This window comes from Netta rufina (genome assembly GCF_964035555.1).
Source record: "Netta rufina genome assembly, chromosome: 19".
In the NCBI taxonomy this organism is placed as follows: domain Eukaryota; kingdom Metazoa; phylum Chordata; class Aves; order Anseriformes; family Anatidae; genus Netta; species Netta rufina.
The window spans coordinates 12600046-12670941 of record NC_140143.1 but is presented as its reverse complement, the minus strand read 5'-3'; the positions used below and the strand labels follow the sequence as shown (position 1 = coordinate 12670941).

The window sequence follows — 70896 nt, the reverse complement described above, 5'->3', positions numbered from 1 at the left end:
AATAAAGAAGGGGGAGATGTGGGAGTGTGGCCATGGGGGTCGACAAGCCCCCGGTTGATGATAACATCAGACTCTTAACGATGAGGCCATCAGGAATGTAGAGTTCAGAGTGAACAAAGAAGAGTGATTCAGGAGACTCCATGCAGTCTTGGGTTGCTTGTTCTCCAGCCATTAAGGCGTGGAAGTTTCTGGGTGTGTGCTGTTGCTGTTATATGCAAAGTTGTTTGACCAATGAAAAGTTGTTTTGAAAAGAACTGCTGTGGGGTGAAGGGTATGAGAGGGTGTTATAAATTAGACCACACAATTTACTGGTCTATTGAAATTATTTTATTAATCAAGTAAGCAGACACAAGCAAAACAGCGCTGGGCGGCTGGGGAGTCTCCGCTCCGCAACAGCACACACCTTCCCTTTCCAGGGTAGCTATTTTATAGCAGTCGAGTTCCAGCTTATCGAGACCTATTGAACTGGCTGAGGCTGCGCAGTTTATTGTTGAGAGGGGGGGTCGTTGTTCCTCTGCTGGTGTTCACACGTTGTGCTCGTATTCAGGTGGGGGTAATGAAGCACCAGACAGGATGTCTGGTTTCACTCAAGAATGTGTATCCAATACTCCCTCCTGTTATCTGCTTGCTTTAATCCTCCCCTTTACCAAGGCCGTTAATTTGTACAACCTTATCTCTTCAGCAGTTTCTCCAAATTCCTCAAAGACAATGAACAAACCCCCCACTAATTTATCACAATCCCTCCTTTTTCTTTTTCTAACATATTTTGTTCATTGAATTTTTGCAATATTTGCTTGCTGAGCATTAAAGTTTCTGTGTCTTCCTTCTCCTGCTCAAGAAATTCATACTCAGCACGCACGAGCATAAGATGAGCTGCCTCTAATCGGCTTTTCACAATTGCGATTACTCGATTGAATATACATGGTCCAAAAGTCAGTGCTAATATTAATAACAACAAGGGCCCCGCTATGGTTGATAGCAGGGTAGTAAGCCAAGGTGAGTAATTAAACCAGGATTCATACCAATTCTGACGAGCTTCATTTTCCTTTTTGCGTTTTTCTAATCCTTCCCTCAATTTAGTCATTGTATCTCTTACCACCCCAGTATGATCTGCATATACACAACATTCTTCACGTAGGGCTGCACACAGTCCTCCTTGTTGTAAGAAAATCAAATCCAACCCTCTACGGTTTTGGAGTACCACTTCGGATAATGACCTAACCGATTTTTCCAGAGCTGTTATTGATTGCTCTATACGGGCCAGATCCTCATCTACGGCAATGCGTAGAGAAGTAAATTCCTGGCTTTGTTTTATCAGGGAAGCAATTCCAGTTCCTGCACCTGCAGCCCCAAGGGCCATTAAAGTGGCTAAGGTGACAGCTGTAATAGGCTCCCTCTTTACCAGATGGTATTCAGCCACTGTGTGATAGGTATACATATACTCTTCAGTGTGGTATAGAATCCTTGGTATAATGACCACCTGTACACAAAAATCATGAGATATGCTAAACAATTTTAAAGATAGGCAAGGAGTGACTCCCAACAATGAACATACCCACCTAGTATTATTTGCAGGAATTAACCATTTGTGTGTTTGGTCCATTTTTTCAGTGGCATGGCATAGATCATTTTTATCTCTTGGAACTGTGCCGATACATCTACCTTTTCCCGTAACTTGAGTCAGAGTTATCCCGATTTCCTGACCCCAACTGCACTTGGAAGGATTTGACTCATTTGAATATTCAGGCCCCCCCATATCTCCTATAGCTTCATAATATGGGGGCTTAACACTTACACATAGCCAGCATCCTTCAGTTATCTCAGGATTAGTTTGATTTAGTACCTGGAAACTAGCATTTATAACTTTCCACATACTACTCTCGGGTACAACCCCTTTCCTTTTTACAATGCTAGGAAGCAGTGTGGGAAAGGATAACTTTGTCGTCTTATTAGAAAACACTGTAGTAGGTTGTGCAGTCCCAGGTATCTTTACAGTCTGGGCAACCAAACCTTCCCCTAATAACTCTTTATTAGGCCCTACTACCTTGGATATCTCGGGTTTTTCCTTCTTTATTAATATGAGTCCTCCCCTGTCAGTTCCAGGTTCCGTATACCTTATTCCCCACACTCTTCCCATGTTCCACCCTCTATCCGTGGGTTGGGTAACATTTAAAAAGAGATATTTACAGTTTCCACGTCCTCCCCACCCTTGCGGTGGAATGCACCCATATGGACCCCATTGGACCCTTAGGTATTTATCTCTACCGTATCCCGGTATCCAACTAGGGGCTATAGTCTCACAGCCCCAATAGCTGCAGTAATATTGATTAGGGGAGTTGCAGTACCCCTTTCCAGGATTCGAACTTGGGCATATATAAAATCCCATATATTCCCAGCATCGAGGCCTCGGGACCAGCTGACACAGTGTAGAAGTAAAACTTGGCCCCCCCTGATGTTATCTGGGTTGCAATAACCTGTTGATCTTCGAATCGACTTAAAGTCCATTTAAAAGGTTGGTGAGGGTGGTGTTGAGTCGCTATGCAGGATGAAATCACTGCGAGAACCCCCAAATACCAATAGGAATGGCTGAGGCTCATTTTCTTTCCCCACTTATTCACTCCTCTGCCTCACTCGTCAGTTGGGTTGCAGCCAACTACGAGGGTTTTAGTTCTTCTCGGCAGCAGTAGTGTTCTTCAGGGGAGAGCCTTTACCTTAACCCACGGTACCTATCGGGTTCGTCGCAATGTGAGCTTCAGGTCTTTGTTCCCTGGAGCGATCTCCCACTTCTCATCACAGATGGGTCCTTTAACACGGCTGGCATGTGTCCATCCTTTCTCCGCAGTTCGAATAGCCGTTTCTGTAGTAAGCAAAACAACATAGGGGCCTTCCCATTGTGGTGTTAATGTAACTTCTTTCCAAGTTTTTATCAGGACCTTATCTCCGGGCTGTATCTTGTGAATTGCTATGTCCAAAGGGGGACGTTGCGCAATTAAACCCTTTTTCTGTAATTCCCTGCGTCTATTTATCAATTGTGTGAGGTAAGGTTTTAATTGATCATCTTGTAGGTGGGGATGATCAAGGGGTATCTCGAGATCATAAGGCATACCATACAGCATTTCAAAAGGGGAGATTCCCAGATCAGTCCTGGGTTTTACGCGTATACTTAGCAAAGCTAGTGGCAGGCACTTTATCCAAGAGGTTTTTGTTTCTAACATTAATTTAGTAAGTTGCTTTTTAATTTCACCGTTCATCCGTTCTACTTTTCCCGAGCTCTGAGGATGCCAGGGAGTATGATATTCCCATTTGATTCCTAAAGCTTTCATTGTGTCACGGGATACTTTTGACACAAAGTGCGGTCCCCTATCAGAATCTATTGCTTCTACAATCCCATATCGGGGAATTATGTTTTCTAACAATATTTTCACTACAGTTTGTGCTGTAGCCCTTGTCGTGGGAAATGCTTCAACAAAATTTGTAAGATGGTCTATAATTACCAGCAAATATTTGTATCTTCCTGTTTTGGGAAGTTCGGTAAAATCCAATTGAATTCTTGCAAAGGGTCGGTGGGCTAATTCTCGTCCTCCCGGAACCCTTTTTCTCATATTTTTAGCATTTACCCTCCGACAAGTCATACACCCATTAACAATTCCTTTGGCTATGTTATATATCCCTATACACATATAATTAGTGGCGAATTGATCTACTAACGCCTGAGCACCCCAATGCATTTGTTCATGAAATCTCCGTAGCACCCTCATAGCTACTGATTTTGGTAACACTTCTCGTCCATCAGGTAGTACCCATTTTCCTTTTTCATTTTCTCGAATCCCCATTTTTGTCATTTTTTCCTTTTCTACAGTAGTAAAACAAAACAAGGGGAGGGGGACGTGCCCACCAGACCATAAAAATTTAGCTGGGCCATGCTTGTAACAGTTTCTATAAGGCGGACTCTCCTCCTCCGAACAATTACATTCAATCCCTTCTACTCCCCAGTCTTTCCAGCAATCATAGCATGGAAATTTCTTTAAATCCTTCCCCTTGCCACAACTCGGGCAGTCTGCTCTCTTAGTCACTTCATATATGCACATGAGGGCTGCTCTTTTTGCTTCCTGGTCAGCTAAGTTATTGCCTCTGATTTGGGGATTCAGCCCTCGCTGGTGTCCTTTTACATGCACCACCGCAATCTCCTTAGGCTCCCTGATGGCTTGTAAAACTTGGAGAATCAACTCCTGATGAATTAGTCCTTTTCCTTGTGAATTTATAAGTCCTCTCTCTTCCCATATTTTCCCGAAGGTGTGTATTACTCCATAAGCATATTTAGAGTCTGTATATATTGTTCCGCTTTTGTTCTTTAATAATTTCAGAGCTCTTAACATGGCATATAACTCGCAAGCCTGCGCTGACCAGCTTGGGCTCAGAGGGCCTGATTCTATTACCTCAAATGTTTTTCCGTTAACCAATGCGTAACCTGATCTTCTTTTACCCTCGACTACCCTTGAGGATCCGTCCACAAATATCTTTTCCCCTAAAGGCAATTCTACATCTTCCAGATCAGGCCTCAATCTCACTTGTTCTTCTATGTTTCTAAGACAATTATGTTCAGGCTGCTCATTTGGTTCACCATAAAGAAACTGAGCGGGGTTTTGTGCTGCAGTCGTTTCTAATGTTAATCTGGGTGATGATATTAGGATCCCTTCATATTTTAGTAACCTTGCATCCGTTATCCATTTTTCAGCTTTTTGTTGCAGCACCCCACGTATATTGTGAGGGGATATAACCTTTATTTCTCCCCCTAATGTAATCTTTTGTGCTTCTTCCACTAGTAGGGCAGCTGCTACCACTACTTGCAAGCAGCTGGGCCAACCTCTACTAACAGGGTCTAATAGCTTAGATAAATAGGCTACTGGTTTTTTACTGTCTGCCCATTCTTGAGCCAGTACTCCATAGGCAGTCCCCTCTGTGCTATTTACGAACAAGAAAAATGGTTTTTTTAATTCTGGACAGTTTAAAACTGGTGGATGCATCAGTTCTTCTTTTAATTTCTCTAATTGCTCCTCGTCTTCTTTTGTCCATTTTAGTAATCCATCCCTATTCAATTTGTTATATAGAAATTTAACCTTTCCACTGTAATCTTCTATCCATTGTCTACAATATCCAGTTAACCCTAACAGTTGCCGCACTTGCCTTTTGGTAGTTGGGGCCTTTATTCCTAGGATCCCTTTAACCCTTTCAGGATCCAGCCTTTTAGTTCCTTTATTTAGCAAATGACCCAAATATTTTACCTCTTTTTCTACAAACTGTAGTTTTGACCTGGACACCTTTAATCCCTGCGACCCCAAAAAATTCAATAGGCTAACGCTAGCTTGTCTTAGAATGTCTTCATCTTTTCCAGCTATTAGTAAATCATCTACGTATTGGATCAGGGTTGTGCCCGGTACTCTGTTGTACTCTTGCAAAATTTGCTCCAGTGCTTGCCCAAACAAGTTTGGGGATTCTGTAAACCCCTGGGGCAGGACCGTCCACCTTAACTGCTGTTTTCTATAGGTGTCTGGGTCCTCCCATTCAAAGGCAAAATAATCCCTAGATTTTTCGTCCAGGGGGCATGCCCAAAATGCGTCTTTTAGATCGGTTACACTATACCATCGGTCGTCTGGGTGCAGTTGGCTTAACAAAGTGTGTGGATTTGCTACCACGGGGAACCTAGTAACAGTTCTCTTATTAATTTCCCTCAGGTCATGTACCAATCTGTACTTGCCGTCTTTCTTTTTTATGGGTAAGATAGGAGTGTTAAAAGGAGACATGCAAGGCTCCAACAGCCCCTGCTGCAGCAATCTTTGAATCTCGGGTTTTAACCCTCTCCTACCTTCCTCCGAAAGAGGGTATTGTTTTATCCTGACTGGTACTTCTGGATTGTTTATGGTCACTTCGAAAGGCCTTATTTTCAATTTTCCTACACTTTCTGACGTGTACCAGACTCTAGGATCGATGTTTGCTTCATCTTCTACTCGGAGTGGGCATAATTTTATTTCTAATTTCTTTCCTATCACTTCTAATCCTATTCCTAATTCTATTATTAAATCTCTGCCTAACAAATTATACTCAGCTTCCGGTACTAGGAGCAGAGTCCCCTTACTCACTTTAGAATCTGATTCTATTATTACTTCTTTTATAACAGGGACCCCAAAGGGCTCCCCCTTTGCTCCGATTACCTGGACTTTTTCAGTGGAGGCCTTGCATCCAGTGGGCAAGGTTTGGACTGTTGATCTTTCAGCCCCTGTATCTATGAGGAATTCTACCTCCTCGCGCTGGGGACCCACTTTTAATTTTATCAAGGGCTCGGTCTTGTTTCGGATCCCCAGCAAATAGAGCCCCTGACACCCCTATTCGCTCTTAAACATCCTCTCATCCTCTTTTCTTTGCCTGCATTCTTTCTTCATGTGACCTTTCTTGTTGCAATAAAAACAGGTCACATTTTTTCGTTCTTTGCTACCTCTTTCCTCCGCCCTAGGTCTCCCATGCATCTGGTCGAACCTTCGATTCGGTTCAGCCCCCCTTTTTCCTTCTCGCACTGCTGCCACCACCATACGTACTTGATTTTTCTCCTTCTCTTCTTCCCTTCTAACATACACCTTCTGTGCCTCCCTTAACAATTCGTCCAGACCTCGATCTTGCCAATCCTCTATTTTTTCCAATTTCTTCCTAATATCTACCCATGATTTTGCCACAAATTGGGCTTTAAGTAATGCCTCCCCTATCGGGGTTCCAGGGTCTAAGCCACTATATAGTTGCAAATTCTTTCGTAATCTTTCTAACCATTCCGTTGGGGTTTCATCCTTTTTCTGTTGTTCGTTAAGAGCTTTGTTTATGTTCTGTCCTCTGGGGACAGATTCTCGTATCCCCTGAATTATGATTGTTCTTAAATCTTGCATATGTCCCCTGTGTATGGGGTCTTGATTATTCCAATTAGGCTGCTGCATTGGCCACTTTATGTCTGCAGCCGGCCCCTGCTGGTGTTGCTGATCCCAAATTTGCATCCCAGTACGCCTAATCATTCTTCTTTCCTCTGATGTAAAGAGGATTCCCAGGATGGATTGTAACTCTTCCCAGGTATATATATTTGGGCCTAAGAATTGGTCTACTCGTTCCGCCACTCCCAATGGGTCTTCTAGTAAACTTCCCATCTCCTTTTTAAAATCCCTCACATCCCCTGAATTAATGGGAACAGCCACGTATCCCATTCCTGGCTGGGGTCCCCCCATCGCTATTTCTCGTAGGGGATATAATCCCTCCCTTAAAGCAGATTTCTGATTTCTTGCCCTGCTTCTGGTTACCGGCCCCTGTGTTTCATGATCCGATTCCGTTTCTCCTGAATTTGCTAATTCGGGGAGTCCATTAAGGACAGGAGCCGTTGGTGCGGGCAGTGGAATATAGGGCGGGGGCGATGTCGGGACTTCTAAGTCCTTTCTCTTTTTATCCCGCCCTCCTTTTTCTTTTAGAGGATATAGATGCGTCCTCGTATCTGAATTTATCCAGAGGTGCGCATATTCACTTTCTTCCAAACTAAAGGGCTCCTTAGAGTTAACATAAATATTGAGGGCTTGGCATACCCAATCCTCAAAGGAGCCGAACGGGGGCCAGAAAACGCTGTCCCCTTTGATGGGCTTGTTGCCCCACACTTCTATACAATAATAAATCATTTTAACTTTACTCTTTCCCCGCCTAGAAGGGGAATCATCCCAATTCTTAATCATTTGTCCTAACGGACTATCAGAAGGAACAGAGGGTATCCCTACAGCATTGGATCCCTCCCTCATGGGGCCAGAAGGCTTACTTTTCTTCTGTCCCATCTTCCGGAGCACCTTCACACACACACACACAACGCTTCCCCCTTTTCGTGGCCCAGTCCCTCGCGGGAGGTGGGAACCGCACTACCGAGGGGTCCGCACTCGCTTCGTCCGCACTTGGACGTCTCAAATGTCGTGCTCCGGGATACCCAACCCCAACCGAACGGAACACCGGCCTATACTTACCCACCCCGTGGGTCTTCGTTCGGGCTTCGTGCACAAAGGTTGCCTGGGGTTTACCGGTTTTATTTGCTTGTGTCTAATTTTGGGTTCGTCGGTGAAGGGTTTGATTGAAAGTAGTCCTAGCGAAGGCCGCTGAAATCAGTGGGGCGCCCCCTCCGAAGGTCTTTCAATCAGATTTGCCTTCATCCGAGTCACGGCACCAAATTGTTATAAATTAGACCACACAATTTACTGGTCTATTGAAATTATTTTATTAATCAAGTAAGCAGACACAAGCAAAACAGCGCTGGGCGGCTGGGGAGTCTCCGCTCCGCAACAGCACACCCCTTCCCTTTCCAGGGTAGCTATTTTATAGCAGTCGAGTTCCAGCTTATCGAGACCTATTGAACTGGCTGAGGCTGCGCAGTTTATTGTTGAGAGGGGGGGTCGTTGTTCCTCTGCTGGTGTTCACACGTTGTGCTCGTATTCAGGTGGGGGTAATGAAGCACCAGACAGGATGTCTGGTTTCACTCAAGGATGTGTATCCAATACTCCCTCCTGTTATCTGCTTGCTTTAATCCTCCCCTTTACCAAGGCCGTTAATTTGTACAACCTTATCTCTTCAGCAGTTTCTCCAAATTCCTCAAAGACAATGAACAAACCCCCCACTAATTTATCACAAGGGGAGCCTCTCCTTAAGATAAAAAAAAAAAAAAAAAAAAAAAGGAAGGCAACATGATATAATGAAGTTATGTCATCAATAAAGAATTAGAAAGAAGGAATGAAAAGGAACGGGCTAGCAGAACTGAGACCAGGATGGGAACAGGCACATTGATCACCTTGTTATATATGGAGTGGTAATTTGTGTCGAGAAAATGGTTGATATTAATAAAGAAGGGGGAGATTTGGGAATGTGGCCATGGGGGTTGGAAAGACCCATGGTTGAGATAACATTAGACTCTTAACGACGAGGCCATCAGGAATATAAAAGAGTTTAGAGGGAACAAAAAAAGGTGATTCAGGAGACTCCATGCAGTCTCCAGTTTCTTGTTCCCCAGCTGGTTCTCTTGTTCTCCAGCCCTTAAGGCATGGATGTTTCTGGGTGTTTGCTGTTGTTGTTACATTCAAAGTTGTTTGACCAATGAAAAGTTGTTTTGAAAAGAACTGCTGTGGAGAGAAGGGTATAAGAGGGGAGCCTGCCCTCAAGATAAAAAAAGGCAACATGATGAAGTTACATCAATAAAGAAGCAGGAAAAAGAAGTGAAGAGAAACAGGCTGCCAGAATGGAGACCAGGATGGGAACAGGCATTTTGATTGCCTCATGAAGATCAGTTCGGCCAGACTCAGCAAACTGCTCAGAGAAGCTTGTACAGAAAGTTGCTGGAAATAGACGCACTGGAGCTGGAGAGAAGCTCCAGCTGAGAGAAGCGGACCTGTGCACACAGCTGCCTCTCGCTGGTAAGCAGTTGTGCATTATGGGGAATCATACGTCCTTAGGAACAAAGACTGTCCTGGTAACCTTACTGCTTATTCTCCTTATTAACAATCAGACAGTTTATGAGCCTGAAATATGGGACCAAACTGAGGTCAAGGTGTGGGACTCTGCTACTGAAAATGGCAAGGTTGCAGTGGGATTGCTCGGCACCTGGCGAGCAGTCTCTGAGGCCTTAAAGAGCCATGTGGGACCACAGTCAGAAGCATGTGGTTTGCCAGATAGTGAGGGAGCTGCGGGCTCCTTTACTGATCTGACTGCTACACCATGGGCCCCTCTGCTGCTACAGCCATCGAAGGCCTTTGCTGTTCCGCCCCCTGTTGACCTGAACGTGCCTTTTGACTCAGGCCTATTGGCCTTGAAAAGGAGACGGATATGTTTTTCTTCGATCTGGGAAGAACGACATACATAAGGCTTGAAGACCGAGTTGCTTGACAACTTAAAGTGAGACATATTGTTCAAAAGGAATGGAAAATGGAGACTTGTTAGTAATCAAGAAAAGGAATGGAAAATGGAGACTGTTAAGTCATGGAACTTAAAGGATTGTTTGTTACCTTTCCTGATTGTACGTATGTATAGGAATACTTGGGTATATTATGTAAAGCAATGTTCTGTATATTTAGAATGTTTGATGTTTGTGTGTGTGTGTTGGTGGAGCGTAGACTCCCCGCACACCCAGCGCTGTTTACTTGCCTTTTATACCTTTTATAAATATTCCTTTTATAAATATTACTAAATTCAGATTGAGTTGAGACTTCATTTATAACAGATTGATGGCAATAAATTCCCTGTCTTCTCCCTCCTCCTCCCTCCTCCCTCCCCCCCCCCCCCCATTGGGACACCATGGGGTAAGATTTGAACACTTGGTTATACCAGGTATCTTCATGGAAACTGAGAAATCTCTAGAGCCTTTGTGCCTTTTAACACATTAATAGCCAGGTGGCGCACCTGTGTATTTCATGCATGCTAGCTTTTTTTTTGCAGACAGTGAATTTATCGCCATCAATGCAAAGAACCTGTGTACCTGTTGCTGTAACAAATTGCACTTAACTGCATTGTTCCTAGCCCTGATAGTTCACACTGAACATGACTGTGCGCATTATTGGCAATATTTACACATGTACTTACCCAAGTTTACAGTACTTACTGCAACAAATTCCATTTCAGAGAAAGAATTTAAAGGGAGGTAGGGAATGGGTAAAAAGCACAAAATACTTAAAAGAAAGGAAGGAAGGCAAGGCTGACATTCATGCCTTTTATCCCTTCCAAAGGGCTATGTTGTTCCTTTACTGGGGCCCTGTTACCAGATTTGGTAAAGTTAGAAACTGTAAATCGAGGACATCCTTCTGCAGTTGGTAATACCTCTTTGAAACTCAACTTCCAACAGGCAGTTTGCAGAAAACCTGGCCTTAGTTTTCCAGTCTCTACCTGCTTCATGGTCAATAGTTAGGTCTCGATTTGTGGTGGGCTGCCATTTTTTTCAAGAGAAACCAACTGTATTCACAAAAGTCAATTCATATACCAGTCTTCTCATACATACTATTGTGTTCTCAATCCATCACCCTAGTTAGCCGAGGAGTTTCCCTCGCAAGCAACATTTCAAAAGTTTGGTAAATATTTCTAGCAGATAAGACACATTTGCAAAAGGATCAGTTTCTTCCCTTCTTACATTGGGAGCCCTAGAGCTGAACACAGTACTCAAGGTGGGGTCTCGTGAGAGCAGAGTAGAGCAGAGAATCACCTCCCTCGATTTTCTGGCCACGCTGCTTTTGATGCAGCTCAGGATATGTATGTACAAGGTGGTTTCCTGCAGCACCTAGGCACACTCAGTCTGCTCTGTAGCTGCCCTGGATAGGCAGGCACTCATGTACCCAGAGGTTGGAAGACTGGACAGTCTGTGCTGACCAGTCACAGGGCGTAGACAGATGAGCATACTGACAGTTTACTGTATACACTTTTACATATTTATTTATACACTATTAACACTTAATTGGCCCTTTTAAACTTATATATTTTCCTACATTTTTCATGCTCAAAACCCTCCTTTTCCCCACTTCTGAGTCCTCTCCTCATCCCCTAAATCCTGTCTGCCCCCAAACTGCTCTTGCTCTGTATTGCACATGTCCCACACCCTGGACAATCCAAAAGATGTTCTGGAAAGCTTCTCCTCGTAACTTGGGGCAGTAGATTTCATGTCTAGACACTGGGGCTGAGCCTATTCTGGAATGGCCCTGGAAGGACCCAGGGTAAGTGTTCAACCCTCAGGGTCCTTGATTCGGGTTCCCATCTGCCACCTGTGTTCCTCTGAGCTGGTGAAGGAGTGCCTTTGATGGGCTGATGGGCCTGCGAGTGGCTGGACAGGGCTATTTGTTCTCCACATTCTGCCGTTGTCTCTCTGTACTCCTTTGTGGGTGTGCAGACAAGTTATTATCACATAACCTAACACAGGCCACTCATGTTGTTTACATGCTAGTTCAGCTTTCTCTGGGGGAGTAAGTTGGTATCTGAAATAGAAGGTAGAATAGAGGTCTTAAGAAGCACACACACACACCTTTCAGGATGTTTTTGTTTTAATTCCTGATTGTCCTGCTCCAAGATGTTTTTGGTGTTACCTATACCAGGAATGGGATCAGATCCTCCTTTTATTCCAGTCTGTGAAGCCCATGGTGCCAGATGGGGAAGAAAAATAGCTGTAGCCTCACATTTGAAGATGTTCAGCAGATGTCAGCAAGGCAGAGACAGTATCATGGCTGAAACAGATCGATGCCTTATTTTCTTCTTTCTGCAGAAGTGTGTGTAGGAACTAATTCTTTTCCTTCAGACTCAGCTGAGATATGATGGCTTTAAGTGAATGGTTTTAGCTGGAATACAAGCTACATGTATTTAATGTTTGTATATTATATTTGTTGCTGGAAATGTTTGACCAGACCAGAGGTGTTTTTCCTTACTGCCATTGTAAGTCTTGGCTGCAGCAATGCCATGGCTTTGTAATAGGCATGGCATAACACTGAAACGGTCTCTTCAGAGGACATTAGACTATCTATCAGATTACCTCTGTTACACGGAAGGCAGAAACTGGCTGATGTGGGTGTAGAGTCTCAACACTTTCAGGGTGTTTTCAAGGTGGGACAGGCAAATGAAGGGAGGAAGAACTTTTTACCCAGCCTTTAATTTTATGGTGTGCCTACTTTTAGGAAGTCTGTTAGGCACAGTTAAGTGTACATATGACCTGTGGCAGGTCAGAGGAAGTTTGGTGTAAATGCCACAGCATTGCACACTGCTTGGACCACACCATGGTGTTGAGGTGGTATCTGTCCCATATCTGCTGCTGTCAGTGGGCTTACAAACTCATGTCTGAGCTGCCATCATGAGTTGATGCAATGGACCTGGCCTGTCAGCGCTGGTTTCTGTAATGAACTGATAGAGATCCCAGAGTCTGAGGAGGAGGTCTATCATACATTCAGACCCATGTTGTTGGTAGGAATATGACCGGTCCTACTCTGGACTGAAAAAAAAAGTAAGGAAGGCATCAATACAGCAGTATGGCATTGATACAAGAGTAGCATCATCTAGATCAGTGAGAACAGCAAAGTGAGGTGCAGCAGAAGGCGTTGTTGTTGCAATGAATATTTCATATAGGTAAAAATTCCAGTAGAAGAAGCAGTTCAGTAATAGAATCCTACAAATATTTGTGCTAGGTCTGTATTTTTCAACATGTTCACAATGTGTAAAAGAAGGCAAATGGGGAGGTGACAAAATAGTAGTATGCCAAACAGGAGTTTTTGGCCTGAGGGGAAACACTTTAGAAATTTATAAATGTAGAAATGTCTTGAAGGGAGTGATCAGGGTCTGCTTCTCCACAGTCTCTGCCTGGTCAGCTTAGAATATGTAGGTGACTTTAGGGAACAGAAGAGAGAGGATGAACAACTATATGAGACAGTTGTTTTTGCTGCCCTTGGAATATTTGCTTGCATATCACATTGATGAACAAAAATTAAAAACAGATCTCATTTTGGGTTTAAATGTCCTCTAAATTCTGTTTCAAAAAGTCTTGAAGAATTAGAGGTTTAACCTGAAAAAAAAGTCTTCTTGTAACTAAGCTACATGACTTAATAGAATAATCAGTTACTAGACTGGATTACCAGAAAATTCAATTATTTTTTGATTTCTGGAAAGAAACTTTTAGTTAAAATCTAGTGTCTTCCTAAAGCAAAATTTAGAAGGCATAGTTACATGCAATTGCAAAGAAATAATCATTTTCTCCCTTGAGAATATAATCATTTTCTTGGGTGAAATCCATGATGAGGATGAAGCAGGATGTCAGAACACAACACTTTAACAGTGGCTGAAACACTTTGAAAATACCCAAAGTCAGGTTTTTTCACTGACTGAATATAAATGAGTAAGGAAAAAAATTAAACCTTATAAGATTTCAGGATAGTGATTAAAATACAGCTTTGAACTTCTTTCATGAGAAAACCTCTACAATTTTTATTGTCTAGACATTAATGATCTATAGATTCTTGAAGAACTACACAGTAATTACAAATCAAAGTGATAGAATTTCACATTTTGTGCAATTATCTTTCACTTTAAACCACAGGAAGCATTTACTCTTCACTTTCTGCCTTGCCAATTTCACGGCTCTTTGCTCGGAGCTTGTTGACCTGTGACTCTGCAATGTCAGCCCGCTCCTCTGCTTCCTCCAGCTCATGTTGGATTTTGCGAAACTTTGTGAGATTGACATTGGACAGCTCCTCCTGTGGACAGGAAAAAAGTTATGAAAATTTTTAAAATGTCATTTCCGATTTTCCTTAAGTGTGTTGGTGTGAGATTCAATAAGGGAATGGGAAGATTCAGAAACATAGAATCAGAGTTGGAAAAGTCCTTCAAGATCATCTAGTCCAACCATCACCATACTACAAACGTTGCCAACTAAACCATGTCCCTAAACACCAGGTCCAACTTTCCTTGAACACCCCCAGGGATGGCAATGCCACCACTTCCCTGGCAACCTGTTCCAATGCCTGAATAGTCTTTTGGAAAAGAAATGTCTCCTAATTTCCAACCTGAAACTCCCCTGGCACAACCTGAGGCCATTCTCTGTAGTCCTATCACTAGTTACCTACAAGAAGAGACTGATCCCCAGTTCCCAACAACTTCCTTTCAGGGAGTTGTAGAGAGCAACGAGGTCTCCCCTGAGCCTCCTCTTCTCCAGACCAAACAACCTCAGTTCCCTCAGCCGCTCCTCATAGGACTTGTGTTCCAGGCCCTTCACCAGCGTTGTAGCTCTTCTCTGAATGTGTTTCAGGGCCTTGATTTCCTTCTTGTGGTAAGGGGCCCCAAACTGTACACAGTATTCAAGGTGTTGCCTCACCAGAGCAGAGTACAGGGGAACAACCACCTCCCTGGTCCTGCTGGCTACACTATTCCTGATACAAGCCAGGATGTCATTGGCCTTCTTGGCCACCTGGGCACACTGCCGGCTCACGTTCAGGCAAGCATCAATCAGCACCCCCAACATCCTTTTCCTCCACATAGCTTTCCAGCCACTCTCTCCCCAAGCCTGTAGCATTGCATGGGATTGTTGTGGCCAAAGTGCAGGACCTGGCACTTAGCCATGCTGAACCTCATCCTACTGGCCTCTACCCATTGACCCATCCTGTCTACGTCCTTCTGGAAAGCCTTGTAGAGGATAGGTTGATGGGCAGAGGCCAATGGAATGAGGTTCAGAATGTCACTTTTCACACACAATTTCTTATCCAGAAATTACATTAAGTTTATCAAATTCATACTGATTTCTTTAGAAAAGTCAATGAAACTAATTTGAAATAGTTTTTAAATGTTTAAAAATAATTTGTTCTTATTGTAACACTATGCTGGATATACTGTGGTATTTTGCCTTTACATAATGAAAAAAATCAAAGACTGGATTTGTATGTAATTCTTTCCAATATTTCTGGGGGAAAAACAAAGAAATAGCTTAAATGCTAAATATTTAGATGGTTAATAATATATGACAAGAATATATGACTCTCTGAATATGAAGTGAATGTATGATTCTCTGAATATGGACTTTGAAATTTCTGAATAATTATATATAGAATGATAGAATCATCAAGGTTGGAAAAGACCTTCAAGATCATCAAGTAAAACTGTCAACCTGACATACTGATTTACATCACTAAACCACATCCCTCAGAGTACCATGTCCATACATCTCTTAAATACCTCCAGATATAGTGAGGGTCTCCAGCATTCCTCTGGAGTTCCAAGCCCGTTCCAGTTCTTGAATACCCTCTCTGTAAAGAAATTCTTTCTGATATCCAATCTAAACCTCCTCTGGTGCAACTTGAGGACAGGTCCTTGCATCTTATCATTTCTCACCTGATAAAAGAGACACCAACACCTTCCTCACTGCAACCCCATTTCAGGTAGTTGTAGCGAGTGCTGAGGTCCACTCTCAGCATCCTCTTCTCCAGACTAAACCTCTGTTCCCTCAGTTGTTCCTCAGATGTCTTGTGTTTTAGGCACTTCAACAGCTTTCTTCCTCTTCTCTGCACATGCTTGAACAGCTTAATATCCTTGTAGTAAGGAGGCCCCAAACTGAACACAGTATTTGAGGTGTGCTCTCACCAGTGCTGTGCACAATGGGATAATCACTTCCCTAGCCCTATTGGCTATGCTATTTTATATGCAGGCCAGGATGCCATTGGCCTTCTTGTCCACCTGGCACACTACTGGCTCATGTTCAGCCAACTGTCAACCAGCAGCACCCCAAGTCATTTTCTGCTGGACAGTGTTCCAGCAACTCTTGTCCAAGCCTATACCACTGAACAGGATTGTAATGACCCAAATGTGGGACCGGGCATTGTCATGTGAGTGAACTTGGCCAATCTGTCTAGCCTATCCAAATCCCTCTGCAGAGCCTTCCTACCCTCAAGCAGATCAACAGTCCCGCCTAACTTGGTACCATGTACAAGCTTACCAAGGGTGCACTTAATGCCCACATCCAGGTCATTGAAAAAACTGTTAAACAAAATGCTCCCCAATACTAAGCCCTGGAGAATGCCATTGGTGACCAGATACCTGGCTGGTCACCTGACAAATCTGGTGACCTTGGTGGTTACAGCATTAGTGGATATGGGAAGAATAACTGACATCACCTACCTAGATTTGAGACATTTTACACGGTCTCCCATGATATTCTTGCCTCTAAATTGGAGAGACATGGATTTAATGGATGGATCACTCAGTGAGTAAGGAATTGGCTGGATGGTTGCACTCAAAGAGTTGCAGTCAACAGCTCAATGTCCAGGCAGAGACCAGTAACAAGTGGTATTCCTCGGGGGTCAATATTGGGACCAGCACTATTTAACATCTTTGATGGTGACAGGGACAGATTGAATGCTTCCTCAGCAAGTTTGCTGATGACACTAAGCCGTGTGGTGTGGTCGACATGCTGGAGAGAAGGGATGCCATCCAGAGGGACCTGGACTTGCTTGAGAGGTTGGCCTGTGCAAATCTCATGAAGTTCAACAAGGCCAAGTGCAAGGTTCTGCATCTGGGCTGGGACAATCCCAAATATGAATATAGGCTATGTAATGAGTGGATAGAGAAGGCTCTGGGGAGACCTTATACCTTCCAATACCTAAAGGGGACCTACAAGAAAGCTGGAGAGGGACTCCTTACCAGGCTGTGTAGCAATATAGGACAAGAAGTAATGACATTAAACTGAAAGAGCGTAGATAGGTTTAGATTATACATAAGCAAGGAATTCCTCATGATGAGTGTGGCGAGGCACTGGAACAAGTTGCCCAGATTCATTGTGGATGCCCATCCCTGGAAATGTTTAAGGCCAGGTTGGATGGGGCTTTAAAGGACTTGGTCTAGTGGGAGGTGTCCCTACCCATGGCAGGGGGGTTGGAATTAGATGATCTTTGACATCCCTTCCAACCCAAGCCATTCTATGTTTCTATGATTCTACCAAATGGACTGAACTCCATTTACTAGGACTCTTAGAGCCTAGCCGTTCATCCAGTTCTTCACCCAGCAAACTGTACACCTGTCCAAGCCATGAGCAGCCAGTTTCTCCAGGAGAAGGCTGTGTCAAATGCTTTACTAAAATCCAGGTAAAAAACATTCACAGTCTTTCCCTCATCTAATAAGCAGGTCATGTTTTCATAGAAGAAGATCAGGTTAATCAGGCAGGACCTGCCTTTCATAAACTAATGCTGGCTACTTCTGATCACCTGATTGTCCTGTGTGAGCCATGTGATGGCATTCAAAATGACCTGTTCCATAACCTTCTCTGGTAGTAAAGTTGGACTGACAGGCCTGTAATTCCTGGGTTCCTCCTTCCTTTGCTTCTTAAGAGTCAGGTGTATTGAGGTTCCCCTCCTGTGGCAACTTTAGTCTAAACGTCCTTTCAGCAGCTTGGCAAGCCTATAAACAAAGATGGTCTTCCCCTCCTCCAACAGATGGACCCCGTCAGTTCCCAGTACCCTAGTTATCTCAGAGAGTCACATCATCTAAAAAGCCGGATCCCAGGCTATAAGACCAGTAGTACCGCAAGCATGCATTGATCTGCCACCTTCAATGGATGCCTTTAAAATCTCTTTGGCTGGAAGGATCAAAGAGAAGATCACCTGTGCTCCAGAGCCTCATAAAGCTGCTCCAATGGCTTAGAGCTGCTCCAAGGAACTTTAAATTCCATTAAATCATTTTTTCACTTATTTACTGCTATTAAATTATGTATTGCAACTTCTTTGAAGGTAATTCCGTTTTCTGCATGAGGGAATGATGAAATATGAAATAAAGAAAGTTAAAGAAAGAAGCATTACTCTTGACCTTCAACATTCTTTCCAGTGATGCAACAATGCTCAGAACAAAAGATATTCTACACCTCTGTACATTCCTGATCTTTTCTGTACTGCACAGCCAGAAAATGACAAAAAATGTTACAGTCTTGAACAGAGCTAGGCAGAGGAAATTATCAACACAAATTTCCACCTCTGCCATGAGGTAGACTGACTCTTCTCACAGAAATACTTACAGCTTCCTCAGCTTGCCTCTTGTAGGATTTCACTTTCATTTGCAGCTTGTCCACCAGATCCTGGAGCCTGAGAACATTCTTCCGGTCTTCCTCAGACTACAGACAATGTTAAACAATGGCAAGAAAATAGTAAATAATAGCAACGCTTCTTTTCCTATCTCCCTAAGTTTCTTCTAAACGAAACAGAGACAGTTACATGCCTTACAGAGCACTGCTGTTCAGTTATACAGAGCTAAAAAACTTGCTGTGTCAATGACTAACTGAGAAGTATGGAAAGAAAACCCTCATGAGGCACTATGCTAACATATTCAACTCCAGAGAGAAGGGTGTGTAACCACAAAAAAAACACCTCTTCTCCCTTACCTGGTAGGTCAGCTCCTTCACCCTCCTCTCGTACTTGCGCACACCCTTCACAGCTTCAGCGCTGCGCTTCTGCTCAGCATCAACCTCCCCTTCCAGCTCCCGCACCTGCAATGAAAAATCTGTCTTTGGAGCTTCTCCGGTACCTCTCCAAGGGACATGCTCACTTGTGCACAAATACCAGCCCCACGCACCCTGGCCTCCAGCTTCTGGATTTGCTTCTTGCCTCCTTTCAGGGCCAGCTGCTCAGCCTCATCCAGACGGTGCTGCAGGTCCTTCACTGTCTGGTCCAGGTTCTTCTTCATTCTTTCCAGGTGAGCACTGGTGTCCTGCTCCTTCTTCAGCTCTTCTGCCATCATGGCCGCCTGGAGAAGAAAGAATCAAAGAATCAAAGGCGTCTTGCAGCTGAAGACATTTTTTTTTTTTTTTTTTGGGGGGGGGGGGGGCGCGGGGATAAATCCACCATCATCAGTGAAAGGAGACCCCAACTCACATCTGTGATGGCCTTCTTGGCCTTCTCTTCAGCATTGCGGGCTTCCTGGATGGTGTCTTCCATTTCACCCTGAATTTGGGCAATGTCTGTTTCCAGCTTCTTCTTGGTGTTGATTAAGCTGGTGTTCTGTTTGAGAAAAAAACATAGTGTTTTCTCCAGCGGCTTTAGTATACCATCTCTGGCAATAAATAATTTCCCTACTTTTATTTAGAGTTCTGTTAATGTGTTATATGAAGAATATATACTGCTGTTTAATAGTTGTGCTAGAAGACTGCCATTGAGATATTTTTTGAGTCATTGAGTCATTGAGATACCCTTGTTAAAAAATTAAAATAGATTTAATGATTATGTCAGTTCTCTAAGAACTGTTTCTTACATTTCCCTCTGAATTTGGGATATAACCGTTTCCGGCTTCATCTTGGTGTTGCTCAAGTTGGTGTGCTGCTTAAGAGCAAGAACATCACAATTTTGTTTCCATTACCTTGTAATATCAAATCAAGAACACTGCAAAATACTGGTCTTTAATGTAAATTGTGCCGTCAGGTCCCATGGAATTCTGTTCTAAAGGAGTTGTGGTGGTAGCTACTAGTTTCTTAGCTGTTTAGCTGTTTAAGTAGCTGTTAGCTAGTTTCTTAGTGACGAGCTCCAATATTTCAAGAATGTCTTCCATAAAATTTCCACACAGTTTGTGGGTCAACACAGAAGGAATTTATACTTGCAAAGAAAAACAACATAATCTTTCCTTATCATTTTCAGTCTAGTGGCAGTTCTACAGAATACTTACACTAACTTTGCTAAAAGATGTTAAGGACAGTATTAGTGTATTCCTGTTTGAACATAATTCCTGTGATAAGCATAATCATCAACCTAAGTCTGACTTTACAATCTCAGATGTAGGAAAGGTAGTGAACTTACAGAAGCAATAGGGCATGAACCTCCAATTCTCCTCTTAATTTATTACTTTTAAAATAAATCTCTACTATAGTCTAATGAATTCCATCTTGTTTCTGAGGCTGAAAACTCACTTTTAGTATTTCTTATCCATACTGTGACCTTTGCAACATATAACTTACTAAATGCTGTTACTTATAACTACCAACTACACTTACTTATAACTACTAAATGTTGTTACACAGCTAGTCTCCAGGTACTTCCTTTGTATGGAGCAGAAATATAAATATTAAATATATTTGTTCACTGACTTGGGTATGGAGGAGCTGCACACGCTCGCTTGCATCCAGAAGCTCCTGTTCAGCCACTTTCCGTGACCGCTCTGTCTGCTCCAGGGCTGCCCGCAGCTCCTCAATCTCAGCCTGCAAGAGGTTTGCTCTGCGCTCCACCATGGCCACCTGCTCCTTCAGGTCCTCCTGTGTTCTGAGAGCATCATCCAAGTGTATCTGGGTATCCTGCAGTACAAGTGAAAGAAATTATAAGCAGACCAGAGTCCTTTGGAACAGAAAATTTTAGCTAAGACTTGTCTATGAGCATCTTTAATTCAATAGACCTTGAGCACTCCCTGTGTGTTTCTCAGGTTCTTTTGTGCCTCTGCAGCCTGGCGGTTGGCATGGCTCAGCTGGATCTCCATTTCATTCAGGTCTCCCTCCATCTTCTTCTTCAGCCGCAGGGCTTCGTTCCTGCTCCTGATCTCAGCATCCAGGGTGCTTTGCATGGACTCCACAACTCGGAGGTGATTTCTCTTCAGCTGGTCGATTTCCTCATCTTTCTCTGCTATCTTCCTGTCAATCTCAGACTTGACCTGGTTGAGCTCAAGTTGGATGCGAAGGATCTTTCCTTCTTCATGTTCCAGGGAGGCCTGTACAGGAATGAATGCAAATTAAATACTTATGTGAAAAATATTGAACCTCAAGCTCTGAGTAAAGCAAAGTGCAGTGTTTCTGATGATATCTCTACAGTTTTATAGAAGCATTCTTATCCTCTTGTATCTGGAATGACTTCACGCTGCGTATAATGAGATCGAGATCCAAGACCTGTAAGACAGAAATAAATAATGCCAGCTACCTCTGCTTCCTCCAGAGCAGCCTGAAGTTCTGATTTCTCCTGCTCAATCTGCTTCTTGACTTTCTCCAGCTCATGAATTGCCTTTCCTCCCTCCGCAATCTGCTCTGTGAGGTCAGAAATCTCCTCTGTGGAAACAAAGATGAACAGCATTTTCATACACAGGGCAAAAGGGGAAGTGTCCTGCCACACTGAGGCAACAGGCATCTTTGCAGACCTGGAGGCAAAAAAACATGTGGAAAGTCAGACACGGTTGTGAGAAAGCTCTACCAGGAGTAGAGGACCAGCAACTTACGCTGCAAGTTCTTGTTCTCACGCTTCAGTGTTTCCAGGTGGTCCAGGGACTCCTCATAGGCATTCTTCATCTTAAACAGCTCCGTGCTGAGAGAGCGAGACTCCTTCTGGGAAGCTTCCAGCTCAGCCTGTGTTTCCTCGTACTTCTGCTTCCACTCTGCCAGGATCTGAGGAGCAACAGGGCGTGAGTATGGATGTGGCAATTGTGAGGGGATGCCCTGCCCAGGAAGCACAGGGCCAGAGGCCAGAATACCTTGTCAAAGTTCTTCTGCTTCTTGTCCAGAGCTGCGCAGGCAGCATTTGATCGCTCCACGTCAATCATCAGGTCTTCCACCTCGTTCTGCAGCCTCTGCTTTGTCTTTTCCAGGGAAGCACATTTGGCGTTGACGGCTTCAACATGTTCCTCTGCATCCTGCAGGCGCTGTGCCAGTTTCTTCCTGGGAGGTGGTAAGCACAGTTGCCAGTAAGAAAGCAAGTTCTCATTAAAAAAACAAAAACAAAGCAAAAACAAAACATACAGCCACTTGGCCACTTTGTGCTCACAGAGCACACTTGGCCACTTTGCACTGTGTGATCCCCGTTTACACAGAGATTAAGATCTCTTCTAGACAGTCATAGTATTTCCGTGTCTGAATGCTGGGCTCTAGCAAGTCACTCTCTGCTGTTCACTCTGGTATTCACTCTAGCACTGGTCACTCTTCTATTCTGCGTCTGAAGAGCTTTGGTGCTTCTGCTTTGCTCAGTGCATATTCTCTCTTGGTTATATTTTCCTTCTTCCTGCCACCCCACCCCAAAGTGCAGCATTGGATTCTTTCTGACACTATTGTAGTGGTCTCCTGAAATTTCCATTGTTACTTTCTCTCAACCTTCCCCACTTTCCCCACGCACTTGGCCTCCTCCAGCTCCTCCGTGCGCTGAATAGCGTCTGTCTCATATTTGGTTCTCCACTGGGACACTTCACTGTTGGCTTTGGACAGGGCACGCTGCAGCTCTCCCTTTGCTTCTTGCTCCTCCTCATATTGTTCCCGGAGCAAGTCACAGTCGTGGCGAGCAGACTGCAGGGCGTGGGCCAAGGCGTTCTTGGCCTGGGGGAAAAATAGTAGTGGGTCAAGGAATAGAAATCTCCTTGGAAATGTGTAAATGTCCTGACTGAAATATTATTCTCCCATGAGAATGATGGCAATGTATTGAATGAGGACGGGAGAGTTGGGAATCTGCAAAATGGAAATCTAATGGATAGATGGTAGGTATCAGGGAGCAAAGGTAAATTGCACTAAATGAACTAAGAGTTTGTGTTTTTTTCCCTCTCAGCATGGTGTCTCTGTAATCTCATATGTGTCTGAAGCACGTTTTGGTGAGGAAAAATCCAGTGGACAAGATAGAATTTGGAAGCCTACCCACCTTTATCTCTTCTTCTAAGTGCCTCTTGAGTTCCTCAATCTGTTGGGTGAATGCCTGCTTGCCTCTTGATAGCTGAGAAATCAGAGCATCTTTCTCCTCCACCTGGCGTGAATATTCACCTGGGAAAGTTTGTAGATACATAGGCCTTTCATTCTCATTGATGCCTGTGTTCTGCATAGTTAGAGCTTTGACAGTGTATTTAGGAGAGCTCACAAAAGCTAATGATCTTATTACATACATTTCTCCTTATTACATTTTGATCTTAGTCCGTAATTTTTGTATCAATTTATTACATTCATTTTATTACATACATTTATGTATATTATTTATTATTACATACACTTATTGATCTTATTACATTACATGATCTTATTACATATATTTTCTTCTTACATTTCTCACATCTGTGTTGGACTGGCCAGGTGCCCAGAAGGATCATTTCTATACTGAGTAAGAGAACCTCTATATGACATTTAAAACCTTATTAACCGTGATAATCAAATGAGTATGAAAGTTATTTTGTTAAACAAAATTTTATTCTATTCATTGAGTATTAGTCACTGATCCTCATATATATATCTGAATTAAATATTCATTTAAGAGGCAGTACATGAGATACATCATTTCCCCTTTGTTGATATCTGAGCATTTTTGCTTTACATTTGCACTAAGATTGGTGGTCACTTCAAGCTTACAACATGAATACTAAATGGTGCATGTGACAAGGTATATATTCCCAGCATCTCCTGATTTTCTCCTGTGAAGCAGAGGGATGAAGTCTAGCTTATGAGAGAGATGAATTCTTCCTTCAATCTAGAATGCCTTAATTATATAATTGGTTCTGTACTAGGCTTACTTGTGAATATGTACAATTCTCTGGCACTGGGGAGCTTAGCATTGGACACAGCATGCCGGGTATGACCTTACCAGTGCTGCAGAACAGGGAAGGATCACCTTCCATTCATCTGCTGGCAACACTCCTAATGCAGCTCAGGATTTTGTTGGCCTTCTTTGCCACAAGAACACATTTCTGGCTTTTGTTTATCTTGGTTTCCACCAAGACTCCAGGTCTCTGTGATCCCTTTTAAACCCCCCCTTTATAAGCCCTTATTTATTTATTTATTTATTTACAATGTTCTCTTAAAAAATATAAATGTCTTACCAGATTCTGTTTGTAGACGAGCTTTCTGAGCACTGATGTCATTAATTGTGCGTTGTTGCTCCTCCTCCTTTGTTTTAATCTCACTGAGTTGATCTTCTAGAGAACGACACATCTTCTCCAAATTTGCCTATTTTCATGATGAACAGAATGAAGGAAAATTGGTGGTTCAACACAATTACTGGGAATCTGAATTCTCATGAAGAGAGTTCAAAGAGAGTCAAAATGTCTCAGTTCTATAAAACTTGCACCTCCAGCTCCAATATCTGTACAATTAATTTACATGCACTCAGTTTCTGAAATACAAGATGATGGCACACTGTAACGGGGCATTTCTGTTTGTCACTTACAGATTACATAATTGAAGTATTTACAGGAGTGGAAGAAAAATAGGAAGAAAAAAGAAATGTAGGGTAAGAGCAATTTCTAGTTGAAAAAAAAAAGCTAAAAAACTGTTAATGTCAGCATCATTCAGTATAATATTGTGAACCAAACAGTGAGAACCAAGAATTGTGAACCAAGCAAACATATAGTGACACATCCAATGACAGTCTATATATCCTTAGGTTAGGTGCTTCAGCTAAAGATATATGTCTTTCAGAAAAAGGAACAATTATTATACTACTATTAAAGAATGTAAACACAATATCAAGTGGTAAAGAACTACTGTGTATTTTAAAATATGATTAACTTAAATAATAAAATATGAATACTTGATTAAGTTTGAACTACTGTGAAGATGTATTTCAGCACCTTGGCTTTGGAGACAGACTCCATGTTACTGGCCAAGTCATCTATCTCCATCTTCAGCTCACTCTTCTCCTTCTCCAGCTTCTGCTTGACTCGTTGCAGGTTGTCGATCTGCTCCCCAAGCTCAGCTGTGCTGTCTGCATGCTTCTTCCGCAGGGCGGCAGCTGTGGCTTCGTGCTGCAGCGTGGCCTCTTCGAGGTCGCGGCGCATCTTCTGAAATTCTGCCTCACGCTTCTTGTTCATCTCAATCTGAGCTGCCGTAGCCCCTCCAGCTTCTTCCAGGCGCTCGCTGATCTCCTCCAGCTCTCTGGAGAGGTCAGCACGGTGCTTCTCTGCTTTTGCCCGAGAGGTTCGCTCTGCCTCAATTTCCTCCTCCAGTTCCTCGATACGGGCCTGGGGAAAATGCAAGACCCTTCACACCCATGCCCTACTTGTATTGATGTCCTTCTGAAGGGCTGAAGGGAAGGACCAGAGGCTTGCCTGCAGCTCCTTGATCTTCTTCTGTAATTGCATGCCCAGGGCTTGCTCATCCTCAATTTTGCTCTGGATCTGGCTGATTTCAAAGTCTTTCCTTTGCACAAAGCATACACTGTTAACACCTGAATAAAAGTACATAGTAAATCCATGTTATTTGTCCCACAACCACACTTACTTCTTCAGTTTCTCATCCAGCTGCTGCTTATCATTTTCCAAATCCATTGTGGATTCCTGGGCCATCTTTAGGTCTCCCTCAAGTTTCCTCTTAGCCCTTTCAAGGTCCATGCGCAGTTTCTTCTCTTGCTCCAGGGACCCTTCCAGCTAAACACAACAACACCATTAATGCCAGGCAGGTTGAACTCCATACCTGTCCTGTCTCGCTGGAGGCACATGTGCTTACATCATCCACTTGCTGCTCCAGCTTGGTTTTAGCTTTGGTCAATGTATTGACTTTGTCCTCTTCGGCCTGCAGGTCGTCCAGTGTCTGCTGGTGGGCCTCTTGGAGGGCTTTCTTCTCTTTTGTCAGCTTGGCAATGGTCTCATCCAGGGATGCCATCTCCTCTGTGAGATTTTTCACCTTTGATGAAAAGGGAGCAAGTGTAATTAAAGCAAGTAGGTACAAGACTCCCATAATAGCACAGTATGACTGATGTCTTCTGCCTCATACCTTGTTTTCGGTGGCATGTTTTTCCTTTTCAACCTTGGCCAAGGTTAACTCCAGGTCATCAATGTCTTTCTTCAGCTCTGAACATTCATCCTCCAGTTTCCTCTTCTTGGCAGTCAGCTCAGCATTCATCTCTTCTTCATCTTCTGCTCTCTCTGTCAGCTCCTTAATTTTGGCTTCCAGCTGGATTTTAGTTTTGATGAGCTGATCACATCTTTCCTCAGCATCAGCTAAACCATCAGCTTCCTGCAATGATTCATTAGAATGAAATATTTTTGAAAATTCTGTTTGTATGTCAGCCATTATTTTTTCTCCTTTTTTTAGAGCAAGGTATTTTTATTTTCAAAGCGGTTTCATAATGATGTTTCAAGTTAGAACTCCTTATCATAAGAGTTTATTTATTTTATTTTTTGATTTATTATTTTTTATACCATTTATTTTGGAATGCCTCCAGCCCTGAAGACAGGTGCTATGTAATAGTATAGTAATAAAAGATGAATAGTATATAAAAATAAAATATGAAATATGAATAGTATAGTATAGTAATAGGTGCTAAGGATATATATATATATATGTATATATATAAATTTTATTAGTGTTACATTGCACTGGATCTATGAATGGAATAGAGTTCTGAAGTCATTAGAGTACCATGTAGGCAGATTTCTCATCATCCAGCATTTAAAACTCAAATGCTAAGCACTCCAGCGTTCTGCTGAGAAATACTTATTATAAATCTCACAAAATAATTTACTTAGCATAAATTCATCTTTAATACAAATTTTTTAGTTTGGGGAAAATTTTGTGTTAAGATCACTGTTCCAAAGGCATCAACTGCATCAGACATATGTGTAGCCGTTGTGGTCAGGAAGAACAGTTTGGAAAGGAGACTGGTGTTTAGCCAGTACAAATTGCCTGAATTTGCCGGCATTCTAACATGGAAACTTTGAAGTCCTTGGAGAAGTAACCTTTATTTTCTTTGTACTCCATGTTCTTTTCCTTATGGTTCTAACAAAGAGCAGAGATGCCATCCAGGCAGAAGGCTTCCTATGGCTCAGCAAGATGGCTAGACTGGGTTTTATCTCACCTAGATTTATTTATCTGATATGTAACTTCCTGTAATTGAGAAAATCAAGATGCAGTTGATTTTCACTACTTTCTTCTCCCCGCCTTTCCGTGGAGAAAGTATTAGCTTTCCCCACTTTCATCACTGTTTTTCCTGAAGAGGCAGGAATGAGAAATGCTGTAGAAATACCTTCCACTCCAGCTCCTCTTACTTACTCCAATAGAATCCATTTGTAATTCCCCAAATCAGGGTATCAGTTGGACATCCAGACTAACTTCATTCATCAGATGATAACATATCAAAATTATATAGTAAATAAGGTTACATAAAGACATAATAATTGCTGCTCTAAGTTGTCATATATGATTTAAAACAATATACTATAGCAGTAAGGTTTACTACCTGGAAATGGATTAGCTCTCTCTTGATTTAAAAGTGCATGGAACAAGCTGCAATAACGACTTGAAAATTTCTTAATATGTATTTATTCCAGCTTAGCTTTTCTATGTTTTTCCTTCCTATTTTATTCTTTATATGTTGTTCAAAATAATACTGGTTTGGAATAATGTGTCTGTTACCAAGATATATGGATTATTTTACATGGGGCATGATGAGCCAAAAGAATTAGCAACACTCACGGCCTGCACTTGGAGCTGTAGATCATTTTTCTCCTGAAGCAGGGAAACCATTTTCTCCTCCAGCTCCTTTCTCTTTGCCTCAGACTTTGCAAGCTCTTCCTTGGTTTTCTCAAACTCTTCCTTCATGTTTGCCATCTCCTTCTCTGATTCTGCACTCTTCAGCAAGGGCTTGATCTTGAAGAACAGCTTCATCCAGGGCCAGTGCTTGACATTCATGAATGCACGTACATTGTACTGGATACAGAATATAGAGTCCCTGAAAGGTAAGGGAAGTATGTTTTATACTTTTGAATATATATATTACAGAATTAACTTATATATACAAATATGTATAATATGTAGTGACTGTTCTATATGTAATACTTTATAGTGATAATTCTCTATATAATGAATTACGTACATACAGGCATATATATATATATTATATTTTATGTATATAGGAAGCAAATATCCTATTGTGATGTAGTGATGGCCAACCTATATGGACAGTTTTGAAGTCCAGATTTTGGACATGAGCAGCTTACATGGCCTATATATCTGAATTCTGGACATTTACAGAATTTAGCCACTTATAGAAATTAGCAAAAATTACTACAAAGAGTGACATAATTTAAAGAAGGTCTTTTCTTCTTCTTCTTTTTTTTTTTTTTTTTTTTTTTTTTCCCTCTCCATTCATAGTGGTAAAATGAACTAATAACAAATAAATGAGTTTCATCGAGAAGGAGCTCGTTTTCAGTTTTGTTCACACCATTGGTATGTTAGGAGGATTGGCCCAGCAAGCCAAATAACTGTATGTATCTACCTCCTCTCCATCATTTTCTGGAACTCCACTCTCATCAGGAAGCCTCTGCACCTAGCCTGTGTGCGAGTGATGAGCTGTGCCAGCTTCTCATCCCTCATCTCCTCCAGCAGTCCCAGCAGCCCAGCTTTGAAGAACACCTTGAGAAAGGAAATGGTCGCAGCACATAATTGTCAGGTACTGCAAAGTACAGATACACACTATTTAAGTCAATAAGTATTTATACCTTGGTGTGACCAAATTTGTATTGGGTGTGATCCACATCAATAGATCCGAGGAGCTTCTCAGAAGCCTTCTTGCTATCAATGAATTGTCCCTCTGGGATAGCACTGGCATTAAGCACCTTGTACCTATGAGAGGAAGTAGAATATGAAGAACAGCTTCCTGAAAGCTCATTCAAGCCTGTACAAACTGATTCCATTGTTAAGATTCTCTGCAGAGTGGCCATGAGTGGATGAGAAGTGAGTAAGCCTGAACTTTACTCTTTTGCTTAGAAATGATATTTCCATGGGTAAATGTTTTTAGAGTAAAACTTGCACTTTCCTTAGTCTCGAAATCCTTGACAAAGAATGAATACAGATTTCCATGGGTAACTACTGGCATATTTCCCATGTCTTTTTATTTAAAGAGTTATCTTCAAATGAGAACGCTACGTGCAAGAAAAAACGTGTGGGTATGAGAAACAATTCTTCACTAATAAAAAGTGTCAGTACATACTCTTGGAGCGTTTTCCAGCTGATACAGAGCAAGAATCACAGAATCGTCGTCTTGGTTGGAAGAGACCTTCAAGATCACCTAGTTCAACCTCTGACCTAACACTAACTAGTTCTCCACTAAACCATATCACTAAGCACTCCATCTAAACATCTTTTAAAGACCTCCAGGGATGGTGACTCCACCACTTCCCTGGGCAGCCCATTCCAATGCTTAACAACTTTTTTGGTAAAGAAGTTTTTCCTAATATACAACCTAAACCTCCCCTGGCACAACTTTAGCCCATTCCCCCTCGTCCTGTCGGCAGGCACATGGGAGAATAGACCAACCCCCACAAGCCCAGCTCCCTCAGCCGCTCCTCGTAGAACTTGTTCTCCAGACCCCTCACCAGCTTTGTTGCCCTTCTCTGGACTCTCTCGAGCACCTCCATGTTCTTCTTGTAGTGAGGGACCCAAAACTGAACACAGCACTCGAGGTGCTGCCTCACCAGAGCCGAGTACAGGGGGACGATCACTTCCCTAGCCCTGCTGGCCACACTGCTTCTTATGCAAGCCAGGATGCTGTTGGCCTTCTTGGCCACCTGAGCACACTGCTGGCTCATATTCAGCCGACTAGCATCCAATACGCCCAGGTCCTTCTCTGCCAGGCAGCTTTCCAGTCACTCATCTCCCAGCCTGTAGCGCTGCTTGGGGTTGTTGTGCCCCAAGTGCAGGACCCAGCACTTGGCCTTGTTGAACTTCATACGGTTGGCCTCAGCCCATCGGTGCAGCCTATCCAGATCCTCCTGCAGAGCCTTCCTACCCTCAAGCAGATTGACACATGCACCTAACTTGGTGTCATCTTCAGACTTACGGAGGCCACTTCCCAGAGGATTATGAGGGCCACGTTCTGCTCCCCATCCCCTTCCACCAGCTCAGGGTGCTGGGTATCCAGACAACAACTGCTCTTGCCGCTAAAGACTGCGGCAAAGAAAGCATTAAGCACCTCTGCCTTTTCCTCATCCAGATCATCAATAAAGATATTAAAGAGGACTGGCCCCAGTACTGAGCCCTGGGGGACACTACTAGTGACTGGCCTCCATCTGGATTTGACTCCATTCACCACAACTCTTTGGGCCCGGCTATGCAGCCAGTTTTTAACCCAGCGAAGAAGCAAGACCTTTTGATATTATTTGGTTTTCCAACAATTTAGTCTAAAATATTTTGTTGCTGCTTGATTCACAGCTGTGTGCTGATGGCTGCAAATCATCCTACTTTGCTCTCTAGAAGTTAAAGAAGTCCAAGCTAGTCAACATTCTTTACGGATAATTAATTAAAAATGTTTTATAATAGAAGAAAAGGAAAAAAAAATAGAAGAGAAGAGAAGAGAAGAGAAGAGAAGAGAAGAGAAGAGAAGAGAAGAGAAGAGAAAAGAGAAGAGAAGAGAAGAGAAGAGAAGAGAAGAGAAGAGAAGAGAAGAGAAGAGAAGAGAAGAGAAGAGAAGAGAAGAGAAGAGAAGAGAAGAGAAGAGAAGAGAAGAGAAGAGAAGAGAAGAGAAGAGAAGAGAAGAGAAGAGAAGAGAAGAGAAGAGAAGAGAAGAGAAGAGAAGAGAAGAGAAGAGAAGAGAAGAGAAGAGAAGAGAAGAGAAGAGGAAATGGAAGGCAAGGCAAGGCAAGGCAAGGCAAGGCAAGGCAAGGCAAGGAAAGGAACTAATTGCCCTTTGGAAATGTCTTTTCTTCTAGCTAGCTATTGAAAGAAACTGGATGATCAACTCAGACAACAGACTTTTATATGACAAAAGTAGTTACTGTGAACCTTCCCATAACTCCCACAGAACTTAAAATGGTTAGTAAATGCAAACTGTTTGGCAAGGATATGATGGAGGGTGGCTTAAGTGAAGACTGACCTCTGTTTAAAGTCTGCGTAGAGTATTCTGCTGGGAAATCCTTTCCTGCAAATTCTGATCCCTTCCAGCACACCGTTACATCGTAGCTGGTGAAGCACCAGCTCATGTTCCATGGCACCTAACAAATGATATCATGAATTGGTACTTCATTGTATTGCACAGAGATGGTCAGATTCCTTACATCATGTAACCTTAACAACTTACCAGGTGTTTTTGTTTCATTGGGAATGAGGCACCGCACAAAATGTGGATGTGTGCTTCGCAGATTGCTCATCAGTTTGTTTAAATTTTCCTTAAGAGCAAGAGCAAAGATTATGCTTAAAAATGGTACTTATACAATACAATCTCATTATTAGATGGATTAAAACCACTATAATAAGATCATGATCAGAACAACCTTTTGGGCACGTCTAAAGTAATTCTTCCAATAATTCAATGAGAATCCTTCTTTGTTATGAAATGCATACCTTTACCCTTTCTTAACATAGAGAATTTATATCCTAGATTGATCTGAAACTTTTTATGTGCAGAATTTTATGTATCTTTGATCACAATGCTGTAGAATTTATAATGATTATTCTAAGGTACCCGGAAAAGAGCCGAGACAGTTTGGAAAGAAGAACCCTTCTTCTTGCCACCTTTCTTGCCACCGCCACCACTCTCTGAAAAATAATACATTAAAAAAAAAAAAAAAAAAAAAGAATTGAACAAAAACATGTGATTAGAATTTGAAAAACTTTGTGTGTCAATCTTAATAAATAGAAAATGTAATAATACGAGCAAAATTCATAAATGCCTAGAGTGTTTATAGTTTCAAAGATTTTGTTTAGATAATAGCAGAATAAAATCTAATGACTTTCTTATATAAAGAAAATTAAAATGGGAAATACAATGCAACATCCTGTAGAGTAGGAAAATTAAGGAATTAAATAACTCATGAATGAATACATGAAATACATCAACAAAAGTGTCTTTCCATAACTTTATATCTAAAACTATGCATAAATCTAATGTAATGGCAACGGGTTTGATAGTATTTCTTGAAGTATTTGGGAATGTTTTATTGTAGAAATTATCTCCTGTGTCAAAGATCCTGTGCAAATTTTCTGTCTTATCTCCACTCTGACAACACATCTATAAAGGTCTCTAGAAAAATCTAATATCTTTTATTAATCTGAGTGACTGAGTGCCAAAAAGTAGAGAAGGTTTCGGGCACACAAACCTTTCACTATATTAAGAAACATTTTGTGTACAAACCATATTTTCCATATATTTTAAGCTACTGTGGTTAAAGTAATACTAGCTACACTGACTTGTGAAAACAAGTCTCACATTTATAAAATTTAAATATTGTTGCAAAATATTATTGCAAGTTTTTTTTTGTTTGTTTTGTTTTTTCCCCATAAAGTATAGGAGAATTGATTTAAAAGAAATCACCTGCTTCTGCCCCACCAACAGAGGCAAAGAGTAAGGCCAGTGTCTTCAGAGAGGACTTCTGGTACAGGCCCACAACAGTTTCATTCAGGGGATCCTTGTTCTTCTCAAGCCAACCAGTGATGTTGTAGTCCACTGTGCCAGCATAGTGCACAAGTGAAAAGTGGGCCTCGGCCTTGCCTTTACCAGGCTTGGGCTTCTGGAAGTTGTTGGATTTGCCCAGATGCTGGTCATAGAGCTTGTTCTTGAAAGAGGTGTCAGTTGCCTTGGGGAACATGCACTCCTCTTCCAGGATGGAAAAGATGCCCATGGGCTGGAAGATGCAGAAAGAAGACATGAAAAGGCAGAAAGAATCACAGATAAAGAAGTATTTTCCCAAGTGGGAGGATATTAAAACTCCCATGCACTTTTAAAGTGGAATTCTTCTGCACAGCAGAGCAAGCTATGGAATAATATAAAACTGTGTATTTACAATATCGTAAATTTCAATTTAAATTTGTATATGTAAGAAATTGATGTGTTTCTGAAAACATTAGGCATTGTGGTTACAAAGATACCTTCTCAATGAGTTCAATGCAGGCAGCCAGGTCCATCCCAAAATCAATGAACTCCCAGTCAATTCCTTCCTTTTTGTACTCCTCCTGCTCCAGCACAAACATGTGGTGGTTGAAGAACTGCTGCAGTTTCTCGTTGGTGAAATTGATGCACAGCTGCTCCAGGCTGTTGAACTGCGGAATACAGACAGAGATTATTATTATGGTAAAATCAGAAAGGTAAGGATAATGAACTTTTAAAGCAAATTTTCTGTCTTTATGATTTTCAATTGGCATATGTGCAACACAAAACTATTCTCAATGAAAAGCTTGTAGCAATCATGGTGCTTTAGATGTAACTGAAAGTATCAAACACATTTCTGTAAAAAGAAAGGCAACATTTCTTAAATTCTTCAGCAGAGTTACTTCTAAAATTACGTGAATAAAACATTGCTCTTACATCAAATATCTCAAAGCCAGCAATGTCCAGGACACCAATGAAGTACTGTCTGGGTTGCTTCGTATCCAGCTGTTGGTTGATGCGAACAACCATCCATAAGAACATCTTCTCAAAAACAGCCTTTGCCAAAGCACCTACTGAATTGTATACCTAAATCAAAACCAGAAAGTATGCAGTTATCATATGGAGCAAAAATGGAAGTCCAGTGTTTTTGTTATCAAAACACTTCTTTCCAGACACCAAATTTTTCTTACCTGCTGCACAGTTTGACCCTTGGTTACATACTCATTCCCAACTTTGACTCGGGGGTAGCACAGGGCCTTGAGCAGGTCTGCTGAGTTCAGACCCATCAGGTAGGCAGCCTTGTCAGCAACTATACAAACACATGGCAGCAGCATGTATTAGCTTACCAGCAGGTATATCTTGCAGAAATTCAGAATGGCTTCTGCAGAAATCATAAGTAGTTTAAGACACATACATACAGATACAGAACCTTCTCCTGATTTGATAGGAGATATTGATATGTCTCTTGATAGGAGACACTACTGTGTTTGTTGTTGTTTTGCATTTAAAACAACAACAACAACAAAACAACTAGTAGCGAAAGGCAATTGTAGTCCAGATAAGAAGGCCAATTAAGATAAAAATGTAACATATTTTTATTTCATCATAAGCAACATTCCCCAGAAGCTGGGGAGCATTTGTGTTGGGTGTATTTTCATCACCATTGGCTTATTTTGAATTTTATTGAATGAAAATTTAACTTAGAGGCATTTAGGTAGACAAAACTCAAGAAATGTTTTAAAAGACAAAAGGGAAAACTAAGTCTGGGATGATAGTGAAGTTGTAGACAATCACAGATGTTCTCAGAACCAGACAGTGCAATCTCTTTCAGTGACTGCTGATGAAGTAACCTTAAAAACATAATACTCAAGAGATGACCATGCTTAAGTGTCAATTATGCTTTAAAGAACCTACACCTGAAATGGATACCAGTTTTTAGAAGTGCATGCTCAAGCAGAATTCAAAAAGTTTGTCATACTTTCTACTATTACTTGTAACAATGAATTCAGATGTGGACCCTGTTAACAGGCATGGTATGCAAAACGCTTTGCCCAAGAATGCCTATATATATCATGTGAAAACATAGGAAAAAAACATAGCAGATTGCTGCATTAATATTTGAAATGACCAAACATCCTTAAATTGCATCAAAAGATATTGAGGTTAGAAACAGAAAAGAAAATCCAATGAGTAAAGATAGTGTAATACCAGAATAAATTGCTTGTTTTCCTCGGGGTCTTCAAAAGAATGCAAAGTAGGAAAAAATGCACACTAAATGAAGTAAGCGGAGGGCAGAGAAGATAAACTGCCACAGTCTTCTCCCAAGTTTAAGGGCAAACAGAACTGGCACAATAATAGATGATTTTGCCACACTGAGAAATTTGCAATGGCCAAACTTTACGTTGACCTGAGACTCGGAAAAAAAATCAGTTTTTGATTTCAGTAGAATCGGTGTTGCATCCACGGCTCCAAATGGTTATGTGCCAGACCTGGGAAGCTGCCATTCAGTAGAGCAGCAAAGCCCGACTTCCTTCTGCCTGACTACTACTTGGTCAGCAGATGGAAGTGCAGTTTGGGATTTACTGATCCTTATACTTTGCGTAGTCCAAAGTAACCTGCATCTTTCGCTCAGCTGTGCTCTTCCAGGGAAGACCTCATGTTAGGACACACTAATGTGCTGCAGTACTAGCATCGGGGGAAAAAATGCAGATGGAGTCCATGATTCTGACCCTGAATCATGGATTCATGACGTGAATCATGATCCTGAATCATGGACCCTGAACTCTGCCTGTAGCAGTGAGTGTTTCAGTATTTATTGTAGTAATAATACCTTCGGTGCCGTCTGGCTCTGCCTGCTCTTCACGCTGCTTCTGCTTAAACTTCAGGTTCCCATAGTGCATGACAGCCCCCGTCAACTTGTAAATGGCTGTTTTTTCATCAGGAGTGAAGCCCAGGATGTCAATGGCACTCTAATGACGGAAAAATTAAAGAATACTTAAAAGCAAGGACCATGCCTGTTTATAGATCAGAGTCCACCTAAGAAACTTTCTGTGCATTGCTTACATCTGTGGCCATCAGCTCTTCCTGGTCATTAATGCTGGCAACCGTGATCTCCCCTTGACTCACATACTGGTAGTCGTATGGGTTGGTGGTGATCAGTAGCATCTCTGAGAAGGACAAAACATATACAGATCCAAAGACAATAGGCATGGAAAGGAATGAAAAATGTTGCTCAGTGAACTCTATCTGGAGAAGTTACTGGTATTTCCTACCAATTAGCTCTGGCTTCTTGTTGGACATGATCTGATAAAATATGTGGTAGCTTCTTTCAGCCTTGAGCTGGAAAGTGACCCTGGACTTCTCCAGCAGATCTGGGAAGGACGGTAGGAGAGAGTTAGCACAGGAACTGAGCACCAAAGTCAGAAGGAATGTGATCAGGCCTGGAGGCCTGGTCTTACATGTTTCAATGTCAGCAGAAGCCAGTTTTCCCGTGGCACCAAAATGGATCCTGATAAATTTACCCTGAAAAAAAAAATTAAAAAAAATTTAAAAAAATCTAGATCCCCCTCACCAACTCTGACTGCATTGTGTTGATAAGAAAAAAGTCATTTTTTTCTTATGCCAAGCGGCAACTTACAAAGCGTGAGGAGTTGTCATTCCTCACAGTCTTGGCATTACCAAAGGCCTCCAACAGGGGATTGGCACTGATGATTTGATCCTCAAGTGTCCCCTAAAATAGAAACCTCATTGTCATGTTATAGCTCAGAAATCAATCAGACACTTGCAGGGTCCTACTTCTAGGAGCCCACCTGCATTTTGCCAGACTGCTCCTCCTTCTTCTTATCCCCACTAGCTGCAATTGTTGCAAAGTACTGGATGACACGCTTTGTGTTCACAGTCTTCCCTGCACCGGATTCTCCACTGTCAAATCAAACATGGACCCAGAGAGTGTGTGGTTCCTGGGCATGGGGCAGCCCCTCAGGGACTCGAGTAGGGAGTGAGTGTACTTACGTGATCAGGATTGACTGATTCTCACGGTCTGCAAAAAAGGCAGAATGAAAGTTTTAACCATTGTTCTGAATAGCACTGAGCTGACTGAAAAGTAAATCTGTAAATGTAAGCTGGGGCTTCTTTGGAAAGTCTAAGCACTGACTCCTAGAAGACAGTACTGGATTTCCTTCCACATTCCTCAGTAGTAAGTATAAGCTCTGCTGGACCCACGCAACTGCCAGAGGCATGCGGTCCTCAGGCAAGCTGTGTATGCACTTGCCCTTCACACAGTTCTCATCAAGGAATCGAATCAAACTGCCTACCCATGATTAGATAAAGGACTGTATGGAATAATAATATTTTCTATTCCCTCAATGTAAAAAAGTAGCAAACTGTGAGTCCAGTGTTTCTTTCTGCGATGGGAGAGTGTGGAATTTGGTACAATAATACACAGTGCAGAATCTATGCATGCTTCTGGTACAGTTTGGCTTGCAATTGTCAATTTCTGTCACACGGCTCCATGGTGTTTGAAGCTGTCTTGTTACCTGCTCCAGTACGAGCCATGAGGCTTTTTGGTTTAGATTGCTTTGAATGAGATCAAGCACTCACCAGTCAGCATGAACTGATAGGCGTTGTCAGAGATGGAGAAGATGTGTGGAGGGGCCTCCTGGCGCTTTTTGCCTCGGTAGGCCAACACCACCTCTGGGTTGTACACCGGCAGCCACTTGTAGGGGTTGACAGTGACACAGAAGAGACCCGAGTAGGTCTGAGAGGAAGGGAGACAGCACGTTGGTTTCTGCTCAGCTTGGCACAGCAGGCCTTCCAGCTACCCAAAGGAAGAGAGCTGCTGGTACTTACGTAGATCATCCAGGCTGCATAACGCTCTTTGAGGTTGTACAGCACAGCAGGTTCATGGAGGTGGGTCATCATGGCCATGTCCTCAATTTTATCATACTTGGGAGGGTTCATGGAGAAGATTTGGTCATCCTTCACTGTCAGAGTCTGCCAAAGAAAAGAAAGAACCATATTTGTCATCTAAGAGTCTAGCGTAAGATTAAATCGTATTCTTAAGCCTTAATTTTTTTACTCACTTCTCCTGCTTCAGTCTTGACAGTGACCTTTCCTGCTTCTTTGCTCTGGATTGTGCTTTTCACATAGGATTCTTTAGCATGCACCACAAAGACTGATGACTTGGCATCAAAGGGCTTGTTCTGGGCCTCGATTCTCTCTTTTTCTGACTTTCGGAGGTAGGGGGCTGCCTCCCCAAAGATGGCCATATCAGCATCTGTTGACATGGCTGGTGATTACTGGGAGTAATGCAGGAAGTATCTGTGATGGTATAAAATATGTTTTTTGGTCTTGCTGAAACTCACAAGGTTCGCACAGACCCACCCCTCAAGCCTGTCTAGGTCCTTCTGGATGGCATCCCTTCCCTCCATTGTGTCAGTCACACTACACAGCTTGGTGTTGTGAGTAAACTATCTGAGGGTGCACTCAACCCCACTGTCCATGTCACCACTAAAAATATTAAATGTTCACGTTACTATGTGTATCATCTAATTTAATTGATTCTTTCTTTCATTGTTCTGCTAATTTAGAGCTTTATTCTTTCCTTTATATCGTTTTTATATAGTGAGAACGCTAGGCCTACTATACTACTGCATTTTCAGAGAAATGTAGGAATGTTTATGGAGAACATGTTCATTGAATGCTCGTGGTTCTGTCATCTGTTGTATTAACAGTATAAACAGATATTTGCCGAGATGCTGAGATTCCAAATGCTGCTCTCAGTAAATATTCCAGATTTTAGAATTGCAAAACCTTTTTTTTTTTTTTTTTTTTTCTTTTCTATTTATCTGTTTCAGACTATATGTCCACACGAAAAGACTGGAGGAGTACTCTTGCAGAGAGTGTACATATGCAGAGAGATAACATTATTAGCACTTCTCATTACAGACATTCCCTTGGGATAAAATAGTCCAAGGTGTCAAATCTTCCAAATATTCCACAGATATATCTGCTAACAGTGTTGATATTCTCTGTGTTGATCTGTTTCATAATAGAAACCAAGTAATCTCTTACATCCATTCACTATTTTTATTTTTGAATTACCCTGTTTATTATTGCTTAACAGTTATCTTGACTGAAAACCTACATGCAATTGTTAAGATAGAATTCAGGTATATTGTTCCAAAATTAATAGTGTTTCAAATCAATGCTTTGTTTTTAGCCTAATTTTATCTAGATCCATCACCTTCAATTTGGAATTTGAAAAGTTTTTCCTAATAAATTAAGAAGCTCATTTATATCAGATATTTTCACCTATGGAGGACCTTTAGGTGACAATAAAATAAAATGTTTGCTTTTTCTTGAGAAGCTATTTTGCTTTGGTTGCAGGAAAGATATTCTGAACTTTGAATAATTTTAAAACTATTTTATGAACCCTTTACTATTTAACAACCTCCTTATTGAAATATGTCTAGCCTCACTGAAGTAATATTTTAATAATATTCACAGTACCTTTGTAAATTATAAAATTAACTCCACTCAGCGTTCTGCTGTTCACATGTGACAAAAATTGTTTTGTCTTCTTAGCCAACAGAGTTCATGACACAATTTATTTGTTATCAATTCAAAGGCATCAACACAACCTGTTGCTACAAGCCACTGTTTTGTTTCTCACTACATAATTTCTATATTGTTGACTTAAAATGTTATTAAATATTATTAAACAAATGAGACCACTTCACATACACATATTCAAAATATATAAGGTTTTAAAATGGATCCAATTTTTCAACAGCAGTTTTAGCATTGCATAACATTATTCAAATACGTATATGTTTTTTCCCATTCCTTCAAAGCTATTACCAGTGACTTCATGTTTGAGGCAAAGGCAAAGGATGATTGTTGGCTTCAAGAAAATATTTAATTTCTGGGTAAGTAATTGGAAACTGCTACGTAATGTTTTTTTCTTCTTAGGACCATTCTTCCTAAGCTTACAACTTAACGTCTGTAAATGTAGGATTCTTCCACTTCCTGTAGGCAATAAAGCACCTTTAAGACTACTGTTTTTGTGAATCCTGTATGTTATAAGCAACCCAGCCCAAGTATACTGTACTTATAAAATGGAAATAAATATAAAGGATGCAGAGGTGGCCAGTACAGCTGCATAGAAGTCCTATCTTAAAGCATCTCCCTCTGCCCCTAAAGAGCAAATAAATCAGTATCTTACCTTTTGAGAGACCAGATGAATGGCTTGCAAAGCTGGAAGCTGGTCAGTACTGTAAAATAGAATTAGCAACTTCCTTCTTACTGCTGCACAGAATTCCAGAGAAAATTTATAGACAGAAAATTTACAGATGCCTTGAAAGCAGATTGAAAATCCCAGCTGACATTGGCCGTTCCTGTGGAATGAATGTAAGTGCCTGCAGGAATGCGGTGGTGGTGTTTGCGGAATGCAGGGCCAATTTCCTTCATCCCCCACCTCCCCAGACCAAAGCCTCTAACACTCTTACCTTAGAGATTTCTGAAGAAGGACAAGATACACTGATCCCAGGATACATTTATAGGGTCTGATCTACATACGTAGCAGTCACCTCCTCTTTCTTAGGTCAAAACATTTTTGGCAATCTTAACTGCTAGCAGAATTCTCATTCATTAAAAGTGAATGGATATACTTGGACATAACAGGTCTGTGAATATATCTCCTATAAATAATTTAACAAGAGAGTATGAGATGGGGGGGGGGGGGGGGGGGTGCAAGACGTAGATGAAAAGGGCTGCATGAGTACTGTAATCAGGTAGATGTTGACTTGAGTAGAGAAACGGAAGAGCCAACATATTTATTGTAAGGAAACAAATAGGGATGGAGAGGTGAAGGTGCAGATTACTGCATTTTGCAAATGCTCTGAGTCTGCAGTGTGGATAAGTTCAAAGGCTCCCACTGACATGCAGAATTATTGTTAGGGGAAAGGAATCCCAGTACAGGAGGAAGCATTTGAATAGGAGCTGAGGTTTCAGGAGTGTAAATCTAGGGATTTTATTAATGACAAAGTAGCAAAATGCACTGAAGACAAAGCAAGGGAAGGGGAAAAGGATGAGTCTAAAGGTAGCGTTAAGGAAGGAAGGGTTAAGGAAAAGCAAATAAATAGGAGCGTGAGTAGAAGGTGATAACAGCAGGTCACCACAGATACAAGGACCATGAAAGGGCAAAACAAGTATAAACAAGTCTAGAGTTGAGGACAAAACTCTTTAAGACTGAAGTCACTGACAGATCCCTGATGAAAGGTACAGAAATCCAACTCTGTTGTTTCTGGGGCTGAAGGATTTCAAGGATCATGCGAAAAAGGCTTTTGAGCTGCTGTACTGAACTTAATACATGTTATCTCACTGGAAGCAGCTGTCAACATAAGGGACTGGTTCGGTACTACTTCTACAGGATAAGTATGCTAGATGGAGGAAAGGATGAATAAATCTAGTTTCTCTGAAAGAGAAACTGTCACATCCAATGATAGCCTGGAAGGGAGGCAGTAATGGTTAGAAGGAGTTGATCCCCATACTATTATATTAAAAAGTCTTCTACTGTGCTGATCCCCAGGATATCTTCAACTCAGATTACAGAGGGTGTTACACATGTTTTGCAACAGCACAAGGAGGTGAAAGTAAGGGGGGGCAGCGCAACCCTTTGCCTTGCTGAGAAAAACTTTCACACCCATGCAGTGTACCTTGATTTCTTTCCATATATTGTTCTTCACTTTCCAAATTCCAGTTCCTATGACAGGCAAGGAAATCTGAAACAAATTAAACCCTAGCAGCTTCACCTGATCCCATAACATACTGCCAGCCCACTTAGCAACACCTGTTGTGTTTCACTCCCTTTTAGCATCACCTACGCGGAGGTCTGGATAAGAAAGCGAGGAAATTCCTTCTTCCTCTTCTTTCAGCTGATGGCACTGTGATGGCACTGTAATCTTGGGGCTGGGGAGGAAGTTGGCAGAGGTCAGCTTCACATTTGGAGTAAATAAATCCACACTGAAGAATATAACAGACCTATGGTTTAACCCTAACAGCTAGTTCCTTAACTGAGTAGAAAACAGGACTTCTTTCATGTCTTTAACGCAGTTATACTGCTTGAGAACTGCAATCTGATGTGAATTTCAGATATTTCAGTGACTTTGTGTTGTCTCATTTCAATGATGATCACTTTAGGTCTGAATTAATACTGGGTACAAACAAAAGAAAAACACATGTTTTAGGATATAAGGTTTTCTCAGAGTTACATATAATACTGGTATTAATATGACAGCTGGCTAAAAGTCTTCATTTGCAATATTTATTTTTCAAATAGAAAAAAATATGTACATAACTTTTGGAAGACTAAAAAATTTATGAATAATTTTTCAAATTATATTTCAAAATATTGAAATTGAAATTCTTCATAACCCATAAAATTTTGGTTGGTCTGTTTTTTGTTTTTTTTTTTTTTTTTTTGTTTGTTTTTTTTTTTTTTCCCTTCATTCTTTTTCTTTACTTTTGCTTGCATTTCATTTTGCTTGACAATGAGATTACTGGTTTTCTCTCTGTATTTATTCTTGCTTTTGCTTTTTCCTTTTTGTCATTTTAAGAGCAGTTTTCTTAATTTGAAGAAAATCTGTAGTCATCAAATAAAAATTTAAACCTGTCGTGGTTTAACCCGACCGGCAGCTAAACACCACGCAGCCGTTCGCTCACCCTCCCCCCTCCCTCTCTGGGACGGGGGAGAGAAATGGAAAGTGAAGCCCGTGAGTTGAGATAAAGACAGTTTAATAAGACAGGAAAAAAAAAAAAATAACAAAAATAATAATAACAATAATAATAATGATGATACAATGGGGATAATACGAAAGTAATAATAGTATGTACAAACAAGTGATGCACAATGCAATTGCTCACCACCCGCTGACCGATGCCCAGCCTAACCCCGAGCAGTCCGGCCCCCTCCCCCCGGCTAGCCACCCCTATATATTGTTTAGCATGACGTCAGATGGTATGGAATACCCCTTTGGCTAGTTTGGGTCACCTGTCCTGGGTCTGTCCCCTCCCAGCTCTTACTGCACCCCCCAGCCTGCCCGTTGGCAGGACAGAGCAAAGGCTGAGATGTCCTTGGCTTAGTATAAGCACTGCTCTGCAACAATTAAAGCATCGGGGTGTTATCAGCACTCTTCTCATTCTAAGCCAAAACACAGCATTCCACCAGCTACTAGGAAGAAAATTAATTCTGTGCTAACTGAAACCAGGACATCTATCCACCCCTTATTCCATACCATTTATGTCATGCTCAGGTTACACTCTTTTCCATACATTCTAATTAGTCACCTATAGTAATCATGGTAGTGATAACATACAGTATAATATACTATTTAACATGGTGCAATTCAGTTCATGGGCTATTCTCACCCAGTATTAAATCTCCTTGAGGTACACACCGGACCTCTCCGTTCTTTTGCATCACCCACCAAGTATATCCAGGTCCCTGAGCGAAAACAATTCCACGAATAGGTTTGCCTTTTCCTGAGGCAGGAGTAGCCCAGACTGTTTTACCCAGCATATTTTTTACATGCACTACAGGAACTTTATCCCCATCTACAGTACGTAACAGGTTTGATTGGGCAGGTCCAGCTCGGTTGGTAGATCCCCTAGTATTGACTAACCAGGTGGCCTTTGCCAAATGCGTATCCCAGTTTTTGAACGTCCCAGCGCCCATTGCTTTCAAGGTAGTCTTTAACAGGCCATTGTATCGTTCAACTTTCCCGGAGGCTGGTGCATGATAGGGGATGTGATACACCCATTCAATACCATGTTCTTTGGCCCAAGTGTCTATAAGGTTGTTTCGGAAGTGAGTCCCATTGTCTGATTCTATTCTTTCTGGGGTGCCATGTCGCCATAGGACTTGCTTTTCAAGGCCCAGGATGGTGTTCCGGGCGGTAGCATGAGGCACAGGATATGTTTCCAGCCATCCGGTGGTTGCTTCCACCATTGTAAGTACGTGGCGCTTGCCATTGCGAGTTTGAGGGAGTGTGATGTAATCAATCTGCCAGGCCTCTCCATATTTATATTTCAGCCATCGTCCTCCATACCAAAGAGGCTTTGACCGTTTGGCTTGCTTGATTGCAGCACATGTTTCACAGTCATGAATAACCTGTGCTATAGCGTCCATGGTCAAGTCCACCCCTCGATCACGAGCCCATCTGTATGTTGCATCTCTACCTTGATGGCCTGAGGTGTCATGGGCCCATCGGGCTATAAATAATTCACCTTTATGCTGCCAATCCAGGTCCACCTGAGCTACTTCAATCTTAGCAGCCTGATCCACCTGCTGGTTGTTTTGATGTTCTTCAGTAGCCCGATTCTTGGGCACATGAGCATCTACGTGGCGTACTTTCACAGCCAGGTTCTCTACCCGAGCAGCAATATCTTGCCACAATGCAGCAGCCCAGATAGGTTTGCCCCTACGCTGCCAGTTGTTTTGCTTCCATTGCTGTAACCATCCCCACAGGGCATTTGCTACCATCCATGAATCGGTGTAGAGATAGAGAACTGGCCATTTTTCTCGTTCAGCAATGTCTAAAGCCAGCTGAATGGCTTTCACTTCTGCAAACTGACTCGATTCACCTTCTCCCTCAGCAGCTTCTGCAACTCGTCGCGTAGGACTCCATACAGCAGCCTTCCATCTCCGATGCTTCCCCACAATACGACAGGACCCATCAGTGAACAGGGCATATTTCTTTTCATTCTCTGGCAACTGGTTGTACAGTGGGGCTTCTTCAGCACGACCCACCTCCTCCTCTGATGATATCCCAAAGTATTTGCCTTCTGGCCAGTCCATGATCACTTCCAATATTCCTGGGCGACTGGGGTTTCCTATTCGAGCCCGCTGAGTAATCAGTGCAACCCACTTGCTCCATGTAGCATCAGTTGCATGATGCGTAGAGGGGACCCTTCCCTTGAACATCCAGCCTAGTACCGGTAATCGGGGTGCTAGGAGGAGCTGCGCTTCAGTACCGACCACCTCCGAAGCAGATCGAACTCCTTCATATGCTGCCAATATCTCCTTTTCAGTTGGAGTATAGCGGGCCTCAGATCCTCTGTATCCCCGACTCCAAAACCCCAGAGGCCGACCTCGAGTTTCCCCAGGTTCTTTCTGCCAGAGGCTCCAGGTGGGGCCGTTCTCCCCGGCTGCAGTGTAGAGCACATTCTTTACACCTGGTCCTGTTCGAACTGGCCCAAGGGCTACTGCATGGACTATTTCCTGCTTGATTTGTTCAAAGGCTTGTCGTTGTTCAGGGCCCCATTCAAACTCATTCTTCTTGCGAGTTACTTGGTAGAGTGGGTTTACAATCAGACTGTAATTTGGGATGTGCATTCTCCAAAACCCCACAACACCTAGGAAAGTCTGTGTTTCTTTTTTGTTAGTTGGTGGAGACATAGCTGTTATTTTGTTGATCACATCCATTGGGATTTGACGACGTCCATCTTGCCATTTTATTCCTAAAAACTGGATCTCCCGTGCAGGTCCTTTGACTTTATTTTGTTTTATGGCAAAACCGGCTTTCAGAAGGATTTGGACTATTTTCTTCCCTTTCTCGAAAACTTCCTCTGCTGTGTCACCCCACACAATAATGTCATCGATGTACTGCAGGTGTTCAGGAGCTTCCCCCTGCTCTAGTGCAGACTGGATCAGCCCATGGCAAATGGTAGGGCTGTGTTTCCACCCCTGGGGCAGCCTATTCCAAGTATATTGGACTCCCCTCCAAGTGAAGGCAAATTGTGGCCTGCACTCTGCTGCTAGAGGGATGGAGAAAAATGCATTAGCGATATCAATTGTGGCGTACCACTTGGCTGCCTTCGATTCAAGTTCATACTGAAGTTCCAGCATGTCCGGCACTGCAGCACTCAGTGGTGGCGTGACTTCGTTCAAGCCGCGATAGTCCACTGTTAGTCTCCACTCGCCATTAGACTTTCGCACTGGCCATATGGGACTATTGAAAGGTGAATGAGTCTTGCTGATCACTCCTTGGCTCTCCAATTGACGAATTAGCTTATGGATGGGAATCAGGGAGTCTCGGTTGGTGCGATATTGCCGCCGGTGCACAGTTGTGGTAGCAATTGGCACTTGCTGTTCTTCGACCCTCAGCAACCCCACAACAGAGGGGTCCTCTGAGAGACCAGGCAAGGTAGATAATTGTTTAATGCCCTCTGTCTCTAAGGCAGCAATACCAAAAGCCCACCGGAACCCTTTTGGGTCCTTGCAGTATCCTCTTCTAAGATAGTCTATGCCAAGGATACATGGAGCATCCGGACCAGTCACAATGCGGTGCTTTTCCCACTCATTCCCAGTCAGACTCACTTCAGCCTCCAATACAGTCAACTGCTGAGATCCCCCTGTCACTCCACAAATATAGATGGGCTCTGGTCCTTTATAGCTCGATGGCATTATAGTACATTGTGCACCGGTGTCTACTAAAGCCTTATACTTCTGTGCGCGTGATGTGCCAGGCCATCGAATCCACACAGTCCAATAAACTCGATTGTCCCTTTCCTCCCCCTGGCTGGAGGCAGGGCCCCCCTAATCCTGGTCAGAATCTTCCTCGTTTCTGTGTTTGAAGGACTGTCTGCTGGAAGTTGGAGCAGCAAACTTTTCGGAGAATCCCTTTTTCCTGATTGTTTTCTTTTGCAACTCACGTACCCGTGCCTCTAGGGTCGCGGTAGATTTTCCATCCCACTTTCTCATGTCCTCTCCATGGTCTCGTAAGTAAAACCACAGGGTGGCACGGGGTGAGTACCCACCATATCGTCTTCCTTGTGTGGGTGAACGCCTACCCCTGACAGCTGAGACACTGCTTTGTACAGGTGCGAAGGAGAATAATCTCTCTTCAAGTTGGTGAACCTTTTCAGAAAGTTTCTCCCAAGTGTTCTCCTTTGGTCGGTGGGCACTGGTTGGTTCAGGTGGGGAGGACAATAGATTCTCTTCAAGTTGGTGAACCTTTTCAGAAAGTTTCTCCACAGCTGAGACGCAGGCCTGTAAGGAAGAGGAGAGACTTTCTTCGTACTGCCGGAGTTGTTTAGCCGCTTCACCCACTGTGGGTTCCTCATCCTCTTTCCAGGCCATTATTGCCAATGAGCTGGCATATGATGATGGTGCACTCCGTACAAACTTCCGCCACATGGGTCGTGTACACTTGACTTCATCTGGATCTGTGGATGTTTGATTGAGGTCTGGATCCTCATAAATCACTTCCCGTACGGCTAATTCCCTCAGGTACTGGATTCCCTTCTCCATAGTGGTCCACTTGCCTGGTAGACATAAAATATCTTCCTTGAAGGGATACCTTTCCCTCACAGCTGAGAGGAGACGCCTCCAGAGGCTGGTGGGTCGTGCTCCATCTGCAATTGCTTTGTCAATGCCGGCGTCTCGAGCAAGGGATCCCAGCCGCTTGGCTTCCCTGCCGTCTAATTCCACACAATTGGCTCCAGAGTCCCAGCACCGGAGCAGCCAGGTGACAAGCTGCTCACCTATACAGCGACCAAAATCTTTTCGCACATCTCGTAGCTCGCGCTCGTTTAGGCTTCGGGTAGTTACTGTTGCTCTTTCGGCATCCTCATCTTCCTCCTCCTGAATCCTTGACGGCCCAGCGTCGTCATCATCTTCGTCATCTCTATACTTAGTTTTGGCAGAAGCCTTACCTGGATTGGCAGAAGACTCTCTGCGTTCTAAACGACTTGAATTTCTGTACCATATTTTCACCTTCTCTACAGGGGCAGCTTGCACTGCTACTGCTCGTTTCTCTGACTTTGTTACAGGGTCTGCCACAGGGGTTGGAATGCCCTCTGCAGGGTCAACTTGCACTGCTACAGCTCGTTTCTCTGACACGGCCACAGGAGCTGGAGCGGCTACAGGAGCTGGAGCAGTTGCAGGAACCGGAGCTGTAGCGGCTACAGGAGCTGGAGCTGGAGCTGGAGCAGTTGCAGGAGCTGGGACTGGAGCAGCAGTAGGAGCTGGAGCTGGAGCGGCTTCAGGAGCTGGAGCTGGAGCGGCTTCAGAAGCTGGGACTGGAGCAGTTGCAGGAACTGGGACTGGAGTAGCGGCCGGAGCTGGAACTGGAGCGACTGCAGGAACTGGGACTGGAGCAGCTGCAGGAGCTGGAGCTGGAGCGGCTTCAGGAGCTGGAGCTGGAGCGGCTGCAGGAGCTGGGACTGGAGCGGCTGCAGGAGCTGGGACTGGAGCGGCTGCAGGAGCTGGGACTGGAGCGGCTGCAGGAGCTGGGACTGGAGCGGCTGCAGAATCCACCGTAGGGGTCACAGTGGCCGTTGGATCTGTCACAGGGTTTGGAGTGGCCGCAGGGTCTGTCACTAAGTTGACAGCAGTATCAATGGCAGCTCGATAGGCATGAGCCAGGCCCCAGCACGTTACAATGATTTGTGTTACTTTGGAACTGCCAGAATCATTACACCTTTTTTTCAAGCATTCTGCCAGTTTTTGAGGATTTTGCCATTGTTCAGGGGTGAATTTCCAACACACTGGGGGTGCCAACTGCTCTAGATGCCTGCCCATATCCACCCATACTCCCTGCCACCCACAACTATACTGCCTCCGGGCAGATCTCCGGATGAGCTTCATAAGTAGTTGTTTAACTTTAAGCAGAATCTGAAGTGCATTCATGAGGCAGAACAACAAGACTATGGTATTCTGAGTATTCCAGAAATATTCAATATCTTGGAGAGCTATTGTAACAAGCTCAGGGGATAAGAGGGTGGTGAAGGAGGAAGGCAGAGTGACCCAGGAGGATACAGGGGTGGTGAAGGAGAAAGGGAGAGTAAGCAAGTAAGGAAAAATATCCTCCCCTTTCCCCTCCACAGATTGACTCTCTAATGGAGAAAAACAATAGGTATAATTGCTAATAGTTCCCAAGATGCTGTTTCCAAAGTACAGAGTCCACGATGTTACTGAGTATAAATACCAAGTTAGAGTCATGACCAGATATCTTATCGTCTCATAAGCCATTGCTATAACACTTAGTACCATAATGGTCTGAAACCAGGGCCCGGAGAGGAGAAACAACACTACAGAGAGCAAATACGGAAAATAATGTACTATAATACTCAATTTGGAAAACAGGCGCAGCAGAGTTGTGATTAAAGCAATCAGCATCATGACAAGTGACTATTAAGCAGGTCTAATCCTTACACCAATTTTAGTTTAACACACTCTGATCAGATCTGCCGTTATCTCAACCTTTCGGGCCCCACGTTGGGCGCCAAAAAGACTGTCGTGGTTTAACCCGACCGGCAGCTAAACACCACGCAGCCGTTCGCTCACCCTCCCCCCTCCCTCTCTGGGACGGGGGAGAGAAATGGAAAGTGAAGCCCGTGAGTTGAGATAAAGACAGTTTAATAAGACAGGAAAAAAAAAAAAATAACAAAAATAATAATAACAATAATAATAATGATGATACAATGGGGATAATACGAAAGTAATAATAGTATGTACAAACAAGTGATGCACAATGCAATTGCTCACCACCCGCTGACCGATGCCCAGCCTAACCCCGAGCAGTCCGGCCCCCTCCCCCCGGCTAGCCACCCCTATATATTGTTTAGCATGACGTCAGATGGTATGGAATACCCCTTTGGCTAGTTTGGGTCACCTGTCCTGGGTCTGTCCCCTCCCAGCTCTTACTGCACCCCCCAGCCTGCCCGTTGGCAGGACAGAGCAAAGGCTGAGATGTCCTTGGCTTAGTATAAGCACTGCTCTGCAACAATTAAAGCATCGGGGTGTTATCAGCACTCTTCTCATTCTAAGCCAAAACACAGCATTCCACCAGCTACTAGGAAGAAAATTAATTCTGTGCTAACTGAAACCAGGACAAAACCTTATGAAAAATTGAAGCCTGAGGTGGAGAAATCTCAGAAAAAAAATACAGGCTGGTAAAAGCTTGAGGCCAAGAGAGAGAGAAAGAGAAACTGGGGGGATTATGCTCTGTATATAATTTATTGTGTTTCCTTTGAGGGTAAATGGAAAAAAAAAATCACCCACAAAATTAAATACTGTGGCAGCTCATAAATAAATTCACTTTTTTGCCTCCTCTATAATGTCAGGAAATCTTTTGTTTTAAATGAACAATAGTTACTTTTCAATCAAGTGGAACAAAGTCAGCCACAAGTTTTCACAGCTTTTCACAACAGGCATTCATTGTCCTCCATTAACAACAATCCTTCACCATACAACAATCTACATGTAGACATGCATGACATCCACCTGTGAGCCAGGTATCTGAGATCCCATTCGCTAGCCTATGTCACTGCACACTTGACCTGGAAGGGCCCAACTGAGAGCCAGTCAGCAGTGGCCATCACCCCACAGGAGAGGGCAGTGTGGGGTGCTGCCAGAGGCTTCCTGCCTCTGGGGCTGCACTCAGGCAGTGGCTGCCTGCCTCACACACCCAGTTACTGTGGTGCGGGAGCTAGAGGTGAATAGCTGCAGGAAGAAATAAAAAAATCTCTTGGCTGGTGTAATGCCAAACAAGTAACTGCATTACCAAAAACACCTTGCACATCTCCTGCCATCCTTTCTGAGAAGTGCTGGTGCCAAAAAACGTGATCTTTTACAGTTCTGTGATGGAACTTTTGGAATAACAGGGCATATATTAGTATACGTACAAATTCTGCTGTGGGTGACACATCTTCTCACTGCCACTTTGGTTGTGTTCAGCATTACAAGTGTCACAGAGAAGACAGGTGCTGCTTATATAAAGGGTGCTGCAATAACCTAACAGGTTCAAAGGGCACTAAGTGCACCAGAGCTGCTCAGCTATGGTGGATCCTGAACTGTGATTTCTAAAATGGACTGACACAAGTGCCCTTTCCTATCTCTAGCTGTCTTCTGATGCTCAAATGTTATTTGCATGTTGTATTAAAAAGCCCTTAGCATTTTCAGCCAGTGTTTTTTTTTTTTTTTTTTTTTTTTTTTTTTTTTTTTTTTACAGCACTTGAGGGGTGGCTGGAAGATTAGAAAAGATATCCAAAAAGGACACTTGAAGGTCATCTAGGGACTGACAATTCTGGAGAGACAGCCAAAGATGTTTAGCACTTACTTTAAATAAACAGCCAATTTGAGGTAGCTGCTAAAGCTTGTCATGTATGCCAGAAATACCAGCCAAGTCAAACTCATACTCTTACCCTGTGGCTTGGTAAAGACAAATTTATTTACCAGTAACAGGAGTCCTTGTAGTCCTTGAAAAACAACTTCACTTCTAATTTACCAGAGCCCTTAGACACACTGAATGCATTCCTAAACCATCTAATTTACTTACCAGACTGTAAGTGATGGACAGTAGTTAGAGCTTATACAAAAAATACTGTACTCTATGTATGTTGCATTTGCAATCAACATGTAAGTGTTGAATGTCTAGTTCAGCACAATACAAAAACATAGAATCATCACAGAATGGCTCAGGTTAGAAGGGACCTTAAAGATCATCTAGTTCCAACCCCCTTGCCATAGGCATGATCACCACCCACTAGATGAGGTTGCTCAGGGTCTCATCTAACTTGGTCTTGAATACCTCCACAGTGCATCCACAACATAGCCATCCGCATGTGGCATCCACAACCTTTCTGCGCAACCTGTTCCAGTGCCTCACCACCCTTTAAGTGAAGAATTTTCTCTTAACCTCTAATCTAAGTCTTCCCCTCTGTTAGTTTAAAACTATTCCACCTCTTGCTGTCATCTGATTGAGCAAAGAGTCTCTTTCCACCTTTTTTTAGAAGTCCCTTTTAAGTACTGAAAAGCCACAGTGTGGTCACCCTGGAACCTTCTCTTCTTTAGGCTGAACATCCACAGCTCTCTCAGCCTTTCTTCGTAGGAAGCATTCTCCAGCCTCTTGATCATTTTCATGGCCCTCCTCTGGACCTGTTCTAACAGATCAACATCCTTTTTGTGCTGGAGGCTCCACACCTAGACACTGTACTCCAAGTGGGACCTCACAAGAGCAGAGCAGAGGGAGACAATCACTTCCCTCCCCTGCTGGCCACACCTTTGTTGATGCAGCCCAGGATGCAGTTGGCCTTCTGGGCTGCAAAAAGGCACTGCTGTCTCATGACAAGCTTTTCATCCACCAGAATCCCCAAGTCCTTCTCTGCAGGGCTGATCTCATTCTTATGAGTTCTTCTCCTGGTCTGTACTCATGTCTGGGATTGCCCTGGCCCAGGTGCAACACCTTACACTTTGACTTGTTGAACCTCATTACATTCCTGCGGGCGCAATTCTCAAGCGTTTCCAGGTCCCTTTGGATGGTGTCCCTTTTGATTGCATCCCTTCCTTCTATTGTATCAACCTCACCACTCAGCTTGGTGTCATCTTCAAACTTGCTGAGGGTGCAGTTGATCCCACTGTTTATGTCACTGATGAAGATATTAAACAGTACCGCTCCCAGTGCAGACCCCTGTGGTACACCACTCATCACTGGCCTCCACTTGGACATAGAACCATTGACCACCACTTTCTGGGTGTGACCTTCAAGCCAACTCCTTATCCACTGAATGGCTGACCCATAAAATCCATCTCTCTCTAATTTGGAGATCAGTATGTCATGTGGGACTGTGTCAAAAGCCTTACAGAAGTCCAGGCAGATGACATTGATCAGTCTTCCCTTGTCAACTGATGCAGCCACTCCATCATAGAAGGCTAGCAAATTGGTTAGGCATGCTTTACCCTTGGTGAAGTTATGCTGGCTGTCTCAGACAGCCTTACATATGCATTGGCATTGCTTCCATGATCTTGCCAGACACAGAGGTGAGGCTTACCGGTCTGTAGTTCCCCAGGTCCTCCTTTCTACCCTTGTTAAAAAGGGGAATGATGTTTTCCTTTTTCCAGTCACCAGGGACTTCTGTGGTACTTTGCTAGGCAGCTGAACTTCACCACAACCACTCTCTCACTCCCCCTCATCAGAAGAGGAGGGGAAGAAGAAAAGGAAAGAAACAACTCATGGGTTGATAATTTAATTAAGGATAATAGGATAACTTAAGGATAATTTAATTAAAGGAAAAATAAGTATTAAGGGAAAATTATTATTAATTAAATAATATAGCTAAAGGGGAAAGGGAAAGGGGAAAACAAAACAAAACAAAACAACAACAACAAAAAAGACCACCACCACCACCAACAACAACAAAAAAAAACACCACAAAAAAAAAAAAAAAAAAACACAAACAAACGAGCAATGGACATGTGGAAGCATGGAGGAAAGAATTGCTCTCTACTTCCCACCAACGACTGATGCTTGACCATGTCCTTGAAGCTTGGCCTCAACGCATGTAGCCATTGTTTGTGAGGACAGATGTTTTCAAAATGAGAGCCCACCCCTCCTTTCTTCTTCCTTTTTCCACCTTTTATTGCTGAGTGTGACATCATATAGTAGGGAATATCCCTTTGGTTGGTGATGTTCCTTCCTCACCTCTTGCCCGCCCCCAGCTTGTTGGCTCTTGGGGGCTGGAGGGAGTCCTGGTGTTGTGTGAACATTTCTCATCAGACACAACACTAGTGTGATACCAATGCTGTTTGAGCTACACATGCAGAGCACAGCCCTGCATGGGCTGCTGCAAAGAAAGTTAACACCACCCCAGTCAGACCCAGTACAACTTTGCCTGACTTCCAGGACTTTTCAAATAGGTTGGAGAGAGGCTTGGCAACTAAATCAGCCAATTCCTTCAGGACCCTGGAATGCATGCCATCAGGCCCCGTAGACTCATATGTGTTTATTTTCATCGGGTGGTCTTGAACCTGCTATTCACTTACAGTGGGAGGGACTTTGCTCCCCCAGCCTTCCTCTATGGTTTTAGGGAAATGAAAGACATGGGAAGCCTGACTATCAGTGAAGACTGAGGCAAAGAAGTTGTTGAGTACTTCAGCCTTCTCCAAGTCTGTCAGTGCCAATTCACGCTTCTCATCCATCAGAGGGGGTACACTCTCATTGGCCTTTCTTCTTCTGAGCAATGTACCTAGAATCCCTTCCTGTTATTCTTTGGATCCCTTGCCAAGCTCTGTTCCGTCTGTGCCTTGGCTTTTCTTATCCCATCCCTGTACATCTGAACTACATCCCTGTAATCTTCCCAGGCCACATGACCCTGTTTCCACTGCCTGTGCATTTCTTTCTTGCACCTCAGTTTGACCAGCAGGTTCTTGCTCAGCCATCCTGGTTGTCTGTCCTCCTTGCCTGCTTTTTTATGTAGAGGGATGGAGCATTCTTGTACTCTAAGGAAAACATGCTTAAAGAGTCTCCAGCTCTGCTCAGCTCCTTTGTCCCTAAGGACAGTGTTCCAGGGGATCTCAGCTACTAGGTCTTTAAACAGCTTGAACTTTCTTCTTCAGAAGTTCAGGGCCCTGACTTTGCTCTTTGCCAGGTCTGTATTCCTTGAGATCTCAAACTCAATCAGAGTGTGGTCACTGTGGCCCAGACTGCCTCCAATCTTGACGTTTTTAATGAGCTCTTCCATGTTGGTGGGCACCAGGTAAAGTAAAGCTTCTGCTCTGGTTGGTTTGTCTAGTACCTAGACCTGGAAGTTACCCTCAGTGTACTCTAGGAATCTTCTGGATTGCTCACAACCTGCTGTGTAGTTTTCTCAGTAGACATCCAGGTGGTTGAAGTCCCCTATCAGGATAAGAGCGTGTGAGTGTGATGCTTCTTGTAGCTGAAGCAAGAATGCCTCATCTACAGGCTGCCCTTGATCAGGCGGCCTGTAGTAGACCCTGAACACAAGCTGTTCTTTATTGGTGCGGTCCTTAACTCTCACCCATAAACTCTCAACCTGTCTGTGGTTGTTTCTCAGAGACATTTCTTCACAATTTCTTCACAGACAATCTCTTCCCTAGTGTAGAGGGCAATACCCCCTCTATTCCTTGTCTGTCTATCTCTTCTGAAGAGCTTATAGCCATCTATTCCAATGTTCCAGTTATATGATCCACCCCACCACGTGTCTGTGATAGCAATCAGATCATATTTATCTAATTGCACCATGGTTTTGGGCTAATAAACTGTTGTTAGGAAAATGAAAAAGCCTAGTATGCTGAGAATGGCAATAAACAGGCAAGATAGTCTGTGAACAGACGAAGGGGAACTTAGGGTTATTAAGTGATGAGGGGAAGGAGGAGGCAGAACTGGTGGGCCTGAGTAGGACAGACAGAGCCACTGGTCCTGATGCTTGAAATGGACCTATGGACAGAGTAAAAGGTTGATTAATTTTGTTCACAGAGGATCTTGGCATAGTGTAACAGCCTCTTCCTCTTGTTATGAGGATGAGGCATGCATCACCCCCTTCTCACCGTGATATTTCTTCAGAATTGCCGGAGACTAACTCTTCTTACAGCATGGCACACCTGCCACAGCACTGGCCTTAGCTTGTGAGTTGTGGAGAAGAGTGCAGACTTCTTCCATCCAGTGCTAAAGCTTCACTTTAGGCATTTGAGGAAGGGAACTAAATTTTTTAAGAAACTGCCCAGACTGAAGATTTGTCTGCCATGGAGTTAGTTGCATAGGCAGGAAGAAGATAGTGGGCTTGTTTGGCATTCTCATTCAGAACATGCAATTCACTACGAAATGATGCTTGGTTTCTATAGAAGTCACTTTTTATATATGTACATTAACAGATATAAAAGATCTCCATCCACTGTTGATAGCTGCTATACCTCTTGCATTCTTAACTTTTGTTTAAGTCCATGAATGGTTGTGTTAAAGATTTTCCTTACTGTGTAAAAACCTTAAATTAAACTTGGAGTAGCTTCTGTATATCCTTTCTCTTAATCTTATTGAATGAGTCATCATCACTTAATATGAGATGATTATCTTGCACCAACACTTACTTCTAATACTTAGTTAGCAAAATAAAGAGTTGATTGCAGTCTTCTTTTGTTTCACAGACTAGAAACTAGATAACTGTTTTTTAGAGAAACTGCAGGATTTTTTTTTCCAATATAGAAATACCCATCTGTATTCAAGTCCAGTGTTTTGTAAGTGAGTAAGCAAACTTTCCAATACCATACTAACACTTTACAAAAATCTCTAATCATTCTACTTGAAAGTGCTTTTCACATAGACTTTATCTTATTTATCTATGAAATTATTTTTTATATTAAATTGTAACTCAAAAAAACAAACAAAAAAAACCAACAAACACAAACCAAACCAACCAACCAAACAAAAACACTCCATCACCTTTGTCTGTCTTCTTAATATATGTTCAATTACGTTTCTCTTGTCCATAAAACACTAAGCTCTGCCTACACCTTGGAGTCTGCAGCCCAGCTCTTTTTCTCTCCATGTTCTTTAAACTGTAGATTCTTTCTACTCTCCACATCTGTGAAATGGTGACTGTTTTGTGGTAGTCATCATTATTTCCCATGCATTTTAAAAAAAGTTAATGTAAAAATGTATTCTTGTTTAAAATATTCTTAAATGTAAACATAAGCAGTACACACACACTCTAAAAGTAATGAATACTGGAATAAATAATTACAACATGCTAATCACTGTTCATATGCAAAGGTTTCTACTGTCTTTATTACCTAGATATAAACGATAATTATATAAAAAAGCAACACAGAAGTTTACATTTTATGCATGCCTCAGGTCACTTTTTAGCCTTATGAGACTTATTCCTCCTCTTCTGACTTCTTATGAAACTCCCGGCTCTTTGCTCGGAGCTTGTTGACCTGCGACTCTGCAATGTCAGCCCGCTCCTCGGCTTCCTCCAGCTCATGCTGGATCTTGCGGAATTTGGAGAGGTTGACATTGGACAGCTCCTCCTGTTCAGGGAAAGAGAGTCATGAAAACAACAGGCTTTTTGTGCTGTCAGAATACCCAATGGGGAAAGTTTTTCTAAGGCATTTAATATCTTAGAACTGGCCAGACAAAAATTCAAATGCTGGGCAAACAGGGCAGCTTCCAAACAAAAGGAAAGAAGCTGTTTAAGATGTTGTGTGTGCCAGAAGAGAAAAGGACATTAGGTTGTGAAAAAGGCCATGGCCAGTTTAGACAGAGCACAGTCCCAGCTGAGTCCATGGCAGAGATAAAGTTTGGCAGCTGCTTAAAATAGTCTTGGTAAAAGTGAAGAGATAGAGGGGGAAATTGAGGCGTAGGGCAAAACTAGAGAAGAAGCCGTTTAGTCACTTCCAAATGTTCTTACTCTTGCATAACCAATTGTGTTGGGGTTGTGGGAGAAGAAACATCAAAAAAGTAAAAAAATTTAAAACCTAGACAGAAGGAAACACCAAAACTGAGTTCCAGCTTCACCAGAAGGAAGTCTGGCCCTTTTCAGAATGATACTTACAGCCTCCTCGGCTTGCCTCTTGTAGGATTTCACTTTCATTTGCAGCTTGTCCACCAGATCCTGGAGCCTGAGAACATTCTTCCGGTCTTCCTCAGACTACAGACAATGTTAAACAATGGCAAGAAAATGGTAAATAATAGCAACGCTTCTTTTGCTATCTCCCTAAGTTTCTTCTAAATGAAACAGAGACAGTTACATGCCTTACAGAGCACTGCTGTTCAGTTATACAGAGCTAAAAAACTTGCTAACTGTGTCAATGACTAACTGAGAAGGATGGAAAGAAAACCCTCATGAGGCACTATGCTAACATATTCAACTCCAGAGAGAAGGGTGTGTAACCACAAAAAAAACCACCTCTTCTCCCTTACCTGGTAGGTCAGCTCCTTCACCCTCCTCTCGTACTTGCGCACACCCTTCACAGCTTCAGCGCTGCGCTTCTGCTCAGCATCAACCTCCCCTTCCAGCTCCCGCACCTGCAATGAAAAATCTGTCTTTGGAGCTTCTCCGGTACCTCTCCAAGGGACATGCTCACTTGTGCACAAATACCAGCCCCACGCACCCTGGCCTCCAGCTTCTGGATTTGCTTCTTGCCTCCTTTCAGGGCCAGCTGCTCAGCCTCATCCAGACGGTGCTGCAGGTCCTTCACTGTCTGGTCCAGGTTCTTCTTCATTCTTTCCAGGTGAGCACTGGTGTCCTGCTCCTTCTTCAGCTCTTCTGCCATCATGGCCGCCTGGAGAAGAAAGAATCAAAGAATCAAAGGCGTCTTGCAGCTGAAGACATTTTTTTTTTTTTTTTTTGGGGGGGGGGGGGGCGGGGATAAATCCACCATCATCAGTGAAAGGAGACCCCAACTCACATCTGTGATGGCCTTCTTGGCCTTCTCTTCAGCATTGCGGGCTTCCTGGATGGTGTCTTCCATTTCACCCTGAATTTGGGCAATGTCTGTTTCCAGCTTCTTCTTGGTGTTGATTAAGCTGGTGTTCTGTTTGAGAAAAAAACATAGTGTTTTCTCCAGCGGCTTTAGTATACCATCTCTGGCAATAAATAATTTCCCTACTTTTATTTAGAGTTCTGTTAATGTGTTATATGAAGAATATATACTGCTGTTTAATAGTTGTGCTAGAAGACTGCCATTGAGATATTTTTTGAGTCATTGAGTCATTGAGATACCCTTGTTAAAAAATTAAAATAGATTTAATGATTATGTCAGTTCTCTAAGAACTGTTTCTTACATTTCCCTCTGAATTTGGGATATAACCGTTTCCGGCTTCATCTTGGTGTTGCTCAAGTTGGTGTGCTGCTTAAGAGCAAGAACATCACAATTTTGTTTCCATTACCTTGTAATATCAAATCAAGAACACTGCAAAATACTGGTCTTTAATGTAAATTGTGCCGTCAGGTCCCATGGAATTCTGTTCTAAAGGAGTTGTGGTGGTAGCTACTAGTTTCTTAGCTGTTTAGCTGTTTAAGTAGCTGTTAGCTAGTTTCTTAGTGACGAGCTCCAATATTTCAAGAATGTCTTCCATAAAATTTCCACACAGTTTGTGGGTCAACACAGAAGGAATTTATACTTGCAAAGAAAAACAACATAATCTTTCCTTATCATTTTCAGTCTAGTGGCAGTTCTACAGAATACTTACACTAACTTTGCTAAAAGATGTTAAGGACAGTATTAGTGTATTCCTGTTTGAACATAATTCCTGTGATAAGCATAATCATCAACCTAAGTCTGACTTTACAATCTCAGATGTAGGAAAGGTAGTGAACTTACAGAAGCAATAGGACATGAACCTCCAATTCTCCTCTTAATTTATTACTTTTAAAATAAATCTCTACTATAGTCTAATGAATTCCATCTTGTTTCTGAGGCTGAAAACTCACTTTTAGTATTTCTTATCCATACTGTGACCTTTGCAACATATAACTTACTAAATGCTGTTACTTATAACTACCAACTACACTTACTTATAACTACTAAATGTTGTTACACAGCTAGTCTCCAGGTACTTCCTTTGTATGGAGCAGAAATATAAATATTAAATATATTTGTTCACTGACTTGGGTATGGAGGAGCTGCACACGCTCGCTTGCATCCAGAAGCTCCTGTTCAGCCACTTTCCGTGACCGCTCTGTCTGCTCCAGGGCTGCCCGCAGCTCCTCAATCTCAGCCTGCAAGAGGTTTGCTCTGCGCTCCACCATGGCCACCTGCTCCTTCAGGTCCTCCTGTGTTCTGAGAGCATCATCCAAGTGTATCTGGGTATCCTGCAGTACAAGTGAAAGAAATTATAAGCAGACCAGAGTCCTTTGGAACAGAAAATTTTAGCTAAGACTTGTCTATGAGCATCTTTAATTCAATAGACCTTGAGCACTCCCTGTGTGTTTCTCAGGTTCTTTTGTGCCTCTGCAGCCTGGCGGTTGGCATGGCTCAGCTGGATCTCCATTTCATTCAGGTCTCCCTCCATCTTCTTCTTCAGCCGCAGGGCTTCGTTCCTGCTCCTGATCTCAGCATCCAGGGTGCTTTGCATGGACTCCACAACTCGGAGGTGATTTCTCTTCAGCTGGTCGATTTCCTCATCTTTCTCTGCTATCTTCCTGTCAATCTCAGACTTGACCTGGTTGAGCTCAAGTTGGATGCGAAGGATCTTTCCTTCTTCATGTTCCAGGGAGGCCTGTACAGGAATGAATGCAAATTAAATACTTATGTGAAAAATATTGAACCTCAAGCTCTGAGTAAAGCAAAGTGCAGTGTTTCTGATGATATCTCTACAGTTTTATAGAAGCATTCTTATCCTCTTGTATCTGGAATGACTTCACGCTGCGTATAATGAGATCGAGATCCAAGACCTGTAAGACAGAAATAAATAATGCCAGCTACCTCTGCTTCCTCCAGAGCAGCCTGAAGTTCTGATTTCTCCTGCTCAATCTGCTTCTTGACTTTCTCCAGCTCATGAATTGCCTTTCCTCCCTCCGCAATCTGCTCTGTGAGGTCAGAAATCTCCTCTGTGGAAACAAAGATGAACAGCATTTTCATACACAGGGCAAAAGGGGAAGTGTCCTGCCACACTGAGGCAACAGGCATCTTTGCAGACCTGGAGGCAAAAAAACATGTGGAAAGTCAGACACGGTTGTGAGAAAGCTCTACCAGGAGTAGAGGACCAGCAACTTACGCTGCAAGTTCTTGTTCTCACGCTTCAGTGTTTCCAGGTGGTCCAGGGACTCCTCATAGGCATTCTTCATCTTAAACAGCTCCGTGCTGAGAGAGCGAGACTCCTTCTGGGAAGCTTCCAGCTCAGCCTGTGTTTCCTCGTACTTCTGCTTCCACTCTGCCAGGATCTGAGGAGCAACAGGGCGTGAGTATGGATGTGGCAATTGTGAGGGGATGCCCTGCCCAGGAAGCACAGGGCCAGAGGCCAGAATACCTTGTCAAAGTTCTTCTGCTTCTTGTCCAGAGCTGCGCAGGCAGCATTTGATCGCTCCACGTCAATCATCAGGTCTTCCACCTCGTTCTGCAGCCTCTGCTTTGTCTTTTCCAGGGAAGCACATTTGGCGTTGACGGCTTCAACATGTTCCTCTGCATCCTGCAGGCGCTGTGCCAGTTTCTTCCTGGGAGGTGGTAAGCACAGTTGCCAGTAAGAAAGCAAGTTCTCATTAAAAAAACAAAAACAAAGCAAAAACAAAACATACAGCCACTTGGCCACTTTGTGCTCACAGAGCACACTTGGCCACTTTGCACTGTGTGATCCCCGTTTACACAGAGATTAAGATCTCTTCTAGACAGTCATAGTATTTCCGTGTCTGAATGCTGGGCTCTAGCAAGTCACTCTCTGCTGTTCACTCTGGTATTCACTCTAGCACTGGTCACTCTTCTATTCTGCGTCTGAAGAGCTTTGGTGCTTCTGCTTTGCTCAGTGCATATTCTCTCTTGGTTATATTTTCCTTCTTCCTGCCACCCCACCCCAAAGTGCAGCATTGGATTCTTTCTGACACTATTGTAGTGGTCTCCTGAAATTTCCATTGTTACTTTCTCTCAACCTTCCCCACTTTCCCCACGCACTTGGCCTCCTCCAGCTCCTCCGTGCGCTGAATAGCGTCTGTCTCATATTTGGTTCTCCACTGGGACACTTCACTGTTGGCTTTGGACAGGGCACGCTGCAGCTCTCCCTTTGCTTCTTGCTCCTCCTCATATTGTTCCCGGAGCAAGTCACAGTCGTGGCGAGCAGACTGCAGGGCGTGGGCCAAGGCGTTCTTGGCCTGGGGGAAAAATAGTAGTGGGTCAAGGAATAGAAATCTCCTTGGAAATGTGTAAATGTCCTGACTGAAATATTATTCTCCCATGAGAATGATGGCAATGTATTGAATGAGGACGGGAGAGTTGGGAATCTGCAAAATGGAAATCTAATGGATAGATGGTAGGTATCAGGGAGCAAAGGTAAATTGCACTAAATGAACTAAGAGTTTGTGTTTTTTTCCCTCTCAGCATGGTGTCTCTGTAATCTCATATGTGTCTGAAGCACGTTTTGGTGAGGAAAAATCCAGTGGACAAGATAGAATTTGGAAGCCTACCCACCTTTATCTCTTCTTCTAAGTGCCTCTTGAGTTCCTCAATCTGTTGGGTGAATGCCTGCTTGCCTCTTGATAGCTGAGAAATCAGAGCATCTTTCTCCTCCACCTGGCGTGAATATTCACCTGGGAAAGTTTGTAGATACATAGGCCTTTCATTCTCATTGATGCCTGTGTTCTGCATAGTTAGAGATTTAATTACTGTTAAGGTTTTAACGAACCTCTGGAGGTCATCTGGTCTACCTCCCACCCTCCCCCACTATAATAGGGAAACCTATAGAATGTTGCCCAGGACCCGCCTAGATAGCTTTTAAAGTCTCCAAGGCAGGAGACTCAACAATGTCTCTGTGGCAACTGTGCCGGCTCTGTCACCTGCACAGTAAATAACTGCTCTTTGATGTTTAGATGAAAGCTCTTCTATTCCACTTTTTGCCCATTGTGTATTGTCCCGACCCTGGGCACCACAGAAACAGCCTGGCTTTGTCCTCCATTCAGGTATTTATAGACATTGATGAAATCCCTTCTGATTTCCTTATTCAGGAAGTCACCTGATTCTGTCTGCAGGCGAGCTCTTTGAGCATTGAGGTCATTGACCATGCGTTCATGCTCCTCTTCTTTTGTCTTAATCTCACTCAGCTGGTCTTCCAGTGTGCGGCACATCTTCTCCAGATTTGTCTATGTGTCAACATACAGAATGGAAGGAATAAGCAGTTCAAACTCAATAAAACTGATAGGTGAAGGTGAATTCTGTAGAATTTCAATTGGGCAAAGATGCCATAAAGTATTTCTGTACCTTGGCTTTGGAGACAGACTCCATGTTACTGGCCAAGTCATCTATCTCCATCTTCAGCTCACTCTTCTCCTTCTCCAGCTTCTGCTTGACTCGTTGCAGGTTGTCGATCTGCTCCCCAAGCTCAGCTGTGCTGTCTGCGTGCTTCTTCCGCAGGGCGGCAGCTGTGGCTTCGTGCTGCAGCGTGGCCTCTTCGAGGTCGCGGCGCATCTTCTGAAATTCTGCCTCACGCTTCTTGTTCATCTCAATCTGAGCTGCCGTAGCCCCTCCAGCTTCTTCCAGGCGCTCGCTGATCTCCTCCAGCTCTCTGGAGAGGTCAGCACGGTGCTTCTCTGCTTTTGCCCGAGAGGTTCGCTCTGCCTCAATTTCCTCCTCCAGTTCCTCGATACGGGCCTGGGGAAAATGCAAGACCCTTCACACCCATGCCCTACTTGTATTGATGTCCTTCTGAAGGGCTGAAGGGAAGGACCAGAGGCTTGCCTGCAGCTCCTTGATCTTCTTCTGTAATTGCATGCCCAGGGCTTGCTCATCCTCAATTTTGCTCTGGATCTGGCTGATTTCAAAGTCTTTCCTTTGCACAAAGCATACACTGTTAACACCTGAATAAAAGTACATAGTAAATCCATGTTATTTGTCCCACAACCACACTTACTTCTTCAGTTTCTCATCCAGCTGCTGCTTATCATTTTCCAAATCCATTATGGTATCTTGGGACAGCTTCAGGTCTCCCTCAAGTTTCCTCTTAGCCCTTTCAAGGTCCATGCGCAGTTTCTTCTCTTGCTCCAGGGACCCTTCCAGCTAAACACAACAACACCATTAATGCCAGGCAGGTCGAACTCCATACCTGTCCTGTCTCACTGGAGGCACATGTGCTTACATCATCCACTTGCTGCTCCAGCTTGGTTTTAGCTTTGGTCAATGTATTGACTTTGTCCTCTTCGGCCTGCAGGTCATCCAGTGTCTGCTGGTGGGCCTCTTGGAGGGCTTTCTTCTCTTTTGTCAGCTTGGCAATGGTCTCATCCAGGGATGCCATCTCCTCTGTGAGGTTTTTCACCTTTGATGAGAAGGAGCAAGTGTAATTAAAGCAAGTAGGTACAAGACTCCCATAATAGCACAATATGACTGACGTCTTCTGCCTCATACCTTGTTTTCGGTGGCATGTTTTTCCTTTTCAACCTTGGCCAAGGTTAGCTCCAGGTCATCAATGTCTTTCTTCAGCTCTGAACATTCATCCTCCAGTTTCCTCTTCTTGGCAGTCAGCTCAGCATTAATTTCTTCCTCATCCTCGGCCCGTTCTGTCACCTCCTTAATTTTGGCTTCCAGCTGGATTTTAGTTTTGATGAGCTGATCACATCTTTCCTCAGCATCAGCTAAGGCATCAGCTTCCTGATGTGGAGAAAGATAGTCATATTTGCTAGTGTCAAGTTTAGGAAACTTGGAATAAAAAAAGGTTATTTCATACAGAAAAAACAAATAAACAAACAAATAAACAAACAAAAAGGTACGGAATTATGATTTTATCTTGTGGGAAATTATTTTTGCTATACCTGTTCTGAATCTTTTTTTTTTTCCTCCTCACCTTTTAAGTGCTCTAATCAGGTATTATCTTGCATTATTTATAATTAAGGTATATAATATATAAAATTTCTTTTCTTCTTCGTCTTTTTTTTTTTTTAATAACAGAATTTTACACAGATCTTTTTGTGTTTTTCTCTGTAATAGCTTTTCTTGGCATAACTAATTTTGAATTTGTTAAGTCAGTACATAATCTAATTGCAATTGGTAGTGTCTATTTGACAGTATTTCCAAGCTGTAAAGTAGATGCTTAAAGGCATTTTGAGCAAAATATTCCCAAAACTTTTGATGTTCCAAAGGGCATTTTACACCTACATAGGGTTGGCAGTTGTGTTTGGTTGTAGAGGTTATTTTTGTCTTCCTGCAGTAGTAGCTGCAGGAGTACAGGTGAAATACCATATATGGTAAGAAATGTCACAAGGCCCTTTTGTTTAGGTAACCGTTGAAAGACAGAATGTGTAGTCAACTGGGTCCCTCTCTTGACTCCGTAAACTATATATACCAAATCTCTAGTGACTACACTTGGGCCACATACAGCGAGCTTACATGGAGTCACATACCAGTGGGTTCTGAGACAGAAAATCTTCCCAAGCTGGAACACCAACATTACAATGGTGACATTGAGGGGTCTCAATTTTATCTTTAGTGATACAAGTTACAATATTTTGTAAAGCAGTTTTGTGTGCAGTTTGAGAGTTCTGTACCATGCAAGAGCATAGACCTTGTTTATTTTCCCCTGGAATAAATACATTAATAATACTCACTGCCTGTACTTGTAGCTGCAGATCATTTTTCTCCTGTACCAGCTTCACCATTTTCTCCTCCAGCTCCTTCCTCTTTGCCTCAGATTTTGCAAGCTCTTCCTTGGTTTTCTCAAATTCTTCCTTCATGTTGGCCATCTCCTTCTCAGATTCTGCACTCTTCAGCAAGGGCTTGATCTTAAAGAACAGCTTCATCCAGGGCCAGTGCTTGACATTCATGAATGCACGAACGTTGTACTGGATGCAGAAGATGGACTCCCTGAAGCATAATGAAATTATACATTGATTATTTTTAGTGTGATGAATGGTGACGCTTTCCCCCAGAGGAAAATGACTCTAACTGAAGATGAGCAATGTCTACCTCCTCTCCACCATTCTCTGGTACTCCACTCTCATCAGGAAGCCCCTGCACCTGGCCTGTGTGCGAGTGATGAGCTGTGCCAGCTTCTCATCCCTCATCTCCTCCAGGAGCCCTAGCAGCCCAGCTTTGAAGAACACCTTGAGAAAGGGAACGTTGCAACACATCACTGCCAGGTAGAACTAGGCACAGGCACATAGTGATTGAGTCAGGAAGAGTTTGTACCTTGGTGTGACCAAATTTGTACTGGGTGTGATCCACATCAATTGACCCCAGAAGCTTCTCAGAAGCCTTTTTGCTATCAATGAACTGTCCCTCTGGGATAGCGCTGGCATTAAGCACCTTGTACCTATTGAATGAAAGGAAATATGAATTAACGCAATCTCAAGTCATAAGGTTAGACTCTTTATTTAAATTAATTTTGTGGAGCAGAAGGAGGCTGTGAATGTTGGTATTACATACCTTGTTTAGAGATGACATTTGTAATCAAGTCAATAATACAAGGACAAAATTAAGGAAAATTTTACAGTTATTAGTTGTAAATGGGATGCTGATTGCTAGCTATTTTTTTTTTTCCTTAAACTGTGCTGTTGTTATTGAATAGAAAATTTCTAGACAGGAACATTGCTACCATGTGTGTAGGAATAAATCATCTTCCACTGAAACTAGGAGCTGATACAACGTATAAAGCACTCTACCCAAGTTTGTAATTTTTGTATCAGAATTTGTTGTATCTACATATCAATCTTCATTTTCAAATCTTGCAAGCACAGGTTTGTGGAGCTCTATCTAGCTTCCATAATCAGAAACTTTAGCAAAGCGTGGTTGTGTTATGAGCAAAAATTAGTAAGGACACCTGAGGAGCCCTTCATTTCTCAACATTTTCTCCCTTGCCATACATGTTTTTGTCTATATATTCCAGGAACTTTGCCTTTCTTTCAGTTTTAGATAGTTATGAAATTCAAAAATAACCATGTTAATAATAACCATGTTAAAATAGTTAAGATATGCAGCTTATGCAGTAAGGACAAAGCGGAGAGAGAAGAAAGGAATCTGACCTCTGTTTGAAGTCTGCATAGAGGATTCTGCTGGGGAATCCCTTCCTGCAAATTCTGATCCCTTCCAGAACACCATTACAGCGCAGCTGGTGCAGCACCAGTTCATGTTCCATGGCACCTAAGCAATTGAGACAATTATTTGATATTTCATTATAAAGCATAGAGTGTAATGGTTGCATCACAATCAGATTTCTCTCTACTTGAGGTTCTTACCAGGTGTTTTTGTTTCATTGGGGATGATACAGCGCACAAAATGGGGGTGAGTGCTCCGTAGATTGGTCATCAGCTTGTTTAGATTCTCCTGTAGAATCATGAGCAAATGTTTTTCATTAACAAATGTTACCTCTTCAGTTATTACTGTCAGATATGATTATTGTTGGAAAGGAATAATGGATCTATTATTTGCACATAGAGCCATGCTAACTTGTGGGTTTTTTTTGTACATTTTAGTCTTGAGGTTCTGGTTTGGAGTAGTGGAAAAGCTGTTCAGAGATACACCTCTTCCACACAGTGTGAAAAACTGTTCAGGATACCGGATAGTAGCTAGTGCTAAAACAAGAGTGCCTTATGCTCTGTGCATTGGTGGAGTGGAAGCTGGACTTGGCATTTCCCTGTTGCCTTGTCTCCATATATATATTCATATGCAAATTTATGTGCATATCCAGATTATAGGTGCCTCAGGGAAGCAAATACATCCACCATTGTCCTCCCAAGACAGAGGAGAGGGGGAGGATCTTGGTCCTACTAACTGATATACTAACAAGTAAATGAAACTGTAGCCTGACCTAAGTACTTTTTCCAACATTCATAGAAAGACAAAATAGACGTGTATCTTCCCCCTGGCCTAAGCTGATTTGATGCTAGCTTTTTTATAAATAACTTACAAGATGTTTTTGACACAAAGAAAAACGTTAACAGGTACAGTAAAATGACCTTGTTGGATTTACTGTGAGGTGTCAGAATCTTCAAGGAAGAAAAGGAAAAAGGAGAAAAAAATAAAGAGAGACAATTACTTCTATACATGTACTTACTCTGAAAAGAGCTGATACAGTCTGGAAAGAAGAACCCTTCTTCTTGCCTCCCTTCTTGCCACCACCACCACTCTCTGAAGAATAGCAAAAAAAAAAGATGGTATTACAACTTTGAGTTGTAGAATTCTTCTCTATGAGACTGCAAGAATGTTGGTCATAAGTATTAATCATGCTAAAAAGGAAACTAATATTCAGTGGGAAATAAGACAACATTCAGTCTAAAGGAGTAGAGAATCAAAATAAGGTGATCACTGGAGTCTGCAGGATTAACATGGCAGAGTGGAGGCCTGAAATATATTTGATCTTTTCCTTTCTTAATAAATTAAAGCCATGGAAGACTCTGCACAAAATGCAGTTCCTGGAGTGCATTTTACTCACATTTATTTTTCTGGAAGAGTCATTAAAAAACAAATAAAAAAACCTAACCTGCTTCTCCACCAGCAGAGGCAAAGAGTAAGGCCAGTGTCTTCAAGGATGATTTCTGGTACAGCCCAACAACAGTTTCATTCAGGGGATCCTTGTTCTTGTCAAGCCAGCCAGAGATGTTGTAGTCCACTGTGCCAGCATAGTGCACAAGTGAAAAGTGGGCCTCGGCCTTGCCTTTACCAGGCTTGGGCTTCTGGAAGTTGTTGGATTTGCCCAGATGCTGGTCATAGAGCTTGTTCTTGAAAGAGGTGTCAGTTGCCTTGGGGAACATGCACTCCTCTTCCAGGATGGAAAAGATGCCCATGGGCTGGAAGATGCAGAAAGAAGACATGAAAAGGCAGAAAGAATCACAGATAAAGAAGTATTTTCCCAAGTGGGAGGATATTAAAACTCCCATGCACTTTTAAAGTGGAATTCTTCTGCACAGCAGAGCAAGCTATGGAATAATATAAAACTGTGTATTTACAATATCGTAAATTTCAATTTAAATTTGTATATGTAAGAAATTGATGCGTTTCTGAAAACATTAGGCATTGTGGTTACAAAGATACCTTCTCAATGAGTTCAATGCAGGCAGCCAGGTCCATCCCAAAATCAATGAACTCCCAGTCAATTCCTTCCTTTTTGTACTCCTCCTGCTCCAGCACAAACATGTGGTGGTTGAAGAACTGCTGCAGTTTCTCGTTGGTGAAATTGATGCACAGCTGCTCCAGGCTGTTGAACTGCGGAATACAGACAGAGATTATTATTATGGTAAAATCAGAAAGGTAAGGATAATGAACTTTTAAAGCAAATTTTCTGTCTTTATGATTTTCAATTGGCATATGTGCAACACAAAACTATTCTCAATGAAAAGCTTGTAGCAATCATGGTGCTTTAGATGTAACTGAAAGTATCAAACACATTTCTGTAAAAAGAAAGGCAACATTTCTTAAATTCTTCAGCAGAGTTACTTCTAAAATTACGTGAATAAAACATTGCTCTTACATCAAATATCTCAAAGCCAGCAATGTCCAGGACACCAATGAAGTACTGTCTGGGTTGCTTCGTATCCAGCTGTTGGTTGATGCGAACAACCATCCATAAGAACATCTTCTCAAAAACAGCCTTTGCCAAAGCACCTACTGAATTGTATACCTAAATCAAAACCAGAAAGTATGCAGTTATCATATGGAGCAAAAATGGAAGTCCAGTGTTTTTGTTATCAAAACACTTCTTTCCAGACACCAAATTTTTCTTACCTGCTGCACAGTTTGACCCTTGGTTACATACTCATTCCCAACTTTGACTCGGGGGTAGCACAGGGCCTTGAGCAGGTCTGCTGAGTTCAGACCCATCAGGTAGGCAGCCTTGTCAGCAACTATACAAACACATGGCAGCAGCATGTATTAGCTTACCAGCAGGTATATCTTGCAGAAATTCAGAATGGCTTCTGCAGAAATCATAAGTAGTTTAAGACACATACATACAGATACAGAACCTTCTCCTGATTTGATAGGAGATATTGATATGTCTCTTGATAGGAGACACTACTGTGTTTGTTGTTGTTTTGCATTTAAAACAACAACAACAACAAAACAACTAGTAGCGAAAGGCAATTGTAGTCCAGATAAGAAGGCCAATTAAGATAAAAATGTAACATATTTTTATTTCATCATAAGCAACATTCCCCAGAAGCTGGGGAGCATTTGTGTTGGGTGTATTTTCATCACCATTGGCTTATTTTGAATTTTATTGAATGAAAATTTAACTTAGAGGCATTTAGGTAGACAAAACTCAAGAAATGTTTTAAAAGACAAAAGGGAAAACTAAGTCTGGGATGATAGTGAAGTTGTAGACAATCACAGATGTTCTCAGAACCAGACAGTGCAATCTCTTTCAGTGACTGCTGATGAAGTAACCTTAAAAACATAATACTCAAGAGATGACCATGCTTAAGTGTCAATTATGCTTTAAAGAACCTACACCTGAAATGGATACCAGTTTTTAGAAGTGCATGCTCAAGCAGAATTCAAAAAGTTTGTCATACTTTCTACTATTACTTGTAACAATGAATTCAGATGTGGACCCTGTTAACAGGCATGGTATGCAAAACGCTTTGCCCAAGAATGCCTATATATATCATGTGAAAACATAGGAAAAAAACATAGCAGATTGCTGCATTAATATTTGAAATGACCAAACATCCTTAAATTGCATCAAAAGATATTGAGGTTAGAAACAGAAAAGAAAATCCAATGAGTAAAGATAGTGTAATACCAGAATAAATTGCTTGTTTTCCTCGGGGTCTTCAAAAGAATGCAAAGTAGGAAAAAATGCACACTAAATGAAGTAAGCGGAGGGCAGAGAAGATAAACTGCCACAGTCTTCTCCCAAGTTTAAGGGCAAACAGAACTGGCACAATAATAGATGATTTTGCCACACTGAGAAATTTGCAATGGCCAAACTTTACGTTGACCTGAGACTCGGAAAAAAAATCAGTTTTTGATTTCAGTAGAATCGGTGTTGCATCCACGGCTCCAAATGGTTATGTGCCAGACCTGGGAAGCTGCCATTCAGTAGAGCAGCAAAGCCCGACTTCCTTCTGCCTGACTACTACTTGGTCAGCAGATGGAAGTGCAGTTTGGGATTTACTGATCCTTATACTTTGTGTAGTCCAAAGTAACCTGCATCTTTCGCTCAGCTGTGCTCTTCCAGGGAAGACCTCATGTTAGGACACACTAATGTGCTGCAGTACTAGCATCGGGGGAAAAAATGCAGATGGAGTCCATGATTCTGACCCTGAATCATGGATTCATGACGTGAATCATGATCCTGAATCATGGACCCTGAACTCTGCCTGTAGCAGTGAGTGTTTCAGTATTTATTGTAGTAATAATACCTTCGGTGCCGTCTGGCTCTGCCTGCTCTTCACGCTGCTTCTGCTTAAACTTCAGGTTCCCATAGTGCATGACAGCCCCCGTCAACTTGTAAATGGCTGTTTTTTCATCAGGAGTGAAGCCCAGGATGTCAATGGCACTCTAATGACGGAAAAATTAAAGAATACTTAAAAGCAAGGACCATGCCTGTTTATAGATCAGAGTCCACCTAAGAAACTTTCTGTGCATTGCTTACATCTGTGGCCATCAGCTCTTCCTGGTCATTAATGCTGGCAACCGTGATCTCCCCTTGACTCACATACTGGTAGTCGTATGGGTTGGTGGTGATCAGTAGCATCTCTGAGAAGG

The 70896-nt window shown here is 42.6% G+C and overlaps 2 protein-coding genes across 3 annotated transcripts in view; both read right to left on the bottom strand.

Moving 5' to 3' along the window:
* Positions 1 to 14108: 14108 nt before the first annotated feature.
* LOC311216896 (myosin-1B) lies at positions 14109 to 40076 on the bottom strand (the record flags this gene model as incomplete). The annotated part of the gene is made up of 39 exons (XM_084298511.1): positions 39985 to 40076; positions 37841 to 38078; positions 37608 to 37751; positions 37359 to 37515; positions 36771 to 36798; positions 36569 to 36680; positions 36397 to 36489; positions 36218 to 36281; positions 36032 to 36130; positions 35823 to 35926; positions 35590 to 35728; positions 33950 to 34068; positions 33696 to 33845; positions 33260 to 33430; positions 32706 to 33015; positions 31857 to 31930; positions 31473 to 31560; positions 31269 to 31386; positions 28897 to 29020; positions 28674 to 28810; positions 27872 to 28127; positions 26171 to 26413; positions 25904 to 26080; positions 25679 to 25824; positions 25507 to 25597; positions 25030 to 25419; positions 24280 to 24406; positions 23118 to 23236; positions 22605 to 22801; positions 21970 to 22153; positions 21718 to 21883; positions 21426 to 21550; positions 20911 to 21219; positions 20609 to 20812; positions 19407 to 19532; positions 19108 to 19278; positions 18917 to 19021; positions 18554 to 18649; positions 14109 to 14258 (listed from the first exon to the last, which is right to left on the bottom strand). Exons 2-39 carry the CDS (start codon positions 38042 to 38044, stop codon positions 14109 to 14111), a joined length of 5817 nt encoding a protein of 1938 aa, XP_084154637.1. The 5' UTR covers positions 38045 to 38078; positions 39985 to 40076.
* Positions 40077 to 56433: 16357 nt separating this feature from the next.
* LOC311216895 (myosin-1B-like) overlaps positions 56434 to 70896 on the bottom strand; it is a gene marked incomplete at both ends in the record, with an annotated part of 16572 nt that continues 2109 nt past the window's right edge. The window contains 30 exons of one of the 2 annotated variants that reach the window (XM_084298509.1): positions 56434 to 56586; positions 57111 to 57206; positions 57479 to 57583; positions 57670 to 57840; positions 57967 to 58092; positions 59169 to 59372; positions 59471 to 59779; positions 59986 to 60110; positions 60278 to 60443; positions 60530 to 60713; positions 61165 to 61361; positions 61678 to 61796; positions 62219 to 62345; positions 62464 to 62853; positions 62941 to 63031; positions 63113 to 63258; positions 63338 to 63514; positions 63604 to 63846; positions 64800 to 65055; positions 65158 to 65294; positions 65380 to 65503; positions 66213 to 66330; positions 66426 to 66513; positions 67244 to 67317; positions 67670 to 67976; positions 68221 to 68391; positions 68657 to 68806; positions 68911 to 69029; positions 70551 to 70689; positions 70784 to 70887. In XM_084298509.1, coding sequence (XP_084154635.1) covers positions 56434 to 56586; positions 57111 to 57206; positions 57479 to 57583; positions 57670 to 57840; positions 57967 to 58092; positions 59169 to 59372; positions 59471 to 59779; positions 59986 to 60110; positions 60278 to 60443; positions 60530 to 60713; positions 61165 to 61361; positions 61678 to 61796; positions 62219 to 62345; positions 62464 to 62853; positions 62941 to 63031; positions 63113 to 63258; positions 63338 to 63514; positions 63604 to 63846; positions 64800 to 65055; positions 65158 to 65294; positions 65380 to 65503; positions 66213 to 66330; positions 66426 to 66513; positions 67244 to 67317; positions 67670 to 67976; positions 68221 to 68391; positions 68657 to 68806; positions 68911 to 69029; positions 70551 to 70689; positions 70784 to 70887 — 4916 coding nt within the window. The remainder of the gene's footprint in view (positions 56587 to 57110; positions 57207 to 57478; positions 57584 to 57669; positions 57841 to 57966; positions 58093 to 59168; positions 59373 to 59470; positions 59780 to 59985; positions 60111 to 60277; positions 60444 to 60529; positions 60714 to 61164; positions 61362 to 61677; positions 61797 to 62218; positions 62346 to 62463; positions 62854 to 62940; positions 63032 to 63112; positions 63259 to 63337; positions 63515 to 63603; positions 63847 to 64799; positions 65056 to 65157; positions 65295 to 65379; positions 65504 to 66212; positions 66331 to 66425; positions 66514 to 67243; positions 67318 to 67669; positions 67977 to 68220; positions 68392 to 68656; positions 68807 to 68910; positions 69030 to 70550; positions 70690 to 70783; positions 70888 to 70896) is intronic. The other variant, XM_084298510.1, reaches the window with a different exon arrangement.